At 50.5% G+C, this 72,089-nt stretch overlaps 1 protein-coding gene across 1 annotated transcript; it reads left to right on the forward strand.

Annotated features, from left to right (window-relative positions):
* The first annotated feature begins 3,639 nt into the window (after positions 1-3,639).
* On the forward strand, positions 3,640-30,176 carry LOC140429973 (uncharacterized). The gene is made up of 2 exons (XM_072517558.1): positions 3,640-4,128; positions 29,782-30,176. Exons 1-2 carry the CDS (start codon positions 3,892-3,894, stop codon positions 30,148-30,150), a joined length of 606 nt encoding a protein of 201 aa, XP_072373659.1. The 5' UTR covers positions 3,640-3,891; the 3' UTR covers positions 30,151-30,176.
* Positions 30,177-72,089: the final 41,913 nt, after the last annotated feature.

Raw genomic sequence — 72,089 nt, forward strand, 5'->3', positions numbered from 1 at the left:
GGCACTCACCCCCCCGTCCCCGGCTCTCAACCCCCCGTACACGGCACTCAACCCCCGACCCTGGCACTCACCCCCCCCCCGTCCCCGGCTCTCACCCCCCCCGTCCCCGGCACTCACCCCCCTGTGCCCGGCACTCATCCCCCTGTACCCGGCACTCATTCCCCCCGTCCCCGGCACTCACCCCCCCCGTCCCCGGCACTCACCCCCCCGTCCCCGGCACTCACCCCCCCGTCCCCGGCACTCACCACCCCATCCCCGGCTCTCACCCCCACCCGTCCCCAGCACTAACCACCCCCGTCCCCGGCACTCACCCCCCTGTGCCCGGCACTCATCCCCCTGTACCCGGCACTGATTCCCCCCGTCCCCGGCACTCACCCCCCCACACCCGGCACTCATCCCCCCGTACCCGGCACTCACCCCCCCGTACCCGGCACTCACACCCCTGTACCCGGCACTCATCCCCCCCCCCGCCCCCCTCGCCGGCACTCATCCCCCCCGTCCCCGGCATTCATTCCCCCGTACCCGGCACTCACCCCCCCGTCCCCGGCACTCACCACCCCCATCCCCGGCTCTCACCCCCACCCGTCCCCAGCACTCACCACCCCCGTCCCCGGCACTCACCCCCCTGTGCCCGGCACTCATCCCCCTGTACCCGGCACTGATTCCCCCCGTCCCCGGCACTCACCCCCCCATACCCGGCACTCATCCCCCCCGTACCCGGCACTCACCCCCCCGTACCCGGCACTCACACCCCTGTACATGGCACTCATCCCCCCCCCGCCCCCCTCGCCGGCACTCATCCCCCCCGTCCCCGGCATTCACTCCCCCGTACCCGGCACTCACCCCCCGTCCCCGGCACTCATCACCCCCATCCCCGGCTCTCACCCCCACCCGTCCCCAGGACTCACCACCCCCGTCCCCGGCACTCACCCCCCTGTGCCCGGCACTCATCCCCCTGTACCCGGCACTGATTCCCCCCGTCCCCGGCACTCACCCCCCCTGTGCCCGGCACTCACCCCCCCGTCCCCGGCACTCACCCCCACGTCCCCGGCTCTCACCCCCCCCCCGTCCGCGGCACTCACCCCCCCATCCCCGGCACTCACCCCCCCGTCCCCGGCACTCAACCCCCGTCCCCGGCTCTCAACCCCCCGTACACGGCACTCAACCCCCGTCCCCGGCACTCACCCCACCCCCGTCCCCGGCTCTCACCCCCCCCCGTCCCCGGCACTCACCCCCCTGTGCCCGGCACTCATCCCCCTGTACCCGGCACTCATTCCCCCCGTCCCCAGCACTCACCCCCCCCCCCCGTCCCCAGCACTCACCCCCCCGTCCCCGGCACTCACCCCCCCTTCCCCGGCACTCACCCCCACGTCCCCGGCTCTCACCCCCCCCCCCGTCCGCGGCACTCACCCCCCCATCCCCGGCACTCACCCCCCCGTCCCCGGCTCTCACCCCCACCCGTCCCCAGCACTCACCACCCCCGTCCCCGGCACTCACCCCCCTGTGCCCGGCACTCATCCCCCTGTACCCGGCACTAATTCCCCCCGTCCCCGGCACTCACCCCCCCATACCCGGCACTCATCCCCCTGTACCCGGCACTCACCCCCCCGTACCCGGCACTCACACCCCTGTACCCGGCACTCATCCCCCCCCGCCCCCCTCGCCGGCACTCATCCCCCCCGTCCCCGGCATTCACTCCCCCGTACCCGGCACTCACCCCCCCGTCCCCGGCACTCACCACCCCCATCCCCGGCTCTCACCCCCACCCGTCCCCAGCACTCACCACCCCCGTCCCCGGCACTCACCCCCCTGTGCCCGGCACTCATCCCCCTGTACCCGGCACTGATTCCCCCCGTCCCCGGCACTCACTCCCCCATACCCGGCACTCATCCCCCCGTACCCGGCACTCACCCCCCCGTACCCGGCACTCACACCCCTGTACCCGGCACTCATCCCCCCCCCCGCCCCCCTCGCCGGCACTCGTCCCCGGCATTCACTCCCCCGTACCCGGCACTCACCCCCCCGTCCCCGGCACTCACCCCCCCGTCCCCGGCACTCACCCCCCTGTGCCCGGCACTCACCCCCCCGTCCCCGGCACTCACCTCCCCGTCCCCGGCACTCATCCCCCCCATCCCCGGCACTCACCCCCCCATACCCGGCACTCATCCCCCCCATCCCCGGCACTCATCCCCCCCCCGCCCCCCCCGCCGTCACTTACCCCCCCCCGTTCCCGGCACTCACCCCCCCGTCCCCGGCACTCATCCCCCCGTACCCGGCACTCACCCCCCGACCCCGGCACTCACCCCCCCTGTCCCCGACACTCACCCCCCCCCGTACCAGCCACTCATCCCGGCATGCATCCCCCCGTACCCGGCTCCCCCCCCCGCACCCGGCACTCATCCCCCCCGTACCCGGCACACTCACCCCCCCGTCCCGGCACTCGCCCCCCCTGTCTCCGGAACTCATCCCCCCGTCCCCGGCACTCATCCCCCCGTCCCCGGCATGCATCCCCCCGTACCCGGCTCCCCCCCCCGCACCTGGCACTCATCCCCCCCGTACCCGGCATTCACCCCCCCCGTCCCGGCACTCACCCCCCCGTCCCCGGCACTCACACCCCCGTACCCGGCACTCACACCCCCGTACCCGGCACTCATCCCCCCCATCCCCCTCGCCGGCACTCACCCCCCCGTCCCCGGCACTCATCCCCTGTACCCGACACTCACACCCCCGTACCCGGCACTCACCCCCCCATCCCGGCACTCATCCCCCCCATCCCTCTCGCCGGCAATTACCCCCCAGTCCCCAGCACTCATCCACCCCGTCCCCCTCGCCGGCACTCACCCCCCCCTTCCCCGGCACTCCCACACACACCTCTCCCCCACACTCACAGACTGCGGCCACGCCATCACCTCTCCTGCGGCCAACCCCCGAGGCCGTGACCTACCTCCACGCTGGACGGCATCAACCATCAGCACTGGTTGACGCCGTTAAAAAGGTGTTTTGATTTATGCCGACGAGACCCGTGGACTTTGGCCCATCCGGCCGGGAGAATATGGGAAGCCCCGGAGTCTATTGTCTCGCGCCCGCCCCTGCCATTCTCCGAGGCGGGCGGCGCGATTGACGCCCCGCCGACTTTTCACCCTTCGGAGAATTCGGCGGGCGGTGGGGGCGGGATTTATGCCGCCCCCCCAGCGATTCTCTGACCCGGCAGTGGTTCGGAGAATCCTGTCCATGGTTAGAAAGCCGGTTCAGTCCGTGATAAATATGAACAGCAATAGTATAAAAGAGGGCTTCAGAACCGAAATAGATACACACAGAATCCCTCCACCTGCACTGACAAGAGAGCTTGCATTTACAATGCATACTCAGGACATTGTGAAACACTTTGCAGCCGAGGAAGTACTTTTGAAGAGCGGTTACCATTGTAATGTCGAGAAACACAGCGACCAGTGTTTATCCATTTGCGGCTGACAAGAGCAGCTCATTTTGTTTGATGGGGCCTGGAACGAGCAAGTTAGTCTGTGCAATAATTAACAAGGAATCGTCCCCATATTTCTGTTGACGAGTGCAGATTTTATTTAATTCCTGTTGCCATAGCGTCGGAACACGGCCGAAACTGTTGTGCAGAATTGAGAATGCTGCTGTTTCAGGGCAGGTTCCAGCAGCAGGGCACAGAACCAGGTGTAAAAACTCTGCCACATTCATAAAAGGCATCTTACATCTGCGGCACTGGGTTGACATTCAACGTTGAGAGCGGAGCAACAGCAATAATTAGGGCGACGAACGAAACCCTTCGGACAGATTTATTTTCAAGTATCTCCCTCAGGGAAAGGGGGGGGGACCACGCACCAAAGGCTTCCAGGTCAAGCTCCAGCAGTGCCCTGAGGCGAGATGGACAGCCTGGCGAATGATGCTGCTCCTGCTTGCTTGGTTCGAGATGGCCGGCTGCTCCAGGACGAAGACACCGCTTACTCGGTCTCCACCGCCTCGGAGTGCGGGGACAGGGAGGAGTTGAAGACCGGCAGGAGGAGCCTCAACAAGCAGGCGAACAAAGGGAAACCCTGGTGCAAACACGACGCCGCGTACGGTGACGGCGACGGGGTGAAACTCACCAAGAGCAAGAGCAAAGTAAGATCCCACACTGCAGCCCCCCATCAAAGTAATATCAGAAGGAAGATCTTGCATTGATGCCACTGTGTTCCATAAGGCTACATTTTGATCTTTCTATTTGCATGGAACAAATCAATTTTCCAAATTAATGCACTTTTACAGTCACCATTGCGTGAATAAGTGGTTTTGGATGCATGTGAATTGCAACATGTGGCTGTGTAACTGGGGTATTCGGGCCCTGTCCTGGCATTCAGAGAAAAGAATTTGCATTTATACATCAACTTTTATGACCTCCCAAAGTCCTTCCCATCCAATGAAGTGTAGTCAGTGTTGTAATGGGGGAGGCAGTGGTGTAGTGGTACCGTCACTGGACTACCAATCCAGAGACTCAGGATAAGGCTCTGGGGACCAGGGTTCGAATCCCACCAGGGCCGATGAAACCATTGTCAATTGATGTAAAAACCCATCTGCTTCACAAGTGCCCTCTAGCGGGAAGGAAACCTCCTGTTCTGACTTTGGCCTGGCCGACTTCAGACCCACAGCACTTAAATGGTCTACCCTCACTTCTAATGCAATTAGGGGTGGACAATATCATAGCATCATAGAATTTAGGGCGCAGAAGGAGGCCTACTTAAGCCCCACTCCTCCACCCCATCCCCGTAACCCCACCTAACCTTTTTCGGACACTAAGGGCCATTTATCACGGCCAATCCACCTGACCTGCACATCTTTGGACTGCGGGAGGAAACCGGAGCACCCGGAGGAAACCCACGCAGACACGGGGAGAACGTGCAGACTCCGCACAGGCAGTGACCCAAGCCGGGAATCGAACCTGGCACCCTGGAGCTGTGAAGCAACAGTGCTTAACATTGTACTACCGTGCCGCCCTTTTAAAAATATTTTAAAATTTATTTTTGTTAGGCCCCCAAAGCAACCTCCAAAGCCTCCCACCTGAACGCACTATGTGTTCCCCCCCCCCGCCCAGGAAAAGGACACCCCGACCCGACCGCACACACACAAAAATGCCAGTTTGGCACCCTGGCAGTGCCATCTGGGCGCCAACAGGCTGGCACCCAGGTGGCACTGCCAGGGCCCCAGGAAGGCATTGCCAGGGTGCACAGGTGGCACCAGCGGTGCCAGGGTGTCACCCTGCCCAAAGGGTATGCAGCTGGGGGGGCCTTCAATCGCCTGGGAGACCCCCACAAGTGCCATTCTATCTGATCCCCATCTGTGGGAGACCAGGGCTGAGTGGCACTCGCCTGAGGTCTCCAAGGCTGGACCAGCCAGCAACACTCACATTAAATTAATTTTTTTTAAAAATGTAGGAAAGGCACAAACCAATTTCTGCACAGCAAGCACCCAGAGACCGGACCACCTCACCTCATCTCTTCAAAACCTTTGTTGTGTTGGTGGGGAGATAAATATTGTACAGGGCTGCGCTCTTTGGCTGGTGCTGTGGGATTATTACGACCATCCAGAGTTTTAATGTCTCATCGCAAAGATGACAGGGAGTTCTCCCGCCAAGCTGCAACAGAGTGTCAGCCTAGATTGTGTGGTCTAGTGTCCGGCACTGTGCTATGGATCCGCCACATTCTGACGGAGTTATGAGCCGTGGCTGATGCCCGGTGTATGAAAGCCAATGGGACCCCATTGCAAAATTCGAGTTTGTCACAGGTGCAGAATCATAAAATCATAGAATGGTTCTCAATGGTGAGGTAAGAGTGACTGCCTTTGATGTCAAGGCAGCGTTTGACCGAGTATGGCATCAAGGAGCCCGAGCTAAACTGGAGTCAATGGGAATCAGGGAGAAACCTCTCCACTGGTTGGAGTCATACCCGGCACAAAGGAATATGGCTGTGGTGGTTGGAGATCAGTCATCTCAGTCCCCGGACATCACTGCAGGAGTTCCTCAGGGTAGTGCCCTAGGCCCAACAATCTGTTGCTACTTTGTCAATGACCTCCCTTCCATCACAAGGTGAGAATTTGGGATGTTCCCAGATGACTGCACAATGTTCAGCACCATTCGCGACTCCTCAGATAATGAAGCAGTCCATGTCCAAATGCAGCGAGACTTGGACAATATCCAGGCTTGGGCTGACAAGTGGCAAGTAACATTCACACCACACAAGTGCCAGGAAATGACTATCTCCAACAAGAGAGAATCAAACCTTGCTTCAAGGGCCTTGCCGGTTTACGCTGAATCCCCCACTATCAACATCCTGGGGGTTACCATTGACCAGAAAATAGACTGGACCCAGCCACATAAATACTGTGGCTACCAGGGCAGGTCAGAGGCTGGGACTCCTGCAGAGATTAACTCACCTCCTGACCCCTTCAAAGCCTGGCCACCATCTACAAGGCACAAGCCAAGAGTGTAATGGAATATACTCTCCACTTGACTGGATGAGTGCAGCTCCAACAACACTCAAGAAGCTCGACACAATCCAGGACAAAGCAGCCCATTTCATTCGCACCCCTTCCACAAGCATTCACTCCCTCCACCACTGACGCACAGTAGCAGCCGAGTGTACCATCTACAAGATGCACTGCAGGAACTCACCAAGGTTCTTTAGACAGTGCCTTCCAAACCCAAGATTGCTACCATCTAGAAGGGCAAGGGCAGCAGATACCTGGGAACCCACCACCTGGAGGTTCCCCTCCAAGTCACTCACCACCCTGCCTTGGAAATATAGAACATAGAACATACAGTGCAGAAGAAGGCCATTCGATCCATCGGGTCTGCACCGACCCATTTAAGCCCTCACTTCTACCCTATCCCCGTAACCCAATAACCCCTCCTAAATTGTTTTGGACACTAAGGGCAATTTATCATGGCCAATCCACCTAACCTGCACGTCTTTGGACTGTGGGAGGAAACCGGAGCACCCGGAAGAAACCCACGCAGACACGGGGAGAACGTGCAGATTCCGCACAGACAGTGATCCAGCAGGGAATCAAACGTGGCACCCTGGCTACCGTGCGGCCCTATATATATATATCACTATTCCTCCACTGTCGCTGGTGCAAAATCCTAGAATTTGCTCCCTTCCAGCACTGTGGATGTACCTACACCAGGTGGGCTGCAGTGGTTCAAGAAGCCACCTTACCACCACATTTTCAAGTGAATTCAGGATGGACAATGAATGTTGGCCTAGCCAGCAACAACCACATCCCACGAATGAATTAAAAAAGCCCGAAGGTAGCCATTTGGCCCATCATTCCTGTGCTGGTTCATTGAATGAGGTGATCTCCCTGCATTTATCTCATAGCCCTTAAAAATATGCCCCCTTTTCAAAAATAGTTAATGGGATGCAAGCCTTGCCAGTTCGGTCGGTATTTATTACTATCCCTAGTTGCCCTTGAGAGGGCGGTGGTGTGCTACCTTTTTGAACCACTACAATCTGCCTTGTGCAAGTGTACCCACAGTTAGGGAATGGGTTTGGGGCATTTTACTCATCAACAGGGCAGGACCTAGTGATATAGATTTAGAGGAGTGAATTTTGCAGCTTGCCACAGGCGCATTTGAAGGCAGGTGGGTTCGTAAAATAAAACAGGCGGTTAGCCAGGCACCTACCCACCCACTGCCCAACCGTGGGCCTATTGAGACCTTTGTGTGGCCAACTAATGGTCATTTGAAGGCCTCATTCTGCTTCAGCCACTAAATAACCTGCGGCAGGGGAAGACATTGAGGGGAGGCGGTGGCGTAGTGGTATTGACAGGACTAGTAAACCAGAAACCCAGGGTAATGCTCTGGGGTCAAGGGTTCAAATCCCGCCACTGCAGATGGTGAAATTTGATAAAAATCTGGGATTAAAAGTTTAATGATCACCATGAAACCATTGCCGATTGTCGGAAAAACCCATCTGGTTCACTCATGTCCTTCCTTTAGGGAAGGAAATCCGCCGTCCCTACCTGGTCTGGCCCACATGTGACTCCTGACCCACAGCAATGGGGTTGACTCTTAACTTCCCCCTCAAGGGCGATTAGGGATGGGCACCCACTTCCCACGAATAAATAAAAAGCAAACAGGCAGCTTTCACTGGTGGGCTGGTGGGCAGGAAAGGGGGGTTTCCTTTGAGAGGGTCTCCTGCACCCATCAGAGGAATCCCCTAAGATAGTAACCCTTCCCCCCACCACTTTGAGCCACGCCCCGGCCTCTGAAACACGGCCACCCCGCCACCCGTCCCCTGTCTTGCTGGGGTCTTTCAGCCAGGCCTATTCGATGCCCAGCATTCGTCTTCTCTGGCGACTGCTTGAACATAGAACATAGAACATACGGTGCAGAAGGAGGCCATTCGGCACATCGAGTCTGCACCGACCCACATTAAGCCCTCACTTCCACCCTATCCCAATAACCCCTCCTAACCTTTTTTTGGACACTATGGGCAATTTATCATGGCCAATCCACCTAACCTGCATGTCTTTGGACTGTGGGGAGGAAACCGGAGCACCCGGAGGAAACCCACGCACACACGGGGACAACGTGCAAACTCCGCACAGACAGTGACCCAGCAGGGAATCGAACCTGGGACCCTGGCGCTGTGAAGCCACAGTGCTATCCACTTGTGCTACCGTGCTGCTTGTAGTCCCAGCAATGGCCACCATTTCATCCTGGGACTAATAATAATAATCGCTTATTGTCACAAGTCGGCTTCAATGAAGTTACTGTGAGAAGCCCCTCGTCGCCACATTCCGGCGCTTGTTCGGGGAGGCTGGTACGGGAATTGAACCCGCGCTGCTGGCATTGTTCTGCATTACAAGCCAGCTGCTTAGCCCACTGTGCTAAACCAGCCCCTACACACAGTCCCCGCCCTATCAGATTGGCCAGCTGCTCTCTAGGGTGGAGCTTCCTCCCAGATAGAGCGGAGGTGGCACTCTGAAACAATCAAGGCTGTCCCCACCCCCAGGAAAACCCACCCCCAAGTCAGGATGTTATGCGGCCTGGAGGGGAACTTGCAGGCGGATGGTGTCCCCTTGCACCTGCTGCCCATGTCTTTCCAGGTGGTAGAGGTTGCAAGTTTGGAAGGTGCTGTTGTGTGCCGGTGAAGGACAGAGTAAATATTTAAACGGCGGGAGTCAATGCTGATAAAGCGGGGCTGCTCTGTCCTGGATGATGTTGAGTTTCTTGAGTGTTGTTGGGGCTGCACTCGTCCAGGCAAGAGGAGAGTGTTCCATTACGCCCCTGACTTGTGCCTTGTTGATGCCGCTCAGACTTTGGGGAGACAGGAAGTGAGCTCCTGGTTGCAGAATTCCCAATCTGCTCATGTAGCCACTCTATCCACATGGCTGGTCCAGTTCAGTCTGCTTTAATAACCCTTGCAGACAGCACATTCCAGATCATAGAATTACATCGCACAGAAGGAGGCCATTTGACCATAGCATCAGAAGAAATCGGAGCAAGACAAGGCCATTTGGCCCAGCAAGCCTGCTCCGCCATTCAATAAGATCATGGCTGATCTGACTGGGGCCTTAACTCCACTTTCCTGTCTGTCCCGCATATCCCTTCACCCCCTTGTAGATCAAACTGCTGGCAATGCAAGTACAGCCTTCCTTAAACAAGGAGACCAAAGCTGTACACAATACTCCAGGTGTGGTCTCAACAATTCCCTGCACAATTGTAGCAAGACCACCCTGCTTTTATACTTCACCCCCCTGGCAATAAAGTCCAACATTCCATTTGCCTTCCTAATTAGCTGCTGGACCTGCATTCTAACCTCTTGTGAGTCATGCACAAGGGCACCCAGATCCATCTGTATTGCAGCATTCTGCATTCTCTCTTCATTTAAATAATGGAGATGCTTTTACATTCATCCTGCCAAAATGGATAACCTCACATTTTCCCACACCATGCACTATCCGCCAATTTTTTGTCCACTCGCTTAACCTACCCATATCCTTTCACAGACATTTTGTGTCCTCCTCACAGTTTGCTTTCCTACCTATCTTTATATCAGCAAATTGGGCTACAATACAAGTGGTCTCTTCATTTTTAGTCATTAATGTCAATTGTGAATCGTTGAAGCCTCAGCATTGATCCCTGCACTCCATTAGCTACAGTTTGCCAACTTAAAAATGACTTATTTACCCTGACTCTGCTTCCTGTTAGTTATCCAATCCTCTGTCCATGCTAATATGTTACCCCCCCTCACCATGAGATCTTATCTTGTGTGACACCTCTTATGTAACAGCTTATTGGAAATTCACACATCCGCAAAGGATTCTTATAAATTGACCGCACAAGATTTCCCTTTCACAAAACCATGTTGACTCTGCCCGATTGTATTCTGATTTTCTATATGTCCTACTGCTCCAACCTTAATAATAGATTCTGGTATTTTCCCAATGACAGATGTTAGACCAACTGGCTTAGAGATTGCTGCTTTTTCATCTCCCTATTTTCTAGAATAGAGGTATTACATTTGCTATTTTCCAATCTGCTGGGATCTTTCCAGAATCTTGGGAATTTTGTAAGATTGCAACCAATGCATTCACTATTTCAACAATCGCTTCTTTTTAGACCCTAATAAGCAGGCCTTCAAGATCATGGGACTTGTCAGCCTTTAATTACACTAGCTTGCCTAGTACCTTTTCTCCAGTAATAGTGATTCTTTTAATTTTCTCCTTCCCTTTTACATCTTGATATTTTTACTATTCTTGGTTTGCCTTTTATGGCTTCTGTTGTGTATTTATGTTTGTTCCTAGTTGGAACAAGGTCACTTTAAGAGTCTGATCACGTGATGTATTGATGACATCACTAGCCATTTGCGTGGGCAAATGGGCAGTCTGTCCTAACACCCTGTAATCACCTTACCAATAAAGCTCTTGTTTGTTTATACCTTCGTGGTCTGCAAGCCTATCCTTTAAAAATACCACAAAGAACACTGGCGATGAGGAGGTCGGCACCACAATGTCAGACTCCCAGAAAAGTAAAAGAAAATATAGAAAAATCCTCGATCTGTGCACAGATATTCGAAAAGGACTAAGAAGCTAAAATCTTCACGACACCAAAGCTGTTGATGGAGGGGTGCCAAATATCAGTAGCAGCCATCGAAGGAACCAAAATGTAACTGTAGACTTTGGAGGTAACAACATTGAAAAGAAGCTCGCCACATGCTCTGCCCGGAAAGATCTGGAACAGTTGAGGGAGCACTGTGAGTACAAAGTACCTTGCAACAATAGTTTATAACTGGGGTGTATGAAAACCTGGAGGGAAACAGATTGAGCTCAGGGGTACCTTGTTTGAAATGAGAAGCAAAGTAGTGCTAAAAGTTTTGTAACACATCGTGCTTGCGCAAGCCCCTCCCATAATAAAAATGGTGGGAATATTTGGTGCCTTGTAACTGTATGATGAGAACGCCAAGCGGTGCAGCTCATTTACTGAAAGATTTGATTATTTTGTTCAAGCTAACAAAATTGCGGCAGCTGTTGTAGTCCCAACTTTCCTCAGTACAATGGGGGTGGGTGAGAGGAACACTCAACCGCCTGCGATGTCTGGAGCAGCCAGAAAAACCAACCTATGATGAGATTGTGAAGATACTGCAGGGCCACTTCGCACCTAAACCTTTGGTCATCGCCAGGAGACTCAAATTCCACAAGCGTAACCAACAAGAAGGTGAATCAATTACATGAATTGTAGGTACTTTTAAAATATTAGCTGAATACTGTGAATTTGGAGGTGCCTTGAACTACACCATTAAAGACAGACTAGTGCGTGGGTTAAGAAGTGAAGCTATACAAAAAAGGCTGTTCGCAGGAAGAAACTTAAACCTAAAGAATGTTTAGAAGTCACAATAGAACATAGAACATAGAAAATACAGCACAGAACAGGCTGTATTCCACGATGTTGTGCCGAACCTTTGTCCTAGATTAATCATAGATTATCATTGAATTTACAGTGCAGAAGGAGGCCATTCGGCCTCCTGAGTCTGCACCGGCTCTTGGAAAGAGCACCCTACCCAAACTCAACACCTCCACCCAACACCAAGGGCAATTTTGGACACAAAGGGCAATTTAGCATGGCCAATCCACCTACCCTGCACATCTTTGGACTGTGGGAGGAAACCGGAGCACCCGGAGAAAACCCACGCAGACACGGGGAGGATCTCTATGGAATTAACAGCTAAGGAAGCCCAACAATTACGGTTGAGCACTGGAATCCATAAAACGTTGACTGAGACCCGAACACAGATACAGGTTTGAAATTGCCACCGACGTGCAAAAACTGGGCACACAGCAGCCGATTGCTGGAGCAAAGATACAAAATGCAGGAATTGTGGTAAAAAGAGGCACATCGAATGTGGGTGTGGGGGAAAGAAGTACCAAGTTCCAAACAAGAACTCTATAAAAAGCAAGAAACAAGTGTATCCAATGGAAAACCGAATAGAGGGAAAAGGATACATGTGATACAAAAAGAGTGGGCAAAAGGGACCCGAGTCGCAGTCAGATGACGAACTGTCGTTGAATGCAGTGGACACTGTGGGTGCAACAAACCGTTACGGGCTCATTCCTTTACTGGACGGACAGCCATGAAAATGGAGGTGGGTAGTGGAGGAGCAGTTTCGTTGCTAACAGGAAATGTTTACAAAGAGAAACCACCGACAAGTCAGCTTAAAACTGAAAGATAGCACTTAAAACCTGTACCGGGGAAGTGGTTCCTTTGAGGGGCCATATCGATGTAAATATGCAGCTAAACGGACAGACCGCGGACTGCACATCATTGAAGGTAACTATGCAATCTGAATGGGGAGAACATGGCTGGAGAGAATCAAACTAAACTGGGCCGAGGTGAATCACGTGTTGGAGTTCGAAGCAGGTGTACTGAAGATTTTAAAGAAACATGCGGCCTCCTTTAATGAAGAGCTGGCAAGCATTAAATGGATCTCAGTCAAGCCACGGGTTAAGGTAGAAAGCCAAGCAAGATGCTGAAAGGCTAGGTCAATGCCAAACGCCATCAGGCCTAAGGTCGAGGAAGAATTAGAGAGACGGGGATCCTTGAACCTGTTAATGTTAGCAAACCCGGGGTTGAAGGCATGTGTTACGCAAAGACTCGAAGTGTCCGTACAGGCTGATTGTCTCCTCTGGGGCATGAGGGTCACCATTCTGCCATTGTTAAGGAACCAACTTCATGAAGGTCATTGCGGGATAGTAAGGATGGAGGAGATATCCAGGATCTATTTTTGATAGTCAGGGCTCGATAGCAAAATCGAGGAGAAGGTGGGCATTTGTTCGACTTATGGAAAGTTTCAAAACCTGCCGCCACGAGCACCATTACACTCCTGGTAATGGCCAGAAGGGCCATGACATAGGGTTCATGCAGATTACGGCAGATCATTCAACAAACAAAGAACAAAGAAATGTACAGCACAGGAACAGGCCCTTCGGCCCTCCAAGCCCGTGCCGACCATACTGCCCGACTAAACTACAATCTTCTACACTTCCTGGGTCCGTATCCTTCTATTCCCATCCTATTCATATATTTGTCAAGATGCCCCTTAAATGTCCCTATCGTCCCTGCCTCCACTACCTCCTCCGGTAGTGAGTTCCAGGCACCCACTACCCTCTGCGTAAAAAACTTGCCTCGTACATCTACTCTAAACTTTGCCCCTCTCACCTTAAACCTATGCCCCCTAGTAATTGACCCCTCTACCCTGGGGAAAAGCCTCTGACTATCCACTCTGTCTATGCCCCTCATAATTTTGTATACCTCTATCAGGTCGCCCCTCAACCTCCTTCGTTCCAGTGAGAACAAACCGAGTTTATTCAATCGCTCCTCATAGCTTATGCCCTCCATACCAGGCAACATTCTGGTAAATCTCTTCTGCACCCTCTCTAAAGCCTCCACATCCTTCTGGTAGTGTGGCGACCAGAATTGAACACTATACTCCAAGTGTGGCCTAACTAAGGTTCTATACAGCTGCAACATGACTTGCCAATTCTTATACTCAATGCCCCGGCCAATGAAGGCAAGCATGCCGTATGCCTTCTTGACTACCTTCTCCACCTGTGTAGCCCCTTTCAGTGATCTGTGGACCTGTACTCCTAGATCTCTTTGACTTTCAATACTCTTGAGGGTTCTACCATTCACTGTATATTCCCTACCTGCATTAGCCCTTCCAAAATGCATTACCTCACATTTGTCCAGGTTAAACTCCATCTGCCATCTCTCCGCCCAAGTCTCCAGACAATCTAAATCCTGCTGTATCCTCAGACAGTCCTCATCGCTATCCGCAATTCCACCAACCTTTGTGTCGTCTGCAAACTTACTAATCAGACCAGTTACATTTTCCTCCAAATCATTTATATATACTACAAAGAGCAAAGGTCCCAGCACTGATCCCTGTGGAACACCACTGGTCACAGCCCTCCAATTAGAAAAGCATCCCTCCATTGCTACCCTCTGCCTTCTATGGCCTAGCCAGTTCTGTATCCACCTTGCCAGTTCACCCCTGATCCCGTGTGACTTCACCTTTTGTACCAGTCTACCATGAGGGACCTTGTCAAAGGCCTTACTGAAGTCCATATAGACAACATCTACTGCCCTACCTGCATCAATCATCTTAGTGACCTCCTCGAAAAACTCTATCAAGTTAGTGAGACACGACCTCCCCTTCACAAAACCGTGCTGCCGTTCGGAGGGCGAATGTTTCTCATTGTAGTAGACGCGCATTCAACATTGCCTGAAGTCATCATTACATAGATTACATAGAATTTACAGTGCAGAAGGAGGCCATTCGGCCCATGAAATGAAATGAAAATGAAAATCGCTTATTGTCACAAGTAGGTTTCAAATGAAGTTACTGTGAAAAGTCCCTTGTCGCCACATTCCGGCGCCTGTTCGGGGAGGCTGGTATGGGAATTGAACCATGCTGCTAGCCTGCCTTGGTCTGCTTTAAAAGCCAGCTCTTTAGCCCTGTGCTAAACCAGCCCCATCGAGTCTGCACCGGCTCTTGGAAAGAGCATCCTACCCAAGGTCCACACCTGCACCCTATCCCCATAACCCAGTAACCCCACCCAACACTAAGGGCAATTTTGGACACTATGGGCAATTTAGCATGGCCAATCCACCTAACCCGCACATCTTTGGACATTATGAAGACTAAGTCCTCGGAAAGAACAATAGAAAGATTGGGTGAGACCTTTGCAAGATTGGGGTACCCTGAACAACTCGTCAGCATCAATGGGCCACAGTTCATTTCACATGAATTCACAAATTATCTAAAGGGTAAAGGACTCTAACACATCTGCTCCTTAACATCCTGCCTCAAATGAAAAGTTTGGTTCAGACAATGAAACATTCATTGAAGGTAACTCATGAGCGAGGATCATTGTCAATTCCTGATGACATACAGGAATACAACACATTTGGCAACCCAAAGATCTCAGATTACTCACGGTAAAATGTGTTTGATCTGCTGAAGCCGCCTCAGACAAGAGAAATTGTAGAGAGGAAACAACAAAATCATGTTTTGCGACATGAGAACAGGGCTAAATGCCGTGTTTTTCAGGAAGTTCAGGATGTATTGGTAAGGAGCTACACCGCCAGTGAGAAGTGGATACCTGCCATCGTGTTAGCACAGACAGGACCGGTCTCCTACACCATTCAAAACTCAGGGTGATATCATGCGGCGGAGACACGCTGACCAACTTTTAGCAACTAGAACTAGTTTGTCAGAGACAGAGTCAACCGAGAGGAAGACCTGGAGATTCCTGAGAAGCTGACAATAGCAGAAACAACTGTGGAAGACCGTATCTCAGATGAGGACACTTCAACACAAAGCCAACCTCTGAACACCACGTCGACTCCGGTTGAGGCAACTATGGACGATGTCCAAACCAGTCTTAGGATGAGAGGCAGAAAATTTAAAACAGAGTTGAGGAGAAACTACTTCTCCCAAAGGGTTGTGAATCTGTGGAATTCCCCACCCAGAGTGCGGTGGATGCTGGGACAGTGAGTAAATTTAAGGAGGAGTTAGACAGATTTTTAAGTGGTAATGGGTTGAAGGGTTATGGAGAACGGGCAGGACGGTGGAGTTAAGGCCAGGATGAGATCAGCCATGATCGAATGGTGAATACCCGCTGGGCCAAATGGCCTAATTGACCATTGTGTTTATTAATTGTTCACATTGTAAATTCAACGTTAAAGTTATATTGTGTTTCATGGTAGAAACCTATAATATATAAGGGGAGGAAAGTATTGTGTATTCATATTTGTTCTTAGTTCTTAGAACAAAGTCACTTTCAGAGTCTGATCACGTGACGTATTGAAGATATCATCGGGAGGTCTATCCAATAGCCTGTAGAGTAAACACCTTTCCAATAAAGCTCTTGTTTCAACCTTCGCGGTCTGCAAGCCTATCTTTTGAAAATACCACATCTTCTACTGTGAAGACAGATACAAAATACTTGTTGAATGCCTCTACCATTTCCTCATTTCCCATGATGAATGCCCCAGAATCACACTCTAAGGGATGAATACTCACTTTAGCTCCTCTTTTACACTTACATAGTTGCAGAAGACAAGACGGGGGAGATGGTGGTGTGATGTAATTGAGTAATCCAGAGGTCCAGGTTGATGGTCTGGGGACGTGGGTTCGAATTAAATTTAACTATCAAAATCCGGAATAGGAACCTGGAAACAGAGGCCTGATTTTATTGCATTATTATGCTTGGATGAAAAATGTCCCAAGGTGACTCAACTGAAACACAATCAAGACGAGGAGATCGAAAAAAAGATGATGGGCGGGATTGTCCGTTTTGCCGTGATTCTCCGTTTTCCCGGCGCCCGGGGGTTTCACGACGGCGTGGGGCTGCCCCACAATGGGAAACCTCATTGACCGGCCGGCGTAACGGAGCAGCCGGCCGGCCGGTCGGGGCAGAAATGTGGCGCGGCGGGACAGAGAATCCAGCACGATCATCTGAAAGCGTGACCAAGTGCTGAATCGGAGATTGCCTGTTCCAAGTGTTAGCCACGGCTAAGTTGGTTATATTCCTCCCTGAGTCAGAAAGTTCTGGTTTAAATCCCATAAGACCATAAGAAATAGAAGCAGAATTAGGCCACTCGGCCCATTGAGACTGCTTCCCCATTCAATCATGGCTGATATTTTTCTCATCCCCATTCGCCTGCCTTCTCCCCATAACCCCTGATCTCCTTATTAATCAAGAACCTATCGATCTCTGTCTTAAAGACACTCAGTGATTTGGTCTCCACAGCCTTCTGCGGCAAAGAGTTCCACAGATTCACCACCCTCTGGCTGAAGAGATTCCTCCTCATCTCTGTTTTAAAGGATCGTCCCTTTAGTCTGAGATGGTGTCCTCTGCTTCTAGTTTTTCCCACAAGTGGAAACATTCTCTCCACGTTCACTCTACCCAGGGCTTTGTTAAGTAATGAGTTAAGAGTTAAGTAATGCATTAAGAGACAATGCAATTAGTTGTCTCATTTATGTTAAGTATCCAATGATTGACACTGATATGTAAAGGGGCTTCAGGTGGCCCTTGTGGCTGGCGATGTGTAATTAGAGTTTTGTGCAGAGTCTGTTGGAAGAAATAAAAGTGTGTTGGTGAAAAAGGAACAGAATTTTGACTCTTCATACCACAGCATCTAATACGTCTAACAATTGGTAGCAGAGGATGGTTGCTGTGTAAATGTGAAAGGTTGAAAGATACAACTTTTCCAGATCAAACCAAGGAGTGAGTGAAAAAAAAAGAGGGATATATGGCTGAACCCAGGATAAAGATGGCTGGATATGACTATCCTCCCTTATTTTCTGAAAGGGAATCATACGATCAATGGAGAAGTGCAGTAGTTATGTGGACTAAGGTAACTGCCTTGGGAAAGAGAAAACAAGGTATGGCATTGGCTCTTTCTCTACCTCATGACAGTAAAATCCGAAACAAAGTGCTTTCTGAGCTGGAATTGGAAGAGTTAGACTCAGAAGAAGGTCTGGAGACTTTATTACATTATATGGATAAGATACATAAGAAAGATGAATTGTTAAGTGCTTATGAAGCATGGTTGGATTTTGATAAGTTCCGGAAAATAGAGGATTTCTCCATGGAAGACTATATAATGGAATTTGGCAGGCGATATATAAGGCTGCAGAAACACAACCTGGAATTTCCACAGTCTGTGTTGGCCTTTAAATTACTTGACTGCGCTAGAGTGAGCAATATGGATACGTTCCTGGATTTGACAGGAGTTCAGTTTGCGGATGAGGATACCTTATTCGATCAGATGACAAAAGCTTTGAAGAAGTTTCTGGGGAAACATTCGATTCCGATGGCTCTGAAGACCCAAATAGGTCAGCCTGCTATAAAGCAGAATATGGAAGATACACTACTAACAGGATGGCCAAATTGTACGGCTACAATCAGGGCCCAAGACTATAGAAGGAGATCGAGACAAGGAAATTATGAAGACAGAAACCCAGTTAGAACGTACAATAGGAAGATGAACCCCAGAAATGCACGGGGCATGATAAATCGATGTTTTCGATGTGACTCTCAATACCATTATGTCTTCAACTGTCCAAAACGTTATGATAGAGTATTTGAAGCGACACATGACACGGAAGAGTCAGAAGAGGAAAAAGATAGTGTTCAGAGAGAAGACATTGTCCTATTAACAAGCAGTTTTATGCCGGTAATGAGGGTGTTGGTTGCAGAATCCTTCAGTTGTGCTGTATTGGACAGTGGCTGCATATCTACTGTGTGTGGAATTGACTGGTTAAAATGTTACCTGGACTCCTTGAATGCTGAAAGTCATAACAAGATTAAGGAATTTGAAAGTTCCACAAGTTTCAGGTTTGGGGATGATAATACTCTGAAGTCGCTGAAAAGCGTGGTGATCCTTTGCAATATTGCCGAGTGAATCATTTCATTAGCACGGATGTTGTATCAAGTGAGATACCTTTGCTTCTGATCAGACCGTCGATGAAGAAAGCACACATCAAACTGGATATGGAACAGGATAAGGCAACAGTTTTTGGAAAGACGGTGGACTTACAATTTACACAGTCGGGACACTATTGTATTCCATTACTGACAAATAATATTTCAAGTAGAGTGGTTAAGGATATGTTAATGGCAGTTGAAAATGGGACTTTCGCTGATAAAAAGCTTGTTGTATTAAAACTGCATAGGCAATTTGCACATCCGTCTCCTCGGAGGCTGAAAAATGTATTAAAGGATGCAGGGGTAAGGGATGTAGGCTATACTAAACTGATAGAACAGGTTAGTGATTGCTGTGAAGTTTGTAGGAAGTACAGAAGGACACCAGCACGACCGATAGTAACCCTACCTTTGGCCAGGGATTTTAACGACGTTGTGGCTATGGACCTTAAGATCTGGGATACGGTCATTTTTCCGAAAAGACAACTACCAAAAGTTGGTACAAAAGTGACATACTTGCCTGAAGGGTCTAGTCAATGGAAGGATGCAACTGTTATTAGTAGAGCAGGGGAAGCCACTGGAAAGTATAAACATTGGTTGAATGTACAGCATTCAGGGGAGGGAGTTAAGACAATAGATTGGGACCACGAAGATCAAAAATGGAGGGCACAGCAACGCAGTGCCAGTTCAGATAGTTCTTTGGATAGTGAACAGGTCCGCAGGAAAAGGTCGAGAACTATTGAAAGGACATCCCACAGCAGAAGGGAAAGATCAAGCAGCAGCAGTACAGAACAAGATACCAGGTGGGAGCGGGACGTAGTTTATCAAGGTCTCGGAACATGAGTATGACTACGAATACTAATAGGAGTAGAAGCCCACATGCACGTGAGATTTTGGTGGCTTCCAATAAGTTATATGAAAAGTTATCAAAGATGCTAAACAGCAAGAACTGCGTAGTTGGAGTGAATTTGGGGTATACAGGGAAGTACTGGATAGGGGACAAAGAGCTCTATCCCACAGATGGATTTGGATGGAAAAAGTTCTTCCGGATGGAACTTATAAGGAAAAGGCCAGGCTTGTGGCAAGGGGATTTAAAGAGAGCTTAGAAGATCAGGATTTAAGGGGAGATTCCCCTCCAGCAGGGAAGATTAATTTTAAAGAACTTCTTGGCTTTATTAGCCACAAAGGCATGGGAATGCAAATCTATAGATATAAAAGCTGCCTTTTTGCAGGGGCATCAGCTCCAGAGAGACATTTTTCTCCGTCCTCCTAAAGAGGCAGCTAACACAGAAGGGGTACTCTGGAAGTTGAACAAATGTGTATATGGTTTAAATGTTGCATCTAGAGTCTGGTGTTTTTCGGTAAGGTCAGTTTTGTTAAAGTTAGGCTGTTACCAGTTGAAAGTAGATCCGATAATGTTTTACTGGCACTATAAAGGGAACCTTTCTGACGTCTTTATGGTGCATGTCAAATAATTTTTGTGGGGTGGGACTAGTGATTTTGAAGCTTTTGTAATCTCTGGTTTGAGGAAAGAATTCAGGGTCGGAAGTCAGGCTTCCGGTGCATTTAAATATGTTGGACTGGAAATCGGACAGACTAAGTTAGGGGCAACTTTATTTGGAAAGCATCAGCCCAATAGCAATTAGTCATGGCCAGGTTTCACAAAAAGATGCAATGGTTTCAAAGATGGAAAAAGAGCAACTGCGAAGTTTAATTGGGCAACTGAATTGGTTAGGTAGACAGACTAGACCGGACGTGAGTTTTGCTGTCTTAGAGTTGAGTACAAAAATGAATGATCCCAAAATGGAAGACATAAAAAGAGCAAATAAAGCGTTTGGCCAAACTAAAAATGCAGGAGTATGTTTTGAGGTTCCTGGTTTTAGGTGACCGTAGGCATTTGAAACTCATAGTTTATAGTGATGCGTCCTATGCAAATCAAGCACAGGAGGTTTTATAATTTTCCTCTTGGGGGACAATGGTAAATGTTGCCCTCTTGTGTGGGAAACAAAGAAAATAAAGAAAGTGGTCAAAAGCACTTTGGCTGTTGAGACGTTAAGGTTTGTAGAGGCGGTGGATATGGCCTTTTATATATCTCAGATATTGACAGAAATTTAACTTTTGGATATTGTTAATGAAGGCCGCCTGTTTCTGTGACTTGTTTTTTTTTCTTCGAAAAATGAAAAAAGAAAGAAGGGAGGACATCATGTGTGTGTTTTTGAGTTTCTTGAAATTTTGTTTTCACCTAATTATTCTTTTTTCTCCAAGGAAGGGGAGACTGTTAAGTAATGGGTTAAGAGTTAAGTAATGCATTAAGAGACATTGCAATTAGTTGTCTCATTTATGTTAAGTATCCAATGATTGACACTGATATGTAAAGAGGCTTCAGGTGGCCTTTGCGGCTGTTGATGTGTAATTAGAGTTTTGTGCAGAGTCTGTTGGGAGAAATAAAAGTGTGTTGGTGAAAAAGGAACAGAATTTTGACTCTTCATAGCACAACATCTAATACATCTAACAGGCTTGAGTGCAGAAATATATGCCGACACTCCTGTGCAGCACTGAGGAAGCCCTGCACTGTCGGAGGTGCCACCGTTTGGATGAGATGCTAACCTGAAGACCCATCTGTCTGCTTAAATGAACGTAAAAGATCCTATTGCACTACTTTGAAGAAGAACTTGTGTCCTGACCAATACTCACCCCTTCAGCAACATCACAAAAATCAACTGATAATCTGGTCATTATTGTATTTCTGTTTGTAGGGGCTGGCTGTGCACAAATTGATGGCTGCGTTTCCTCAATTACAATGGTGACTACACTTTGAAAGTACTTCATTGACTGTAATCTGCATTGAGACTTCTGAAAGGCGCTATATAAATGCAAGTCTTCCTTTTCTGTACGATTGTCTTCTTTTTAGCCATTCCCTTGGAGTCGAGCATGACTTAAGGATGATTGTATGTGGATTCTAAAAAGTGAGGTGTGGAGGCAGAGGCGATTTAAAAAAAATTCATTTATGGGATGTGGGTGTCGCTGGTTAGGCCGGCATTTATTGCCCACCCCTAATTGCTCTTCAGAAGGTGCTGGTGAATTGCCTTCTTGAAATGATGCAGTCCTTGAGGTGTAGGTACACCCACTGTGCTGTTAGGGAGGGCATTCCAGGACTTTGTCCCAGCGGCAGTGAAGGAGCGGTGATATATTTCCAAATCAGGGCGGTGAGTGACTTGGAATCAACCTCCAGGTGGTGGGGTTGCCAGGTATCTGCTGCTCTTGTCCTTCTTTGGAAGGTGCTGTCTAAGGAACCTTGGTGGGTTACTGCAGTGCATCTTGTGGATGCCACTGTTTGTCGGTGGTGGAGGGTTTGAATGTTTGTGGAAGGGGGAGAAATCAAGCGGGCTGCTTTGTCCTGGATGGTGTTGAGCTTTGAGTGTTGTTGGAACTGCACTCATCCAGGCAAGTGGAGAATATTCAATTACACTCCTGACTTGTGCCTTTTAGATGGTGGACAGACTTGAATGAAATGAAATGAAAATCGCTTATTGTCACAAGTAGGTTTCAATGAAGTTACTGTGAAAAGCCCCTAGTCGCCACATTCCGGCGCCTGTTCGGGGAGGCTGGTACGGGAATTGAACCGTGCTGCTGGCCTGCCTTGGTCTGCTTTAAAAGCCAGTGATTTAGCCCAGTGTGCTAAACCAGCCCCAGCCCCAACTTTGGAGGGGTCAGGAGGTGACTAATCACCGTAGGATCCCAAGCCTAAGGAAGGGCCCCCAGAGTATGGGAATGTGGTAGTCTGTGTAGAGGTATTACGGTACCTGGTAATGCTGGAACACCATTGGTAGATATTGTATGTTTCCTATTGGTCAAGCTGTATGGTAGCTCCGTCCTGTATGGCGGGGTATAAGAGCCCGTGCCGCCCCAGCAGCCTTCATTCTGTACCTGAGCTGCTGGGGGAAACATCTAGCTTATTAAAGCCTTCAGTTGGACTACAACCTTGCTTTAGTGGTCATTGATCGTGCATCAATTTAATAAGCTAGATTTTAAAGGATGGAGCTCCGAATCAAGCCGGAGTGTCCGCAACTCAGCCCCCACGCGACGAACTCAGTGGTAATCTTCAAGCACTGGCTGGCCTGTTTTAAAGGCTATCTCGGAACGGCCAAAAATACACCCACGGGAGAACAGAAATTGCAAGTCCTGCACTCGAGGGTGAGCCCGGAAATTTACACCCTCATCGAGGACGCGGATGACTTTGATGCAGCAATGGAACTGCTAAAAGGACATTATATTCGCCCGGTAAAACAGGTCTACGCCCGACATCTGCTAGCAAGGAGGCGACAAATCCCTGGGGAATCGGTGGAAGAATTCTACCGTGCGCTCCTGGTGTTGGGGAGAAACTGCAGCTGCCCGCAAGTTTCGGCGAGCGACCACACAGAACCCTTGATCCGGGGCGCTTTCGTGGCAGGTATGCTGTCCTCCCAAATCCACCAGCGATTGCTGGAAAAAGACACCCAAGGCCTCAAGGAGGCACAGGCCCTTGCAGGCTCCCTGGATGTGGCCTCCAGAAACGCCCGCGCTTACGTTCCCGACCGCGCGCATGGAACCCCTCCGCAGCCGACCCCGAGACATCCCCCATCCCCCCACAAGCTTGTGCTGCAAGGCGGCCTGGCAACCCAGGGGGGCCCCACTGCTACTTTTGCGGGCAGGCCAAGCACCCCCGGCAGCACTGCCTGGCCCGCGCATTCACCTGCAAGGGATGCGGTAAAAAGGGCCACTTCGTGGTGGTATGCCAGGCCCGTGCGATCGCCGCGGTCTCCGGCAGCGAATGCGGACTGCCACCTCAAACCTCTCCACGGTCCCCGTGCGGCCAGCGGGCGCCACCATTTTCCTCCTCCAGGGCCACGTGCAGCCCCCCGGGAGCCGCCATCTTGTCCCGCGAATGCCACGTTCGATGGATGGGCGCCGCCATTTTGTGCACCTCCAGCCATGTGCGACCAATGGGAGCCGCCATCTTGGATGGACTCCCAGGACCCCAGCTCGGCTGACCGCACACCGCCGAAGAGAACACTCAACTGCTGCGATTAGCCTCGGTGACCCTGGACCAGTCCCGGCCTCGTACACTCTCAACTGCTACAACAACAGTACGGGCATGAGACGTCCTGCTTAATCGACTCTGGGAGCACGGAGAGCTTCATACACCCCGACACGGTAAGGTGCTGTTCTCTCCTCGTCCACACTGTTAATCAAAAAATCTCCCTGGCCTCCGGTTCCCACTCAGTAGAGAAAAAGGGGTTTTGTGTAGCAAACCTCACAGTCCAGGGAAGGGAGTTTAAAAATTACCGGCTCTACGTCCTTCCCCACCTCTGTGCAGCCACACTCCTAGGTTTAGACTTCCAGTGTAATCTCCAAAGTCTAACTTTCAAGTTTGGCGGCCCTATACCCCCCCCTCACAGTCTGCGGCCTCGCGATGCTCACGGTCGATCCGCCTTCCCTGTTTGCGAACCTCACCCCGGATTGCAAACCCGTCGCCACCAGGAGCAGACGGTACAGTGCCCAGGATCGGATCTTTATTAGGTCAGAGGTCCAAAGGCTACTGAGGGAAGGAGTCATCGAAGCGAGCAACAGTCCCTGGAGAGCTCAAGTAGTGGTGGTAAAGACCGGGGAGAAGCATAGGATGGCCATCGACTACAGTCAGACCATCAACAGGTTTACGTAGCTGGACGCGTACCCTCTCCCCCGCATATCCGACCTGGTAAACAGGATCGTGCATTACAAGGTCTTCTCCACGGTGGATCTCAAGTCCGCCTACCACCAGCTCCCCATCCGCACTAGTGACCGCAAATACACTGCCTTCGAGGCAGATGGGCGGCTCTATCACTTTTTAAGGGTTCCCTTCGGTGTCACCAACGGGGTCTCAGTCTTCCAGCGCGAGATAGACCGAATGGTTGACCGGTACGGTTTACGGGCAACGTTCCCGTATCTCGATAATGTCACCATCTGCGGCCACGACCAGCAGGACCACGACACCAACCTCTGAAAATTCCTCCAGACCGCAAAGATCTTTAACCTTACATATAACAAGGATAAATGCGTGTTTAGCACCGACCGCCTAGCCATCCTCGGCTACGTAGTGCGAAATGGAGTTATAGGCCCCGACCCTGAACGCATGCGCCCCCTTATGGTGTTCCCCCTCCCTCACTGCTCCAATGCCCTGAAGCACTGCCTAGGGTTTTTCAGCTACTACACCCAGTGGGTCCCCAACTATGCGGACAAGGCCCGTCCCCTGATCCAATACACAGCTTTTCCCCTGTCGATAGAGGACCACCAGGCCTACAGCCGCATCAAAGCAGACATTGCAAAGGCCACGATGCACGACATCGACGAGTCCCTTCCCTTCCAGGTCAAGAGTGACGCGTCCGACGTAGCTCTGGCGGCCACCCTCAGCCAAGCGGGCAGACCCGTGGCCTTCTTCTCACGTACCCACCATGCTTCTGAAATCCGCCACTGCTCAGTTGAAAAGGAGGCCCAGGCCATAGTAGAAGCTGTGCGACATTGGAGGCATTACCTGGCCGGCAGGAGATTCACTCTCCTCACTGACCAACGGTCGGTTGCCTTCATGTTCGATAATGCACAGCGGAGCAAAATAAAAAAGGATAAGACCTTGTGGTGGAGGATTGAACTCTCCATCTACAATTATGAGATCTTGTATCGTCCCGGGAAGCTAAATGAGCCTCCTGATGCCCTGTCCCGCGGCACATGTGCCAACGCACAAGTGGACCGCCTCCGAGCCCTCCACGGGGACCTCTGCCACCCGGGGGTCACTCGCTTTTCCCATTTTATCAAGACCCGCAACCTGCCCTACTCCGTCGAGGAAGTCAGGACAGCCACCAGGGACTGCCAAATCTGCGTGCAGTGCAAACCGCACTTCTACCGGCCAGAGAAAGCGCACCTGATAAAGGCTCCCCGTCCCTTTGAACGCCTCAGCATGGACTTCAAAGGCCCCTTCCCCTCCACCGACCGCAACACGTACTTCCTGAACGTGATTGATGAGTACTCCTGGTTCCCATTCGCCATCCCCTGCCCCGACATGACCGCAACCACCGTCATCAAGGCCCTCCATAGCATCTTTGCACTGTTCGGGTTCCCCACTTACATACATAGTGATAGGGGGTCCTCCTTTATAAGTGATGAACTGCGTCAATTCCTGCTCAGCAAGGGCATTGCCTCGAGCAGGACGACCAGTTACAACCCCCGGGGTAATGGACAGGTAGTGAGGGAGAACGGAACGGCCTGGAAGACCGTCCTACTGGCCCTACGGTCCAGGGAACTCCCAGTCTCCCGCTGGCAGGAAGTCCTCCCGGATGCCCTCCACTCCACCTGGTCACTGCTTTGTACCACAACCAACCAAACACCTCACAAACGTCTCCTTGTCTTCCCCAGGAGGTTCTCCTCTGAGACCTCGCTCCCGACCTGGCTGGTAGCACCCGGACCCATCCTGCTCCGAAAACACGTGCGGGCGCACAAGTCGGACCCGTTGGTCGAGAAGGTCCATCTTCTCCACGTTAACCCCTAGTACGCCTGCGTGGCGTACCCCGACGGTCGACAAGATATGGTCTCCCTATGAGACCTGGTGCCCGCCGGTTCCCCATGCACACTCCAGCCACCAGTCCCACCCTCCCTCCCACCAGTGCACCTTACAGGAGGATCGGTCCTTCCGGTGGCCCCCCCCACCCACCGACCCACCCCGCAGACGCTCCCTTCCCAGGTCAACCGTTTTCCCCATCAGCGCCGTCTAGGGGTGTCGGAGCTGCCACAGAGATCGAGGCCACACTCCCGGAGTCACAGACGCCCGAGCCTCCACCGGAGTCACAACCGATGCTTTGACGATCACAGAGGACAACCAGGGCCCCCGATCGACTGATTGCTTCATTTTAAAATGTATAGTTAATTATGAATCATAAATTGTAAATAGTAAATAGAATTGTAAATAGTTACAAAACGCTGTACGGAGGTATTACAGTACCTCCATAACTATAACTTCTACCATGTTACCATGTTGTAATATCAAGCCACCACCCCCGCCGGACTCTTTTTTTAACAGGGGGTGAATGTGGTAGTCTGTGTAGAGGTATTACGGTACTTGGTAATGCTGGAACACCATTGGTAGATATTGTATGTTTCCTATTGGTCAAGCTGTATGGTAGCTCCGCCCTACAAGGCGGGGTATGAGAGCCCGTGCCGCCCCAGCAGCCTTCATTCTGTACCTGAGCTTCTGGGGGAAACTTCTACCTTATTAAAGCCTTCAGTTGGACTACAAACTCACTTTAGTGGTCATTGATCATGCATCAGGAACCTTCTCGGCTGAAGGCATGACCACCAATGGTCGGGTGAAGGCAATGGGTTCCTGCACAAGTGGCCAGAACTGGACTTGCTCTAAAATCTCAACTGGTGATCGAATTCCGGGATATGGACAGTCTGGTTCAGTCTTAGACAATGGCTGAAATTTACTCCCCCTACCCACTGGCCAGCTGCGAGCCTTTGAAATCCCTGTTCAGAGGGGCGCGAAGGGCTGGAAAATTCTGGCCAATGACTGGGGAAAGGGATGAAGTCGGTGGGGAGGATACTGAGTTTGTGGCAGGTTTAGAATTTCAAAGCTTCAGCCCTCCCAATGGTTAATTGGAGGACATTTCAGCTCATTCAGCAACTCGGAGAGTCAGTGGGTGCAATCTAATGGAAAGTGCCTTTTGTGGTAGGTTTTGCTGGGCCTTTCTCATCAGCTCTTGTCAGTGAGTTCTCCACTGCTATCTAACCACACCTAGTCACCTTTTTGGGCCCTGGGGCGTTTCTCCCCGGTTCAGCCCACACTTAGAATTATTTTCATCATTGGGGAGCTGAACTTTCTGGCCAGACCGGCTCCTCAGAGATCAGGCCGCCATTTTGAAAGGGTGACCTGATCTCTAAGTGAGCTTCTGGGTCCCCTACACCCCACATCCATGGGCAAAGTCACCCCCCCACAGGCATGGGAATTAACCACCCCTCCCAACTGATGACACCCTGCTATGAGGTCCCTGGGGTCCTCCCTCTTCGGCCCCCCCCCCCCCACATCTCCTTACAGCCCCCACCCCTCCAGGCCCCCCACCCTTCTACCTCCTCAACCTCCCAGAGGCCCCGTTCTTACCTGCCCTGCACTAGCCCCACCCTTCATACACCTTCTTTCATGGGCATGGCCGCTCTCAGGCCCTGATCCTCAGCAGTGCCACTCTGGCCCCCGGGCATCCTCGCAGTGCCACCCGGCACCCTGGCAGTGCTAGGGTGGCAGTGCCAAGGTGCCAGCCTGGCAGTGTCAAGGTGCCCACATTCCAGGAGGAATTCCAGGGACCACTCTGCCTAAACCAGACCACTCAGGGGCCTGGGATACCTCCCGGGTGCCGTTCTATTTGTGTGAAGCGGTACTGAACAGTGCCCAACTAGGGTTTCCCTGGGGAGCCAGTAGATCCCAGGTGAGCTCGCTGAAGTAGGTTTGAAACTGACTTAAGTGAGTGCTTCTTGGCCAAACGCATTGTGGACGGGATCCTCTGGGTGGATCTCCCGAGATGTGCTAGGCACCGGGAAGCCCGCGGAGGCTTCACCCCGGCATCTACCGGCCGCGCTCCTGGTCGAGGGCGAAGCGGCCGGCAGATCGCGCCCAATGTAGTGATGTAGTTCAACATTTAATTTGCCTTGTTAATTGCACCTTCACAGTGATTGGCCATGTTTAACGGCAGGCCTTTATCCATCTCATCATCCGAAACAGTTGTTAATTTTTCTCTTTTAATGTGCTGTACCCTTGCATTGACACCCATCTCCCACTGTTCCCTGATCACGGACGTTGATATGGTAGAGAGACAGAGAGAACTATTCCTCTGGCGAGGCCGTCAGGAACAAGAGGTCATAACCTTATAATTAGAGCTATCGGTCATTCACAGGTGATGTCAGGAAGCATTCCTCACATAAAGGACAGTGGGAATCTGGAGCTCTCCTTGAAAGTCCGTTGAGGTTGGGCGTCAATTAAAAATTTGGGATCTGAGATCGATGGACGTTTGGTCGGACGGTTATTCCAGGATATGGAACAAAGAGCAAATGGAGTTGAGATACAGATCACAGAGTTTTTCCAGAATGAGCCCATTCGGCCCATCATATCTGTACTAGCTCTCTGCAGGAGTAATTTCCCGCGTGCCACTGCCCTGCCTTCTCTCCATAACCATTCCCACTTTTCCATTTTGGTTATCAATCCAATTGATTGCCTAGATTGAACCTACCTACACCACACTCTCAGGCAGAGCCTTCCAGTCCCTAACCACTCGCTGAGTGAAGATTCTCCTCCTGTCACCATTGCATCTTTCGGCAGTTACCCTAAATCTGTGACCTCTTGTTCTCGATCCATCCACCAATGGGAATAGTTTCTTCCTATCGACTCTGTCCAGGCCCTTGTGATTTTGAATACGCTTATCAGGTTTCCTCCCAACCTTTTCTTCTGCGAGGAGGACAATCCTAACTTCTCCGATCTGCAGGTAACTGAGGTTCCTCACCCCTGGGACCCGAGCAGCCATGATCTAATTGAATGGTGGAAGAGGCTTGAGGAATTGAATAGCCTCCTCCTGTCCCTACGCGCTAGAGGTAGAGAACACCGAAGTATCTTGTGCACGGTTGTACTTGAGTAGTCTATACCTACACAGCCTGTGCACTGCTGTACGCTCGGGGCCAAGGTCTCTCTCTGAAGAGCTGAAATACTGACTGCCGGCCTCTTTTGTCATTTGCCAGACGCACCTCTCCAAGCCGTACCTGAAGAGGCCGGAGAAAGCCAAGAGCCGGAAGAAGGTGGTGGCCGCCAGGAGGAAGTACCACCGCCGGACCCCCAAGCAGAAATGGAACACCAGCTCAGCCAGCGACGAGGACGGCGACAGCCTGGGTTTCAGGCACCGGCGGCCAAACGCTTCCAAGTTCAGCAAGATCGGCCCCAACTCCTGCGTGTTCCTGCCTGTGCCGGAGGACATGTTCATTGAGGACATGCTGTCCGACAACCCACAGTACAGAAGTAACTCGCAGCTCAAGTCTGTGGAGTACTGGAGCAGTGTTGCTGCTGAATTGCCTCCCTATCTAGGTCCGTGGAGACCAAGAAGATATTATTGATGAGATTTTTATTGGACGAAAATAGGTAGCAGGGAATTTGTCATAAAGATGGATTTTTCTCCTCCCCCCGCCCCCCCACCCCCACCCCACCCCACCCCGTGAACAGATATGTATTAATAAAAAAAAACTTTTCATTTTACTAAATCTCTTTCCAAATTGGAATTAAACATTTGTCTTGCATATAAATACCCACAGATCGTTGAGCAGGATAAACAAAAGGATGTGGGGGAGTGGGATCTGAGATTAGAGCAGGTACTTCCAGTTACAGGCCTCGCACCCATACTGATGCACTGGATCCAGTGACTGGCTAGGCTGTAAGTACTTTAGTGTTAACCTCTTTTAAATGGGTTTTTAATTGATGTCCGTCGGGTGACAGGCTTAAGAAAGGCCAGACAACACGTCTGTTATTGAACATTAGGAGCAGGCCATTCAGCCTCTTGAGCAGTCCCACCTATCAGTTAGTTTACCTCTTGCAGGAAAGGGAGCCAGGTTGCCAAAGCTTTTAACTGATTGGGAAAAACACAGGAATACCAAATTTCAAAGAGCAATCACAACGTTTCATACCACAGGAGGAAAGGTTGCGAAACTCAAAACAAAACGTTTACTCTCAGAAGCGATTCCGGGGTTGGGCAGCACCCGCTGAGCAATCCTGAGTGCGCCATTCACTACACTAACAGCCAATCTGAAATGATCAGTCGAGCTCGTAATGTGGGTCATTCAGGCTTGCGAAAAGCCATGTACATTTATATGTAGGGACTCGTTACCTATAAACGAAAGGAGACCTTGCATCTTTTTTGAATTACCTGGGAGTATGGGAGCCTATATTCCCTCTATCATTCTCCATGGTAACATGCTAGCTAATCCGAGTCAACTTGCTAACCAATCAACCAAACTGTTCTGATTGTTTGAAATTTGGCATTCTTGTGTTTGTCCTGATGAGTGCAAGATGAAAAGCTTCGACAGCATGCCTCTCTTTTCAACAATATTCAAGTTCTGTACCACTAGGCGACAGATTATAGCTGATCTGAACACCAGTTCAATTTTCTTGCCTTTGATCTTTATCGCTTGATACCTTTACCCAACACAATTCTCCATCTCTGAGTCTTAAAATGTTTGATTGTTCCCCTGCCCCAATGCATTTTGAGTACCAGATTCACATTCCTTGCGTGACTAATTCTGTGGAGGAATCAGTTTCCTTCTGAGTTACGGTGTCCAAATTTGAATCCACTTTGGGTCGGATCAAAGTTCTGTATGACAGGAGCGTCATTTCCATACTTTTAATTCCAAATCCCTGGAAGTGTTGAAGGGACTGCTGGTCGCCACCATGGGGAGAGCTAAGGCTGTCTGATCTGATAGGGGCTGAATGGCCTTCATTATCTGTATCAATATTTTGAGTTTGTTATATTTGAAAGGAGCTGTGTTTTGTTTTGTTCCTTTTTACTCTGTTTTCTCCTTGCTCTGCCAATTTCTCCACCAATTTCTCCTCCTCCTTTTAAGGGAGTTGGGTCCTCCTTGGAGTACCATGCCTCCAGGAACCAACCACCCTCCAGTGACCTTGCTGATGAATATGGGCACCGGGTGTTAGGAAGCTGGGTGGGGGCAGAGATAATTTGGGCCCAATCACTGTGTGCGCACACAGACTGTGGAAGTGTTCCTGGCTTGTCACCTTCGACAGGAGCCGAGATTGTTTCCTCCTCCCAATGTGGCAACATTGAGACCAACTGTCATGGCCCTGAGGTAATGTTTGAGGCGTTCACCTTGATCAAGGGTTGCTATGGCATTGGAAGTTCCAGAAACTTCTGATAGCTCAGAAATAGGGTCCTTGCTAATGGTCCTACCTGCGAACGAGAGCAATTAGCTCTGGACTTACCCAGATTCTTACACGGATTTACATAGAGCTGCATTGAGCAGGTGAGGGAGTGGTGGTGGTGGCGGGGGGGGGGATGCTGGTGGACACTGCCCAGAGGGAAGCTGAGCTGTGTCGGGTTTGAACAGCTCAATTTAACCAAACTCTGCAAGTCAATGGACGGAAGGTGGACCTTGAAGTGGCCGTGTGTTGAGTTCCCGATGGCTTCTCTGTATTTACATTTCGGCAGCCTCCTCAACACTGGATTGAAGCTGGAGGTGGGACACGAAGGTCCAACAACTCCAGCGCAAAAAGGTAAAGGGGCAGTTTTAAACACGGTCAGTGGCGCCCACTCCCATTGGCTGAAAGGTCAGGGCCCACCTTGCCGCCCGTTCCTCTGGCTGAGTTCAGCCAAAGGTTATAGAACCAAGCAGCACTGAAACCGGCCACCCCGTCCTGCTGGCTCTATCTAACACTGCATAGAATTTACAGCACAATAGCAAGCCCAACCCCCGGCACGGTGGCACAGTGGTTAGCACTGCTGCCTCACAGTGCCAGGGACCCGGGTTCGATTCCCGGCTTGGGTCACTGTCTGTATGGAGTGTGTACTTTCTCTCCGTGTCTGCGTGGCTTTCCTCCTGGTTCTCCGGTTTGCTCCCACAGTCCAGAGATGTGCAGGTTAGGTGGATTGGCCGTGTTAAATTGCCCTTAGTGTCCAAAATTGCCCTTAGTGTTGGCTGGGGTTGCTGGGTTATAGGGATAGGGTGGAGGTGTGGCCCTTGGGTAGAGTGCTCTTTCCAAGAGCCGATGCAGACTCGATGGGCCGAATGGCCTCCTTCTGCACTGTAAATTCTATATATATAGCTATAACGTGTGGGTCTTGGTGCGTTTCACAGAAATAGCCCTGCATTGTAATCAGAGTGTCCAGCGAGCTGCTCTGATCTGGCTAACTGAACCATCCTTTAGTTTGCCGTCTAACAACAGTTGGGTGGAGGTGTGCTCGGTTAATATCGTGACTAGGTTGAGGCCCGTAATGTAGGCAAAGTACTGAACTGCCCAAAAGACAGCAAGCAAGTGTCGTTCACAGGCAGAAAATCCTTGTTCTACGGGGTCTAAAACTCTACAGGCATAGGCTACCGGTCCTAATCAATCGTGGCGTTCCTGTAGGTGCACTGCTGAGAGGGTTCGGTCAGTGGTTGCTACTTCTATGGTGTAGGGCAAGGCGGGGTCGGGAACTTGTAAAGGGGGAGCTGTACCTAGGGTGAGTTTTAAATCGTCTATGGCGTCTGTGTGCTGGGGAAGCCAATTCCATTGGCTGTTCTTTATCAGGAGCTGTGAGAGCGGGACGGCCTTGGTGGCAAAACTATCAGTACAATTTCTGCAGTATCCCACTCAACCTAGAAATGAGCGGAGTGCACTTACATTATGGGGCAGGGGCAAGTTCACAATGGAGTCAATGCGTTTTTGTTCAATTTCACGTTTGCCGTGTGTAATAGTGGTGCCGAAATAAAGTACCTTTTCCCTCAATATCTGTGCCTTTTTGGGGTTTACCTTACATCCGATGGACTGGAGCAGGGTTTGTAATTCGGCCAATAGAGCCACGTGCTCTTCCCTGGTGTTGGTTTGCAGGAGCAGGTCGTCTACATACTGAATTAGGCATTCGGGGCGGGAGAATTTGGAAAGACCAGCAGCTAGCTGTCTGTGGAAAATGGAGGGGGAATTATGGAAGCCTTGGGGGAGACACGTCCACGTGTACTGTTGTCCTTGAAAAGTGAATGCGAATTTGTACTGGCAAGCTCGATCTAGGGGAATGGACCAAAAACCATTGCTGAAACCTTGTCCATGGTGAAATACTTAGCTTGCACTCCCTGCTTAAGCATGGTCGCGGGACTCGTGGCAATGGTGGGTGCTGTTAAAGGGGTAACTTTGTTTGGTTTGCGGTAGTCAATGGTGAGTCGCCATGAACCATCTGGTTTCTTTACGGGCCAAATCGGGGCATTATTAGTGGAAGCTACGGGTCAAATCACTCCTTGTTTTAACAGACTGTTAATTACCATTAAAACTTCTCCCTCAGCCTGCTGTGGAAATCCATACTGTTTCTGTGGTTTGGGGTCGGGACCTGAGATCATAATCGTACCTGGAATGTGCCCGCAGTCGGGCTTGTGTTGGGCAAACGCACCTTTGTGTGTGGCTAATACCCGTCTAATGGTGTCGTCTGTGCTAGTTGCCGAAGGATTAAACCAATAGTCCCCTACTGAGCTAATCCTGTTTTCGTAATCTCCTACTGAGAGCGTGGCGGAGGCTCTAGCTGTCTTGGACATTCGCCAGGCACACTTGGTTACGGGGTCGAAGGAGAGGTTATGTGAGTTCATAAAGTCTATGCCTAGGATGTGTTCCGCAGTCAGGGGTAAGTCTACTAGAACAACGGGGTGGGTAGGGCTGCGTTTCCTATTTGGACGGATTTAGGGGCTGTGATATATCCCTCTTGCATGTGCCTGTGAATCCAGTGAGTGTAATGGTATCTGTGGTGGGCCAGGGTGTTTTTTGGAATAGGTTTGCGGAGTTTAGTGTGGTTCGGGATCCTCCTGTGTCCCAAAGAAAATCAACTGCTTGTCCCCGGACAGTGTCTGTGACTACCGGTCTTCCTACGTTATCCCAGCACGTGTCACAGACCCATGTTGGAGACTCTGGACACCGTCAATCTGAGGAGTTATAAGTGAGGTTGCCTGAACGGGCATTTACATTATGCATGGGGTGAGCGTTGCCTTCTAGCTGTCGCGGCTGGCGATCGTGGTCTGGCCTATTGTTTCTGGGTGGGGGGTTGGGCTGTTGGGGTCGTTGGTGGTGTGGGGGGTTTTGTCTGCAATCGCGGGCAAAATGTCCTACTTGTCCACAAGTGTAACATGGACCTCGTGGTGTGTGGGCTGGGGCTTGTGCTCTGGGGTACTGTTCTCAGGGGAAATGTTCCTCTCTTCTGCCCTCATTTATCCATGCGGGTTCCTGGCGAGTTCTGACTGGGTACATAGTGGCTTCTACTGCGTTCTGGTCCATCTGATCCTGAAGTGACTGTTCCCATGCCCTGGATAGGCGTCTAAGTACCCAAATCTCATTATGCGTGGTATCTGCCAGGTAATAATTTGCGCAAGCCCTTTTTCCTGCTTCTGTGACATGTGAAACTAAGGTACGGGACTATTTAGTGGTATCTTCCTCATCGAGGTGAGCGCGGCCTAAGTTTCCGTATTATGCCTTGAAATGTATCCAGAGGCGACCGGCAAAGGCAGTCGGATGTTCCCCTTTCTTTTGCCTGCATCTGTTCAAATCCTCTACCGGATCCCCTTTGTTGTATCCGATAGCATCTAATATTGCGGCCTTCATTTCCTCTAGGGTTCCTCCTCCTACGTTTTGAGGGTCTGGCAAAGCTGACCTTACCGACTGGCTGAGGCTCATTACGATCAATTTAACTTCCTCCCTCTCATCTAATCCGTACATGACCTTTTGTTGGGGCACGTCCGCAAAGAAGCTATGTGGGTCTGCGGTGGGCTGGAATGGAGTAATTTTACTGCAAGTGTCCCTCAACTGAGCTACCGAAAGTGGGGTGGTGTAGGTGATATCTGGACCTGCCTGATCCCTCATCCTTCTTTCTGTAGTGACCGCATTCATGGGTGTCGGGGCAGCGGTGGGGGTTGGTGCGACCTGTGCAGCCGGGGCTGCCGATGCCTTTCTTATTGCGATGCGTGGCGGCTGCTTTTGACTTTCCATTCCTTTAACGTACATTTGCGTGTTTTCTGTTTGTAGTGTTACCTGCGTGGTCGATAACACGTGTTACTCAATCCTTGGTGGATGGCGAGGTCCTCTGAATCTTGTTGAAGAAGACTTGAACTCGTCCAGTAACAACAAAGGTTTATTGAGTAACTATAACTATTAATGCTTGAGTTCTTTACCTTAACATGGAAACTAGGAATTGGTTAACAAGATTTAACAATAATAACTAAACTTAACTCCACTAACTATCTATGTGATTCTGATGTTACCCTGTTCACAGTACACCCATGAGAGAGAGAGAGAGACCCCGTGTGGCTGATTTTTATACCCCTGTTGGTCCAGCCCCCTAGTGATCATGTGGTGCTGCTATTTACCCATTAACCCCTCGTGTGCATGCACCGACAGAGATCACTACACTGTTACACTTCCCAGTCTGTCATCTCTTCCTCATCTGTCTCATCTGTCCCAAAGGCACACATAAAACCATTTTGAACTGAAATTAACGACAGGAACTTATCTATCTTCCGCTGGCATTTAATGTGCTCAATGATGCTCTGCCTTTGTTCTTTAGTGGACTGGTGGAGCGCTCTTAAAGCTGCCTGTAAATTGGCGCATTTCTTTGTTAACTGGGTGACCTGGTGTTCAGTCTCCTCTCGTATGAAGACCCGCGCTGTGTATCTTGATAGGCTTTGTCGTACTGGGTTTGGAAGCTGCTAAGGTGTACTATGCAAGACTCGGCGATTCCCCTGTCTTTAGCGGCTAACCTCTCCCGGAGTTCCTCAATAATTTTCTCACTTTCCTTACTGTTTCCCGCATTCTCTTCATCCTGCTCTGCTAACTGTCTGCGGAGCGTCTCGATGACCTCCTCGGTGCCTCACAACTGTGCCAAGCAGCACACTATTGCCATTGGCTTTCTAAACTTTGCTGCGTTTTTCTTATGTATCTCACAAAGATTCTCCCACCAAGTCTGTCCTATCTTTCCTGGACCTGTCTCGATGTTTACACAAAAATTCGACCATCCTTTCCCCTTTAAATACTTTCTCAACACATCCTCCCATATGGGGCACTGCTCTAATTTATCAACTACTGGAACCTCGGATTGCTGCTGTGGGTTCATCAACTTCTCTATCATCTGCGCTGCCATCTCTTCTCTACTTTGGAACAGGGGGGGAATAAGGAGTCGATCGAACAACGGGTACGGCTTATGTCTCTATTCCGGTTCACAATCCCTCTAGACTTGCATGCAAATCTGACGAGTTTACCTTACCCTTCCCTGTTAGTTACGCATGCGGTTAGTGCACACTTCTGAAATTTGGTTATTTGGTCGATATTAAACTTACTCTTGTGGTTCGTTCTCTTTCCCCAATTTAATTCAAAGTTGTGGGATCCCTCCCTCGGAGTAACAAAGTCACTTCTAATCGAGGTCCCGTCGGAGTCGCCAATAAATATTGCCTTCTTTACTTTGGGGTGAACCACAAGCTGTTTCTTATATCGACCAAATGACCACACAACCAATATGTTAGCTCAAAAACACAGTTTATTAATAACACAAGACTTGTATCTCTATGCAATAACACGCACGGCTCCGTACTAAACTACACCTAACGACTAAGATGACCTTTACTTAACTTCGAGTGACCGGCACTGTGCGAGATAAGGCCTTTATCTGGGTCCATGTGGTCGGTTTGGAAGTGGCTGGGTTCGTCTCAGCTGGGCTTGCCCTTCAGGAATGGTCGCGGGTCCTTGAACTTGGTTGTTCTGCTGCAGTTGGTCGCACACAGGCCAGTCCCAAAAGAGATCGATCTCTAGTGCACAGGGCTTTTTATCCTTCGTCTCTTTCGCGCCCTTTTGGGCGGTTCTTACTCCGGGTCCAATGGATCGATAGGGTTTTCGATCACCCTCATCGATCTCAGCCAATTAGGGGGCGGATACCTCGATAGCTGGGCTGGTCCTAGCTATCATTGTCCCAGGCATGTAGGCCTTTCCAAATAAAGAGGGGGGGGGGGGTGGTGCCGGTTAGTCTGCTACTGTTGTAACTCCTTGATTCAAACTCTATTGTCCTTGAGGGAAATGGTGATCGACTCTTAATGGATCCAAGTTTCAGCCAAGCCTGGTTTCTTTGCGCAATACACAGAGGCTGTGTACCTGTCTGTGTCCCAAATTGACCACAATTCCCATGGTCCTTTGCAGGTGGCCATTTTGCATGGCTACAGAAGTATGAGGAAATGGGCCTTCAACTAAAAACCTGAAAATGTAAGACCCTTTTCAAGCCAGATCCTACTGCATAACACCTCCCCCCATCAATTAATATCAATGGCGAAATCCTGGAAAATAGGAACCATTTTCCGCACCTTGGGAGCCTCCTTTTAATGTACGGCAGACAAAGCTGACGCATTTCATCATCACCTCGAACCTGCCAGCTCAGTCTTTGGCCAACTGAGGTAAAGTGTCATGATATGCAGGCACACACATAATGATATACAGACAAGCAGCTAATGGACACAGAGAACAGGGCATGACCAATAAGCAGGCAGGACACTCCGGGGTGGGATCTGACTGTAAAAGACAGGAGGCACTAACACTCCGCCTCTTTCCACTGATGAGCATCTAGAGAGTCAGTCAAGGGTGTTGTTACAATCTCACACCTCCACCACGTGGCTAAGAGCGAGTGTGGTTCAGTCAGACAGAGTAACCACACTTAAGTTAGCAGAGAGTCGAACTCACAGAGAACTGTGCTAACTGTGTTATTAGTTCAATAAACCTGATTGAACTAACTTCAATGTCTGGAGTATCTTTCTGATCTAAGCTGCATGGAAGCCTCAGACCTCGAGGGTGCGTCTGATGCAAGAAAGATCGTGCTTCTCCTCTCAATAGCGGGTGATCAAGCCAGACTATCTGAGGACCAGGATCTCAAAGCAGAGACTAAGGACCTGGTTTACTAGCTGGCAGTGATCCATGTGTCCCTGTGAGCTTCGGAGACTTAGATAAGTTACAGCTTACAATCCAGTGGCAAGAAAGGCAGTCCAACAGCAGTGTCCTCTCCCAAACCAACTTGCTCAACATCGAGGTGGCTGATCACTCAAAACCAGCTCCACTGGGTGGGGCATGTCATTGGTCTGCCTGACCCCGGACTCCCATGACAACCGCTCTGCTCCAAACTCCATCACGGCAGGAGACTCTCGGGAGGTCAGCGGAGACACTTCAGGGGATGCCCTCAAAACATCATCGAAGATATCAGAGATACCCGCCGACTGATGGGAGACTCTGGCTTGTGACTGAGAAAGGTGGCCTAATTCGGGAAAGACTAATTAGGGAAAGAAACAAGAGACTTCATCAAGAACACGCAGAGGCGAAGTTGAGGCACTGGAAATCTCCAAATACCCTCATCCATCCAACGTTTCAAGCAATACCTTCCTGCAGAGTCTGCAGATCATGCAATGGACTTATCAGAGGAGGAGCAGGTCACCCTCGATCCCAAAAGAGAAGAATTGATGAGAGAGTAGTACAGATTGGCGTACACAATGAACGGTAGGACACTGGATGTACAGAGGACCAGAGGAACCTTGGGTGCATGTCCATAAATCCCGGAAGGCAGCAGGATAAATAGAAAAGATGGGGAAGAACATGGAATACTTGCCTTTCTTAGCCAAGGCATAGAATATAAGAGCAGGGAGGTTATGATGGAGCTATATAAAATGCTCGTTAGGTCACAGCTGGAGCACTGTGTGCAGTTCTGGTCACTGTGATTGCACTGGAGAGGGTGCAGAGGAGAATCACCAGGATGTTGCCTGGACTGGAGTGTTTCAGCTATGAAGAGACGTTGGTTAGGCCGGGGTTTGTTCTCCTCAGACATAGAAGGCTGAGGATACCTGATCTAGATGTCGAAAATTATGAGGGACATAGATGGGTAGACAGTAAGGAACTTTTCCCCTTAATAGAGGAATCAATAACCAGGGGGCATAGATTTAAGGTAAGGGGCATAAGATTTAGAGGAGATTTGAGGAAAAACCTATTCACCCAGAGGGGAGGTGGGAATCTGGAACTCGCTGCCTGAAAGGGTGGTGGAGGCGGGAACCCTCACAACATTTAAAAAGCATTTAGATAAGCACTTGACACGCCACAACATACACAGTGGGATTAGAATGGATAGTTGCTTGATGGCTGGCACAGACATGATGGACCGAAGGGCCTCTTTCTGTGCTGTAAAACTCTGTGACGCAATGACTGTGACACTATTGAAGTCAATCTGAGTTAAATTAGTCTTCATGTTACAAGGCAGAACCCAGGACAAAATGTCTGACCTAATTATTTCAGAGCTAATGGTGACAGATGTTCTGATTTCTCTGACAATGTTTGCTATTAATGGGAGAGAGTCGGCCATTTTGTTTTATATTCTTTCGCGGGATGCGGGCGCCGCTGGCTAGGCCAGCATTTATTGCCCATTCCTAGTTGTCCTTGAGAAGCTGGTGGTGAGCGGCCATCTTGAACTGCAGTCCAGGTGGTGTAGGTACACCCACCGTGCTGTCAGGGCGGGGGGGGGGGGGGGGGGGGGATTTTAGCTTGTTCCACCATTCACTTAGATCTTGGCTGATTGTATTTGAGCCCCAGCTACCTGCTGTGTTTCTGTAACCTTTAATACCCTTACTTAATAAATACTGTAAATAACTGACATTTTTTTCTTTTTGGGGGATTGTCGGACATAATCTGAATACGAATGAACCAGCCACTGGACCAGAGATTTGCCTGGAATGCCTTTGTCTATTAATAAGTCTGAATGTTGCTGAAGATATGCAATGTGACAGACAGGAGATGTGCTCACATTTTTACAATAGATAGTCATAAATGACTTATATGGGAGTACGGAAGGCGTCAGAAACCTGGGCATTAAATAAAGATCAGTGGAAGAAAATAGGCTCCATTGACATGTTGATATTAAGATCTAGGCTTAAAATTGCATCCACAGACCATGAAGCAAATGGAGAAATTGCAAGGGGGAAAAGGCTAGACAATGACATCCTGAAAGATAAAATGTCAGTATTTAGGCCATTTGCTCAGACCCGGCGTGATAATTTAAGGATGGGTGACCACTAAGTTTCGGTAGCACGGTAGCACAGTGGTTAGCACAGTTGCTTCACAGCTCCAGGGTCCCAGGTTCGATTCCCGGCTTGGGTCACTGTCTGTGCGGAGTCTGCACGTTCTCCCCGCGTCTGCGTGGGTTTCCCCCGGGTGCTCCGGTTTCCGCACTGGCTCTCTGAACGAGCATTTTACAGGGTGCCATTCTCCTGCCTTCTACAGCAACCCTGAACATTGTGTCTTCTCAAATAATCATCAAATTCCCTCTTGAATTCCTCGAGTAAAACTGCCTCCACCTCACTCTCGCTCATTACCCGAACCACTCGCTGTGTGAGATGGGTTTTCCTCAGGTCACTTTTGCTTCTTTTGCCAACTATTTTAAATCCATGCCCTCGCATTCTCGATCCTTTCATGAGCGTGGACAGGTTCTCCCCATCTGTTCTATCCAGATGCCTCACAATTTTGAGCGTCTCTATCAAATCTCCTCTCAGGCTTCGCTTCTCCGAGGAAAACAGGCCCAACCTCTCCGATCTTGCTTCTCAACTGAAGTTCCTCATCGCTGGGACCATCCTCGTAAATCTCTTCTGCACTCTGTCCAATGCCTTCACATCCTTCCCAAAATGCACAATATTCCAGATGAGGTCTAACATGTTTTTTTTGCAAGTTCAACATAACCCCCTTGTGCTTGTGCTCCAGGCCCCTATTAATAAAAGCTAGGATACTGTATGCTTTATTAACTATGCCCTCAATCTTCACCTTCAATGACTTGTGCATAGGGCCCCAGTTTGGCTCAGTTGGCTAGACAGCTGGGGCGAAATTTTCCCCCAACGGCGCGATGTCCGCCGACTGGCGCCAAAAACGGCGCCAATCAGACGGGCATCGCGCCGGCCCAAAGGTGCGGAATGCTCCGCATCTTTGGGGGCCGAGCCCCAACATTGAGGGGCTAGGCCGGCGCCGGAGGGATTTCCGCCCCGTCAGTTGGCGGAAATGGCGTTTGTTGCCCCGCCAGCTGGCGCGGAAATGCAGCGCATGCGCGGGAGCGTCAGCAGCCGCCGACAGATTCCCGCGCATGCGCAGCGGGGAGAGTCTCTTCCGCCTCCGCCATGGTGGAGGCCGTGGCGGAGGCGGAAGGGAAAGAGTGCCCCCACGGCACAGGCCCGCCCGCGGATCGGTGGGCCCCGATCGCGGGCCAGGCCACCGTGGGGGCACCCCCCGGGGTCAGATCGCCCCGCGCCCCCCCCCCAGGACCACGGAGCCCGCCCACGCCGCCTGGTCCCGCCGGTAAATACCAGCTTTGATTTACGCCGGCGGGACAGGCAATTTCTGGGCGGGACTTCGGCCCATCCGGGCCGGAGAATTGAGCGGGGGGTCCCGCCAACCAGCGGGCCCAATTCCCGCCCCCGCCCAATCTCCGGTACCGGAGACTTCGGCGGGGGCGGGGGCGGGATTCACGGCGGTCAACGGCCATTCTCCGACCCGGCGGGGGGTCGGAGAATGACGCCCCCAGGTTTGTGATACAGAGCTGAGGCTGGGATTGTCCACGAAGGCCCCAACTTCTCAACCTTGCCCCTCGCCTGAGGTGTGGTGACCCTCAGGTTAAATCACCACCAGTCAGCTCTCCCCCTCAAAGGCGAAAGCAGCCTATGGTCATCTGGGACTATGGCGACTTTATTGCACATATAACACCCAGGTCCCTCTGCCCCTGCACGCCCTTTATACTGTGTTTCCATGTGCCTCCTACCAAAATGAATCACTTCACATTTCTCTGCATTCAGCATCATCTGATTATGTCCTTTAGAAGTTCTACACGGTCTGCCTCGGAGTGTGGGCAGCTGTACTGAATGGAAGGTTTCGGAGCGGGCTGTGCAAGAAAGGAGACTTGGAAATGATTGCTGAAGGATTATAGACACCGTCAGCACAACTGACAGATGCTGGAGGAAAGACACACAGTGAGAAGTTCTATTACTTTCCCTGGTGCAAAATGCCTGATGCACAGCATAGGCTAAGAAGTGGTGGACAGCAAGCAGGAAGGGAGGGGGGGGGGGAGTGGGTGGGGAGAGAAGTTTAATTTTGAAAGAGGATGTTGAAGGTGGGGGAGGGACTGGTTTTGGGAAGAATCTCCAGAGGCTATTGCCTCCCCTGATGAGTAACATGGTGTGTGAATTCTAGTGTTGGTGTGATGCCCGGTATGTGGGCTGTATGTCCCAATGACTGGCAGATCATACCAAACAGCACATCTCATTGGCTGTTCCCAATAGGCAGAGTACTTACCATATTCAACCAGCTCGCATTTGCAAAAATCATATTATAATGTCTAATGCCAGAGATCATTCAATAATTGGGCGGCATTTGCTGAACAATCCTGAGTGTGCTGAGAAGTACACTAACAACCTACTGCTGGACAACAGCTCTCTGCTGCATTTGCCATGGCAATATTTCAACCAATCAGAGCCCACTTGCCAACTAATCCGCACCCCTTCGCTCAGGTAGCATAAATTCCCTTTGAAATTTGACATTCTTGTGGCTGTCCTGATGAATGCAAGATGAAAAACTTTGACGGGAGGGGGTGAGGTTTCACCAGTGCTTGTACGGAGGGTGGTGGGAGAGTTGCCCGAGTGGTAGTGTGGGGGGAGGGGAGGGGGCTTCCCTGGTGGTCGTGTGTGTATGTTGTAGGGGGTTGCCCTGGTGCTTGTGTGGGGTGGGGTTGCCTTGGTGACTGTGTTGTAGGAGGTTGCCCTGATGCTTGTGGTGGTGATGGGGGGGGGGGTGGGGGGGGTGGGGTGTCCCCGTGTCCATAGAGGTGTAGGGGTAGCTTCTTTTTAACACCCTTGATTGTCCCGCTGCCTCAGGAAGGCAGACAGCATTATCAGAGACCCCTCCCACCCAGGCTTTGCCCTCTTCCAGACCCTTCCATCAGGCAGAAGGTACAGAAATCTGAAGACCCGCACATCCAGACATAGGAACAGCTTCTTTGCAACATCTACTAGACTCCTCAACGACTCTCCCTCGGACTGATCTGTTCCCTGTAAGAACACTATTCACGACGCCCTATGCTGCTCTTGCTCATGTATTTGCTTTGTTTGGCCCCTTGATCTGCACTGTAACCAATCACTGTTTGTCGATGTACCATTTGTCAATGTACTCTGTCGATTATTCTTTTGTCTACTATGTACGTACTGTGTACGGTCCCTTGGCTGCAGAAAAATACTTTTCACTGTACTTCGGTACATGTGACAATAAATCAAATCAAATCAAATCAAATCTGTGAGCCGGCCTTGCTGGCTTTATTAGGCCCCGTCCCACCTAGCATGACAGCGGAAATGACGCCCCCAGATTCTCTGTGCACTGGGTGCCAGAAAACCTGGAGAAAATACTCCACCTGGAAGGCCGCCGGCTGGCTCTCTCGCCTCAGCCACCACTCTGTGCACAGAGAGCAAGATTCCGCGCAAGGTTTTACAATTGCAACAATTTGAAGGTTCATTAACTTCTGAAGGGACCAACCCGAAGGTATGCCCCAGCCAGGGAACATCCAATTCCAGAACCCCATTGATGAGGATTACCAGAGATCTTCCCCACTAAACTTCCATTTAAAATTCAATCTTTAAAACTTGAGGAGCGAATCCTCTAAAACATGTGAATCACAACTTTTACAACCCCACCTCTGCAGATGGTATCTCTGCCTTGAGATAGTTCAGCTCACAGTCACCGAGGTGGAGTGTGAGTGAGAGACCTGAGGCCTGATTGGTCTCCCAGGTGTAGGACACTCTGTGAGGAGGTGGGAGCAGCCAGAAATCAGGGTGCACCTTGGAACCATTGATACAGGTTGGAAAATGTTGGGGTCTAAGGGGCAGAGTTTCAGGAGTGAGGAATTAATGAAAGAACATTAATTCACGGATGATAATAGTCAGATAAAGGGTTAATGGCTGTTATGCTACTGGCTAGAGTGCATCATAAAGATCATGTCACATCACGTTTATTTTTATTATTTCAAGGGATGTGGGTGTCGCTGGCTCGGCCGGCATTTGCTGCCCATCCCTAATTGCCCCTTGAGAAGGTGGTGGTGAGCTGCCTCCTTGAACTGCTGCAGTCCATGAGGTGTAGGTACACCCACTGTGCTGTCAGGGAGACGGTTCCAGGATTCTGACCCAGCGACAGTGAAGGAGAGGCAAAATATTTCCAAGTCAGGGTGGTGAGTGACTTGGAGGGGAAATTGCAGGTGGTGGTGTTCCCATTTAGTTGCTGTTCGGGGTATCACATAAAATCATAAAATGTACAGTGCAGAAGGATGCCTTCCCACCCACTGCGTCAGAACCAGCCCTTGGAAAGAGCACCTCATTTTTTTTTTGAACAGATGAATTAGTACCCAATTCATTTTTTCCAATTAAGGGCAATTTAGCGTGGCCAATCCACCTACCTTGCACATCTTTTGGGTTGTGGGGGCGAAACCCACGCAAACACGGGGAGAATGTGCAAACTCCACACGGACAGTGACCCAGGGCCGGGATCGAACCTGGGACCTCGGTGCCGTGAGGCATCAGGGCTAACCCACTGCGCCATCGTGCTGCCCTCGAGCACCTCACTTAATGAAATGAAAATCGCTTATTGTCACAAGTAGGCTTCAAATGAAGTTACTGTGAAAAGCCCCTAGTCGCCACATTCCGGCGCCTGTTCGGGGAGGCTGGTACGGGAATTGAACTGTGCTGCTGGCCTGCCTTGGTCTGCTTTCAAAGCCAGCGATTTAGCCCTATGCTAAACAGCCCCTAAGCCCATGTCTCCACCCTGTCCCCGTAACCCAGTAACCCCAACTCACCGTTTCTTCACTAAGGGGCAATTTAACCTGGCCAATCCACCTAACCTCCACGTCTTTGGACTGTGGGAGGAAACCGGAGCACCCGGAGGAAACCCACGCAGACACGGGGAGAATGTGCAGACTCCGCACAGACAGACACCTGAGGCCAGAAGTGAACCTGGGATCCTGGAGCTGTGAGGCAGCAGGGCTAACCACGGTGCCACGGTGTCACCCTAGAGTCATAGAGTCCCCTACGGTGCAGAAGGAGGCTATTCAGCCCTTTGAGTCAGTGCCGAACCTCTGAAAGAACACCCTCCTTGGCCCACTCCCCCGCCCTATTCCCGTAACCCCATACATTGATCATGGCCAATCCACCTAACCGGCACATCTTTGGACTGTAGGAGGAAACCGGAGCAGACAGTCACCCAAGGCCGGAATTGAACCTGGGACCCTGGGGCTGTGAGGCAGCAGTGCTAACTACTATGCCACTGTGCTGCCCTGTAGTCCTTCTATTGGTTGTGGGTTTGGAAGGTGCTGCCTCAGGAGCCTTGGTGAGTTTTTGCAGTGAACCTTGTATTTGGTAGACCTGGAATGTGAGGGAAGAAGCTTCTAATCCTGCGAAGGTCGGTCTCTGTAATCAGTGTAAATAGGCAATACATGTTCATTAGTTTGTAACAGCATAAGACCATAAAACATAGGAGCAGAATTAGGCCACTCGGCCCATCGAGTCTGCTCCGCCATTCAATCATGGCTGATATTTTCTCATCCCCATTCTCCTGCTGTCTCCCCATAACCCCCGATCCCCTCATTAATCAAGAACCTATCTATCTCTGTCTTTTTTAAAAAAATAATTTTTATTAAAGGTTTTCACAAAATATCAATAACAAAATGAGAAAGAAAAAAGAACCCAACCGGGTTCAGTACCAAACACAATCTAAAAAAGCAACCCCCCAAACCCCTCCCCCCCGTACCTAAATAATAAATTAACATTAACACCCCAGACTTGACTTAAGACAACAGGTGTATACACCCCCTCAGACCCTTCCAGTGTAAATAACATAAACGAAACTAAAGTAACCGCCCCCCCCCCGCTCGAGCTGCTGCTGCCATTGACCAATGTCTATCGTTCTGCCAGAAAGTCTAAGAACGGTTGCCACCGCCTAAAGAACCCTTGTACCGACTCTCTCAAGGCGAATTTCACCCTCTCCAGTTTAATGAACCCCGCCATATCGCTGATCCAGGATTCCACGTTTGGGGGCCTCGCATCTTTCCATTGAAGGAGAATCCTCCGCCGGGCTACCAGGGACGCAAAGGCCAGAATTCCGGCCTCTTTCGCCTCCTGCACTCCCGGCTCCTCTGCCACCCCAAATATTGCGAGCCCCCAGTCCGGTTTGACCCTGGATCCTACCACCCTCGACACCGTCCTCGCTACACCCCTCCAAAATTCCTCCAGCGCTGGGCGTGCCCAGAACATATGGGTGTGATTTGCTGGGCTCCCTGAGCACCTAACACACCTGTCCTCACCCCCAAAGAACCTGCTCATCCTTGTCCCGGTCAGCACGGTAGCATTGTGGTTAGCACAATTGCTTCACAGCTCCAGGGTCCGAGGTTCGATTCCGGCTTGGGTCACTGTCTGTGCGGAGTCTGCATATCCTCCCCGTGTGTGCGTGGGTTTCCTCCGGGTGCTCCGGTTTCCACCCACAATCCAAAGATGTGCGGGTTAGGTGGATTGGCCATGCTAAATTGCCCATAGTGTCCAAAATTGCCCTTAGTGTTGGGTGGAGTTACTGGGTTAGGGTGGAGGTGTGGACCTTGGGTGGGGGTGCTCTTTCTAAGAGCCGGTGCAGACTCGATGGGCCGAATGGCCTCCTTCTGCACTGTAAATTCTATGATATCTATGATATCTATGTGTGCCCTGTGCAGCACCTTAAACTGTATGAGGCTGAGCCTCGCGCATGAAGAGGAAGAGTTCACCCTCCCTAGGGCATCTGCCCACGTCCCCTCTTCGATCTCCTCTCCCAACTCCTCCCACTTACCTTTCAACTCCACCACCGAGGCCTCCTCCTCCTCCTGCATCACCTGGTAAGTTTCCGAGATCTTCCCCACTCCCCCCCCCCCCGAGAGCACCCTGTCCTGTACTGTGTGTGGCAGTAGCCGTGAGAATTCCACCACCTGCCGTCTGGCAAACGCCCTTACCTGTAAGTACCTGAAGGTGTTCCCCGGGGGGAGCCCGTACTTCTCCTCCAGCTCACCCAAGCTTGCGAACTTCCCGTCCACAAACAGGTCCCCCAACCTTCGTATGCCTGCCCTGTGCCACCCCGAAAACCCTCCACCTGTTCTTCCTGGGGCGAACCGGTGGTTCCCCCGTAATGGGGTCCATGCCGAGGTCCTAACTTCCCCCCTATGCCGCCTCCACTGCCCCCAAATTTTGAGGGCCGCCACCACCACCGGGCCCGTGGTATACCTCCTTGGAGTGAGCGGCAGCGGCGCCGTTGCCAGCGCCCCCAGACTCGTACCCACACAGGACGCCGTCTCCAGCCTCTTCCATGCAGCCCCCTCCCCCTCCATCACCCACTTGCACACCATTGTCGCATTGGCGGCCCAGTAGTACCCACAGAGGTTGGGCATCGCCAGGCCCCCCCTATCTCTACTCCACTCCAGGAACACCCTTCTCACCCTCGGAGTCCCTCGCGCCCACACAAACCCCATTATACTCCTGTTATCCCGCCTGAAAAAAGCCTTCAGGATAAACACGGGGAGGCACTGGAACAGGAACAAAAACCTTGGGAGCACCGTCATTTTGATTGACTGCACCCTACCCGCCAGGGACAGCGGCAACGAGTCCCACCTCTTGAACTCCTCCTCCATTTGCTCCACCAGCCTTGTAAAGTTAAGCCTATGCAGGGCCCCCCTGCCCCTGGCTACCTGGACCCCCAAATATCTGAAGCTCTTCTCCGCCCTTTTTAGTGGGAGCTCGCCAATCCCCCTCTCCTGGTCCCCTAGCTAAACTACGAACAGCTCGCTCTTCCCCATATTGAGCTTGTACCCTGAAAAGTCCCCGAATTCCCTAAGGATCCTCATTACCTCTGGCATTCCTCCCACCGGGTCTGCCACATACAGCAGCAGGTCGTCCGCATAAAGCAACAACCTATGTTCCTCCCCACCCCGCACCAACCCCCTCCAGTTCCTCGACTCTCTCAGTGCCATAGCCAGGGGTTCAATCGCCAGTGCGAAGAGCAGGGGGGACCGGGGACACGTCCCTCGGTGCAACCGAAAGTACTCGGACCTCCTCCTATTTGTGGCCACACTCGCCATCGGGACCTCATACAACAGCCTAACCCACCTGACAAACCCCTCCCCAAACCCGAACCTCTTCAGCACCTCCCACAGGTACCCCCACTCTACCCTATCGAAGGCTTTCTCAGCGTCCATCGCCACCACTATCTCCGCCTCCCCCTCCCTCGCCGGCATCATGATAACGTTCAAAAGCCTCCGCACATTCGCGTTCAACTGTCTCCCCTTCACAAACCCCGTCTGGTCTTCATGGATGATCTGCGGCACACAATCCTCAATCCTCGTGGCTAAGACCTTCGCCAGCACCTTGGCATCTACATTTAGCAAGGAAATCGGTCTGTAAGACCCACATTGCAGGGGATCCTTGTACCGCTTCAGGATCAAGGAGATCAGTGCCCGGGACATCATCGGGGGTGAAGCCCCCCCCCTCCCTTGCCTCATTAAAGGTCCTAACTAACAGCGGGCCCAACAGGTCCATATATTTTTTATAGAACTCGACCGGGAATCCATCCGGCCCCGGTGCCTTCCCCGCCTGCATGCTTCCTATCCCTTTGATCAGCTCCTCCAGCCCAATCGGGGCCCCCAGTCCCGCCACCAGTCCCTCTTTCACCTTTGGAAACCTCAATTGGTTCAGGAAACGGCCCATCCCTCCCTCCTCCCGTGGGGGCTCGGATCGGTACAATTCCTCGTAGAAGTCCCTGAAGACCCCATTGATGCCAACCCCACTCCGCACCACACTCCCTCCCCTGTCCTTAACTCCCCCCCCCCTGTCCTTAACTCCCCCGATCTCCCTAGCTGCGTCCCGCTTCCGAAGCTGATGCGCCAGCACCCGGCTTGCCTTTTCCCCATACTCGTAGACCGCCCCTGGGCCATCCTCCACTGCACCTCCGCCTTCCTGGTGGTCACCAGGTCGCATTCGGCCTGGAGGCTGCGCCTCTTCCTCAACAATCCTTCCTCAGGTTCTTCCGCATACCTCCTGTCTACCCTCACCATCTCCCCCACCAGCCTCTCCCTCTCCCCCCGCTCCCTCCGCTCCTTGTGGGCCCTGATGGAGATCAGCTCTCCCCTTACCACCGCCTTCAGTGCCTCCCATACCATCCCCACTCGGACCTCCCCGTTGTCGTTGGTCTCCAAGTACCTCTCTATACTTCCTCGGACCCGCTCGCTCACCTCCTCGTCCGCCAACAGCCCCACCTCCAAGCGCCACAGCGGGCGCTGGTCCCTCTCCTCCCCCATCTCCAAGTCCACCCAATGCGGGGCGTGGTCCGAAATGGCTATTGCCGAATACTCGGTATCCTCTACTCTCGCTATCAGCGCTCTACTCAAAATGAAAAAGTCGATTCGAGAATAAGCCTTATGGACATGTGAGAAGAATGAAAATTCCCTAGCCCCCGGCCTTGCAAATCTCCAAGGATCCACCCCTCCCATTTGGTCCATAATTCCCCTCAACACGGCTTCCTACCCGTCCTAGACCTGGAGCGATCCAGTGCAGGATCCAACACCGTGTTAAAGTCTCCCCCCATTATCAGGACCCCCACTTCCAAGTCTGGGATCCGACCCAACATACGCCGCATAAAACCTGCATCGTCCCAGTTCGGGGCATACACATTGGCCAGTACCACCCTCTCTCCCTGCAACTTACCACTTACCATTATGTACCTACCGCCATTATCTGCCACAATGCTCGACACCTCGAATGACACCTTCTTTCCCACCAAGATCGCCACCCCTCGATTTTTGGCACCTAGCCCCGAGTGAAACACCTGACCTACCCACCCTTTCCTCAGTCTTACCTGGTCTGCCACCTTCAGGTGTGTCTCCTGGAGCATAACCACATCCGCCTTGAGCCCCTTCAGGTGCGCGAACACGCGGGCCCGCTTAACCGGCCCATTCAGTCCCCTTACATTCCAGGTTATCAGCCGGATCAGGGGGCTACCCGCCCCCCTCCCCTGCCGACTAGCCATGCCACGCGCCCGCACCCCACACCCGGCCCGTTCCCCACAGCGGCATACCCCCGTCTTGACCCACCCCACTCGCTCCAGCTCCTCCTTGATCTTAGCAGCAGCAACTCGATTCCCCCCCCCCCCACTTCCCCCCCGGCTAGGACCCATCCTAGCTGGTTTACTCCCCCCATTGCACTTCCGCAAGTCAGCTGACTCCTGCTGATCCCGGCCACTCCCGCCTCCCCTTCGACTCCTCCCATTGTGTGGCACACCCTCCTCTCCCGCTCCCCATCCACAGGCTCTCCCCCTCCGTTCTAAGCGCGGTAAACAATCCTCGCTTCCCCGCCCCGGTCCCGCCCCCCCCAGTCTTCGGCGCGGGAAAAAAATCCCGCGCTCTCCACCTACCAGGCCCCGCCTCCAACCAAAACAGTGCCCAACCCGCCCCATCCACCCTCCCCAACCCGAAAGAGGAAAACACAGAGAAAAAGAAACCCAAAACAATGCAAAGGCCCCCCCCCCGAACCAAAAATAGGCATAATATATCCACCGCAGTCCCCAATCGCCCATCCCGACCCTCAGTCTGTGTCCAGCTTCTCGGCCTGAAAAAAGGCCCACGCCTCCTCCGGAGACTCAAAATAATGGTGCCGGTCATTGTAGGTAACCCACAATCACGCCGGCTGCAGCATGCCAAACTTCACCCCCTTCCTGTGCAGCACCGCCTTCGCTCGATTGTACCCGGCCCTCCTCTTCGCCACCTCCGCACTCCAGTCCTGATATATCCGAACCTCCGCGTTCTCCCACCTGCTGCTCCTCTCCTTCTTGGCCCACCTGAGCACACACTCCTGATCAACGAACCGATGGAACCGCACCAGCACCACCCGCGGCGGCTTGTTACCCTTGGGCCTCCTCGCCAACATTCTATGGGCCCCTTCCAGCTCCAGGGGCCCCTGGAAGGACCCCGCTCCCATCAGCGAGTTTAACATGGTGACCACATAGGCCCCCACGTCCCCTCCAGCCCCTCCAGGAGGCCCAGAATCCGCAGATTCTTCCGCCTCGACCGATTCTCCATCTCCTCGAACCGCTCCTGCCATTTCTTGTGGAGCGCCTCATGCGCCTCCACCTTTACCGCCAGGACTAAGATCTCGTCCTCATTGTTAGAGATCTTTTGTTGAGCCTCTCGGATCGCCACCCCCTGGGCCGTCTGTGTCTCCAGCAGCTTATCAATAGAAGCCTTCATCGGCTCTAGCAGGTCCTTTTTAATCTCTTTGAGGCAGCGCTGGATACCCTCCTGTTGCTCCTCCGCCCACTGCCTCCACGCTGCCTGGTCTCCGCCCGCCGTCATTTTGTCCTTCTTCCCTCCCTTCTTCTGGTCCACCACCACCTTTTTTGTCGCCCCGCTCCTAGTTAAAGCCATATACTGATGGGGGACTATTATTAACTCCTTCCCACACCGGGAAACGTCGAAAAAGTGGCCTTGGGGGCCCTGAAAAGAGCCCAAAAGTCTCGAGAGGGAATCCTTTTGGCAGTGTTCGCTTCACCAATCTGCCCCAAAATGTCTGTGGAAACTCCTGAAAAAGGTCTAAGTGTCCGTTCCAGACAGGAGCTGCCGAATGCGTGACCTACTCCTCCATGGCCGCCACCGGAAGCCTCGTCCCCGCTTCTTCAGTGGCCCTGGTGAGATCTTTTCACAGTTGTTCCCTCTGCTGTTAGAATTCACTTTTGATAAAGGTCCTCAGGTCAGTTTGCAGCTTTAAGCTTGCCCTTCCCCCGCCTGCATGCTGGAAGAGGCCCTGTTTATCCTGTTGCAGCCAAATCTTTTACTGTTTCTGCCGGGTCTGGTAGCCAAAAGACATAACATTCCTGGGGGACACTGTCAGGGGAATGTTGGAGTCTTCTTCCCACACCGGGAAATGTCAAACAAATGCCGTGGGGGCCATGTAAAAGAGCCCAAAAGTCCGTTCCAAGCGGGTGCTACCGAATATGCGACCTAGCTCTGCATAGCCGCACCCGGAAGTCCTCTATCTCTGTCTTAATGACACTCAGTGATTTGGCCTCCACAACCTTCGGCGGCAAAGAGTTCCACAGCTTCACCACCCTCTGGCTGAAGAAATTCCTCCTCATCTCTGATTGGTTCCAACCAATCTTTTATCAAAGGCATCTGGAGTCCGGATGTGCTAATAAGACAATAATCACTGGGTCATTCCCTGTGTTACAGAGGGTAGCAGTGGAAGAGGGTTTATTCGAATGGAGGTCTGTAACTAGTGGCGTTCCGCAGGGATCAGTACTCTGCTCTTTGTAATATATTTCAATTACTTGGAAGAAAACGTAGCGGGTCTGATTAGCAAGTTTGCGGATGACCCTAAGATTGCAGGAGCTGTGGATAGTGATGAAGATTGTCAGAGAATACAACAGGATATAGATAGGCTGCAGAATTGGGCGGAGAAATGGCAGATGGAACTTAACCCGGACAAATGCAAGGGGATGAATTTTGGTAGATCCAATTCAGGTGGGAGCAATAAAGTAAATGGCAGAACCATCAGGAGCATAGACACACACAGAGATCTGGGCGTGTAGGTCTCAGATCCTTAAAAGTGGCAGCACAGGTGGAAATGGTGGTAAAGAAAGCATATGGCATGCTTGCCTTCATCGGATGGGGCATCGAGTATAAAAGCTCACAAATTATGTTACAATTATATAGAACATTGGTTAGGCCACATTTGGAATCCTGTGTCCAATTCTGATCACCGCACGACCAGAAGGACGTGGAGGCTTTGGAGAGAGTACAGAAAAGGTTTACCAGGATGTTGTCTGGTATGGAGGGTATTGGATTGGATTTGTTTATTGTCACGTGTACCGAGGTACAGTGAAAAGTATTTGTATATTTCTATGAGCAGCTCAAACACATCATTAAGTACATGAAAATAAAATAAAATAAAAAGAAAATACATAAAAGGGCAACACAAGGTCTACAATGTAAATACATAGACACCGGCATCGGATGAAGCATACAGGAGTGTAGTATTAATCAGGTCAGTCCATAAGAGGGTCATTCAGGAGTCTGGTAACAGCGGGGAAGAAGCTGTTTTTGAGTCTGATCGTGCGTGTTCTCAGACTTTTGTATCTCCTGCCCGATGGAAGAAGTTGGAAGAGTGAGTAAGCCGGGTGGGAGGTGTCTTTGATTATGCTGCCCGCTTTCCCCAGGCAGCGGGAGGTGTGAATAGAGTCAATGGATGGGAGGCAGGTTAGCTATGAGGAGAGATTGAATAAACTGGGATTGTTCTCCCTAGAGAGACGGAGGCTGAGGTGGCGGCCTGATAGAAGTTTATAAAATTATTAGGGGTATAGAGAGGGTGAACAGTGGGAGGCTTTTTCCCAGGGCAGAAATGACAATTACAAGGGGGCACAAGTTCAAGGTGAGGGGGGATAGATTCAGTGGAGGTGTACGGGGGAAGCTTTTTACACAGAGGGTGATGGTGGCTAGGAATGGGATGGTTGAGGCAGATACGTTAGTGACCTTTAAGACTTATCTGGACAGACACATGAACAGACTGGGTATAGAAGGATGTAGGCGGTTGGTCTAGATAGGACACGTGATCGGCGCAGGCTTGGAGGGCCGAAGGGCCTTTTCCTGTGCTGTATTGTTCCTTGCTCTTTGTTCGTCAGATGTGAGTAAGTACGGAATCATTTTAATAAAATTATTTTATTTTAATTAATTTTGAGATGTGGGTATCATTTGTTGCCCATCCCTAATTGCCCTTGAACCAAGTGTCTTGCTCGGCCATTTCAGAGGCAGTTAAGAGTCGACCACGTTGCTGTGGGTCTGGAGTCACATGTAGGCCAGACCCAGGTAAGGACGGCAGATTTCCTTCCCTAAAGGACATCAGTGAACCAGATGGGTTTTTGTAACAATCAACGATAGGAGCCATGCTCACCATTACTGAGACTAGCTTTATATTCCAGATTTATTAACTGAATTCAATTGAACTCCCATCCCCAGAGCTTCACTAACTTAGTGACCACACCACTGTCTCCCCTTACCCCCCCCCCCCCCCTCAAATGGGTAACTGGAGACGCGGCTTCAGATCCCCGAGGCATTGAGGCCAGTTCTGGGCAGGAGGCACTTGCATAAGTTGGATGTTTTCGACTTGAGCTGATCTGGGACTGATGTTCTCGCAAGAAAGTTACCGACTGCTGTGGGAGGAAGGTTTAAGATAGTTTTGGCAGCAGGAGGGAAATTAAGGCATCATAGCCGAGCAGAGAGACACGGCGCTTTGGAAGCTAGCAGCTATAACAGCAACAGAACAAAGGAGAGTGTAGAAAGAGCAGGAATTAGATGAAAGTAAGATGCAAAGCTGACTAACGAGGGAATCCATCCGTATATTAATGTGAAGACACTTACGACTCAGGTTGATGAGCTGCAGGTGCAAGTTACTGCCTGGCGTTGGTGATATAATGGCCACGATGGACAGCTGACTTGAACCTTCTAGAGAGAGACGATAAAGAAAGGTGGCAAAGAGGGTGTGCCGGCTTTGATCAGGTCTAATCTGCATTGCAGACGGCAATTACATTAGAGGGCTCAGTCTGAATCCATGCGGCTTGGGTTGGGGAACAGCAATGGTGTGCTTTACATTGCTGTGTGTTCAGAGTCTGAACTAGTGCAAAGGGAATAGAGAACAACTCTGTAGAGGTGATATGGCAACCCATTGTCACCACTGTGGTGTTCTTTCTGTTACTTATTTAGGATGGATTGCATACAGTTCCTCAAAGACCAAGGTATAGCTTTTACTCAAACAAAGCTGTAATTTTATTTATACTACTAAACTGGGTTTCAACACTTAGTCCTTATTCGAATACAGAATTGATCAATAACATCTAACTACACGCACTTACTGCTAATCTCACTCACTGGTATAACTATAATCTAACCTTCTCACACTGACTGCTCTGATGACCTTCACTAGCTATCTCCTGCTTACTACTCCCCTAAGGTCTAGCATCACTGCTTTAGATAGTAGTATGTGCAGCTCCCTCTAGTGGCTATTCATGGTATTACATTAACCCTTGTAATGCTTAGAATTTCATAGAATTTACAGTGCAGAAGGAGGCCATTCGGCCCATCGAGTCTGCACCCGCTCTTAGAAAGAGCATGCCACCCAAGTTCCACACCTCCACCCTATCCCCATAACCCAGTAACCCCACCCAACACTAAGGGCAATTTTGGACACTATGGGCCATTTAGCATGGCCAATCCACCTAACCCGCACATCTTTGGACTGTGGGAGGAAACCGGAGCGCCCGGAGGAAACCCACGCAGACACGGGGAGGATGTGCAGACTCCGCACAGACAGTGACCCAAGCCAGGAATCGAACCTGGGACCCTGGAGCTGTGAAGCAATTGTGCTAACCACAATGCTACCGTGCTGCCAATGCTACCAATGCTGATAGTTATGACAAAACCACAACCCCAATGGAGGACAGTAGGAAGTTGTACAACTCCAGGTTAAAGTCCAACAAGTTTGTTTCAAAACACTAGCTTTCGGAGGAAGGAGCAGTGCTCCGAAAGCTCGTGATTTGAAACAAGCCTGTTGGACCTCAACCTGGTGTTGTAAGACATCTTATTGTGCCCACCCCAGTCCACCAGCGGCATTTCCACACTAATGGAGAAGATGATGATCACCATCATTGATGCAGCCATAAGACATAGGAGCAGAAGTAGGCCATTCAGCCCATCGAGTCTGCTCCGCCATTCAATGAGATCATGGCTCATCTGATATAATCCTGAACTCCACTTTCCCCCCTTATCCCCATAACCCTCGATTCCCTCACTGATTAAGAATCTGTCTCTCTCAGCCTTGAACATATTTAACGACCCAGCTTCTAAAGCTCTCTGCGGTAAAGGATTACACAGATTCACTACCCTCTGAAAGAAGAAATCCCTAGACTGTCCCATAGGGTAAACAACCTCTCAGCAGCTACCCTGTCAACCCCCCTGAGAATCTGATACGTCTCAATAAAACCGCCTCTCATTCTTCTAAACACCAATGAGTACTAAGGCAATGGCTGTGGCAGGTTTGGAACGATCAAAGGTGATGTGTTATGGGCCAGGGTTTAGAGAACCCCAAAGCGTATCATGGAGTTCACGTGACCCACAACTTTTAATAGATTGTGGTATGGGGAGCACACGGCCCACTCTACAGGTGTGGTACAGCAGAAATGGAAAAGTATTTTTTTAAAGCAAAACAATGTTTATTCTATGAACTCAAGTTAACCTTTTTAAAACATACAGTGAACATCTTAGCAACCATCAATTCAAATACAACCCCTAAAGAATACAACACTAAGTAACCCTTAATAACTTCCCAAACAACATCCAGAAGACAAAAGAAACACCTTTGAACAGAATCACATTAGGTTTACATTCACTACTGAGAACATTGAATTCACCAAATGATCAAGAGATAGTCTTTTCATGGCAGAGAGATCAACAGTACACCTGCTCTGTCTGGCTTCAGCTCCAACACTGAAAACGAAACTAAAACACACCCAGCAGCAAATAGCCTAAAACGAAAGTAAAAAGCTGACAGACAGCCCAGCTCCACCCACTCTCTGACACCACTGCAGTAGTAAGCACCCATTTCTTAAAGGTACTCTCACTACAGATATTTACATACACACCCATTTATAAACACCCATTTCTTAAAGGTACTCTCACATGTCAGATGGCATAATCTTTAATCTTCCTTCTCACTTCCCCCTCATGCTACACTCTGTTCTGATTTACAAGCTCACTTTTCTTGGCTTTCCTCACCCCAACTCGGCAAGTGGCAGTGGCAGTGGATCGGTGGTACAGGAACCGGCTGTCCTCTCACCATTGGTACCATTGCTATTCCCTGTCAGGCTGCCAGCTCAGATGGTTGCCGACCATGCGGGGATGTTGCAATCCAAAGCTGGGCCTTCTAGATCACCGAGGTGCTCAGGGTTCCAGTCCATGGCCAGTTGCAATCTCTCCCAGTGAAAATCAACAGCCTTCCAGCAGCAACTGTGTGGGGGCATGATGACAGCCGTGTGACAGGCACCAGCCGTGTGACTGACACGGATGACAGGCACCAGGTGAATGTAAAGGGTGACTAATTGTCTTGTAAATGGAATATTGAATGGTTTGTTTGATAAAGTTTGTTTAAAATTTTGCTCTGTGGTGCCCAAGAGGACTCTCTGATGGTCAGTGAGAGAGGAAGGTGAGGTGTGGAATGGGAAACTGGGGTTGAGCAGTTAGATGAGCTGGTTATGGACTGCAGGGCGAAAGTGAATGTGTTGGTCTCCTCCTCCATTGGAAGTGCAGGGTCGGATTAGGACAAGTCAGCATGGATTTAGTAAGGGCAGGTCGTGCCTGACAAACCTGTTAGAGTTCTTTGAAGAGATAACAAATAGGTTACATCAAAGAGAGCCAATGGATGTTATATATCGTGACTTCCAAAAGGCCTTTGATAAGGTGCCTCACGGGAGACTAGAACAAGAACAAAGAAATGTACAGCACAGGAACAGGCCCTTCGGCCCTCCAAGCCCGTGCCGACCATGCTGCCCGACTAAACTACAATCTTCTACACTTCCTGGGTCCGTATCCCTCTATTCCCATCCTATTCATGTATTTGTCAAGATGCCCCTTAAATGTCACTATCGTCCCTGCTTCCACTACCTCCTCCGGTAGCGAGTTCCAGGCACCCACTACCCTCTGCGTAAAAAACTTGCCTCGTACATCTACTCTAAACCTTGCCCCTCTCACCTTAAACCTATGCCCCCTAGTAATTGACCCCTCTACCCTGGGGAAAAGCCTCTGACTATCCACTCTGTCTATGCCCCTCATAATTTTGTAGACCTCTATCAGGTCTCCCCTCAACCTCCTTCATTCCAGTGAGAACAAACCGAGTTTATTCAACCGCTCCTCATAGCTAATGCCCTCCATACCAGGCAACATTCTGGTAAATCTCTTCTGCACCCTCTCTAAAGCCTCCACATCCTTCTGGTAGTGTGGCGACCAGAATTGAACACTATACTCCAAGTGTGGCCTAACTAAGGTTCTATACAGCTGCAACATGACTTGCCAATTCTTATACTCAATGCCCCGGCCAATGAAGGCAAGCATGCCGTATGCCTCCTTGACTACCTTCTCCACCTGTGTTGCCCCTTTCAATGACCTGTGGACCTGTACTCCTAGATCTCTTTGACTTTCAATACTCTTGAGGGTTCTACCATTCACTGTATATTCCCTACCTGCATTAGACCTTCCAAAATGCATTACCTCACATTTGTCCGGATTAAACTCCATCTGCCATCTCTCCGCCCAAGTCTCCAGACAATCTAAATCCTGCTGTATCCTCTGACAGTCCTCATCGCTATCCGCAATTCCACCAATCTTTGTGTCGTCTGCAAACTTACTAATCAGACCAGTTACATTTTCCTCCAAATCATTTATATATACTACAAAGAGCAAAGGTCCCAGCACTGATCCCTGTTGAACACCACTGGTCACAGTGACTGGGTCCGTAGAGACTGCTGAGTAAAATAAGGGCCCATGGTATTCGAGGCAAGGTACTAACATGGATTGACGATTGGCTGTCAGGCAGAAGGCAGAGAGTTGGGATAAAAGGTTATTTTTCAGAATGGCAACCGGTGACGAGTGGTGTCCCGCAGGGTTCAGTGTTGGGGCCACAGCTGTTCTCTTTATATATTAACGATCTAGATGACGGGACTGGGGGCATTCTGGCTAAGTTTGCCGATGATACAAAGATAGGTGGAGGGGCAGGTAGTATGGAGGAGGTGGGGAGGCTGCAGAAAGATTTAGACAGTTTAGGAGAGTGGTCCAAGAAATGGCTGATGAAATTCAACGTGGGCAAGTGCGAGGTCTTGCACTTTGGAAAAAAGAATAGAGGCATGGACTATTTTCTAAACGGTGACAAAATTCATAATGCTGAAGTGCAAAGGGACTTGGGAGTCCTAGTCCAGGATTCTCTAAAGGTAAACTTGCAGGTTGAGTCCGTAATTAAGAAAGCAAATGCAATGTTGTCATTTATCTCAAGAGGCTTGGAATATAAAAGCAGGGATGTACTTCTGAAGCTTTATAAAGCATTAGTTAGGCCCCATTTAGAATACTGTGAGCAATTTTGGGCCCCACACCTCAGGAAGGACATACTGGCACTGGAGCGGGTCCAGCGGAGATTCACACGGATGATCCCAGGAATGGTAGGCCTAACATACGATGAACGTCTGAGGATCCTGGGATTATATTCATTGGAGTTTAGGAGGTTGTGGGGAGATCTAATAGAAACTTACAAGATGATGAATGGCTTAGATAGGGTGGACGTAGGGAAGTTGTTTCCATTAGCAGGGAAGACTAGGACCCAGGGGGCACAGCCTTAGATTAAAAGGGAGTCACTTTAGAACAGAGATGAGGAGAAATTTCTTCAGCCAGAGAGTGGTGGGTCTGTGGAATTCATTGCCACAGAGGGCGGTGGAGGCCGGGACGTTGAGTGTCTTTAAGACAGAAGTTGATAAATTCTTGATTTCTCGAGCAATTAAGGGCTATGGAGAGAGAGCGGGTAAATGGAGTTGAAATCAGCCATGACTGAATGGTGGAGTGGACTCGATGGGCCGAATGGCCTTACTTCCGCTCCTATGTCTTATGGTCTTATGGTCTTATGGTCCATTCCTTCGCTTCCTCACCAGCTGTTGTCAGTAACCCACACCCAGAGCTTTGCCCTCATGATGGCGAGGATGTAGCAGACCGTGTCTGCTGTCTGGACTTTCCGCCCAGCTTGTCCATGCCGCCCAGTTTCTATCACTAAGCTAGTCCTTGCCCGCATTTGGCCCATATCCCTCTATACCCACCCTGCCCACGTAGCTGTCTGATTGCTTTTTAAAAGACAAAATTGTACCCGCCTCTGGCAGCCCATTCCAGATGCTCACCACCCTCTGTGTGACAACATAATAACAATAATAATAATGCCTTAGTGTCACAATAATAATAATTATTATAATCACAAGTCGGCTTCAATGAAGTTACTGTGAACATCCCCTAGTCGCCACATTCCGGCGCCTGTTCGGGGAGGCCGGTACAGGAATTGAACCCGTGCTGCTGGCCTTGTTCTGCATTACAAGCTAGCTATTTAGCCCAGTGTGCTAAACCAGCCCCTATAGGTTCTCCTCTGGTCTCTTTTGTATCTCTCCCCTCTCACCTTAAACCTATGCCCTCTAGTTCTAGACTTCTCTATCCTTGGGAAAAGATGTCGACTATCTACCTTATCTATGCTACTCATTATTTTATAGATCTCTATAAGATCACCCCTAAGCCTCCTACGCTCCAGGGAAAAAAGTCGCAGTCTATCCAGCCTCTCCTTATAACTCAGACCATCAAGTCCTGGTAGCATCCTCGTAAATCTCTTCTGCCCTCTTTCTAGTTTAACAATATCCTTCCTATAATAGAGTGACCAGAACTGAACACAGTATTCCATGTGTGGTCTGACTAATGTCTTGTACAACTTCAACAAGACGTCCCAACTCCGGTATTCAATATTCTGACCAATAAATCCTAGCATGCTGAATGCCTTCTTCACCACCCTGTCCACCTGCGACTCCACCTTCAAGGAGCTATGAACCTGTACTCTTAAATCTCTTTGTTCTGTAACTCTCCCCAACTCTCTACCATTAACTGAGTAGGTCCTGCCCCGATTTGATCTACCAAAATGCATCACCTCACATTTATCCAAATTAAACTGTATCTGCCATTCATCGGCCCACTGGCCCAATTGGTCAAGATCCTGTTGCAATTTTATATAACCTTCTTCACTATCCACTATGCCACCAATCTTGGTGTCATCTGTAAACATACTAACCAAGCCTCCTACATTCTCATCCAAATCATTTACATATATAACAAATAACAGTGGACCCAGCACCGATCCCTGAGGCACACCGCTGGTCACAGGCCTCCAGTTTGAAAAACAACCCTCCGCAACCCCCCTTTGGCTTCGGTCGCCAAGCCAATTTTGTATCCAATCCAACATCTTGAGTCAACCACAGTGCCCGTAACGGGGAACAGAAGTGAGAACCAACGTCGTTAGCACATGCAGCAGAATTTCTTTAATATTCAGCAACTTTACGAAGCAGCAGGAAACTTCAGCAAACCCAGAAGGATCCAGTAGAAATCAATCAGCAAATGAACCTGAGAGTGGTTGTTGATCTTCTAAACAGTGCTAATGGGGATCCTTCCTGTTGTGGTATGCATACTGAGCTGAGCGTGTTTACGAGAGAGTATTAGCTGGGACAGTGAGGTCAAAATTGGTTGTGCACACTTCTGCTGCAAACCCCGGGGCCCAGGCTAGCACCCTGACCAAAAGGGAGCCAGGCTTTGGGGTACACAAAACAGCACCGAAAATACAGCTTGAAGCCCACATATCACTCACACTTTCACAATGTGCAATGCTCCTGACGTGGGTGACTGTCACCACAGGAGGGCACTCTTTGCCAGGTCTTTCCTCTCTGTTTAGAATCATAGAATCCCTACCATGCAGAAGGAGGCCATTCGGCCCATCGAGTCTGCACCGACCCTCCGAAAGAGCACTCTACCAAGGTCCACTCCCCCTTCCCACCCCGTTCTATCCTTGTAAGCTCGCCTAACCTGCACGTCACCGGACACTAAGGGGCAATTTAGCGTGACCTGCACACCTTTGGGCTTGTGGGAGGAAACCGGAGCACCCGGAGGAAACCCACGCACACACGGGGAGAATGTGCAAACTTACCTCTTGCGCATGAGAGCAAGCAGCTCTATTAAGTCTGTTACTAAAGTCGGTTTATCCTGTTGGATTGATCACAACAAAAAGGAACAACATTTAATAAAAACTTGCATTTATAGAGTACAAAGATACAAATTAGGAGCAGGCATAGGCCAATCAGCCCCTGTGGCCCCTCGACTCCACATTCCTGTCTACCCCTGATAACCTTTAACCTCCTTGCTTATTGTGGTAATGTGGTCCCTTTAAAGGGCGATACTTTGTGGGCCACATGATGGCCCTGAGCCTATGGAGATGGGGTGCGCAAACGCTAGCCTATCAGGTGTTTCGGCGCGGATCTGGCCATTGGGGTTTGGTCAGAGTTAGCCCGGGAGTCGTGGGAAGAAGACCCGTGTGGTAGTTGTGTCGTCCTGTGTATAAAGATCTTCTTAATTTAATAAACCTCGATTATGCTTTAACATTGCCTCGTCGATCACCTCGTAATATAACATTGGCGACGAGGATAAATCAAGCCAGTCGAAGGAAACTCAGCGAAAATGAGAGGTGGGGGAAGAGTCTCTCACAGAACTGAAAAGATGAAAGGTCGTCTGCAGTCGAATAGCGACGCCAGTGCTCTGAAAAATTGATCTGTTTGGTCCGGAGGTTGAAAGTTGGGGCTAATATGTCGAAGGGCTTCAATATTTTCTCGCTGGCAATGAAATAACAGCAGAAAAGAAGCAAAAAGTAAGATTACTGACTGTTTGCGGGACACAATCATACAACCTCGTGCGAAGTTTAACATGTCTGAGAGTCCCAGACTCCAAGTCATTTGTTCAATTGGTGCAATTGGTGAGGGACCATTATAATCCCTGACCTTCCGTTGTTATGCAATGTTTTAAATTTCATAAAGCCATCAGAGGTCCGGGTGAAGCGGTATCTGCTTTCATAGCCAGACTTTGACAAATGTTGGAACATTGTGAATTTGGTGTTTCTCTCAGCGATACGCTGCATGACCGGTTGGTCTGTGGGACCAACGAGTTAAATATTCAGAAGAAGTTGCTGGCAGAAACCAAGATATCCTTGGACAAGGCAGCTGAGTTGGCTCAAGTGATGGAAAGCTCTGAGCAAAGCACTTTTAAATTGTAAAGCATGCAGGACGAGGTGAACCAGTTCTGGCGGGAAGCAATGGCCGCTCAAGTTTCCTAAAGCAAAAGGGCAGTGGAGCCGGTTTTCGGTTAAATGAGAGAAGTGGACGTTTCAGGCTGATGAGGTCACGTATTTAGGTTTCAGAGTTGATGAGACGGGGTTACACCTGTTCGAAGATAAGATAAGGACAATAAAAGAGGTGCCGGAACCATGGAATACAGCAGAATTAATGCCCGTTTTAGGGATGGTTAATTATTACGGCTGCTTTTTACCCAACCTGTCTACCAGTTTGGCCTTCCTTCTTCAACTGCTGGAAAACCACCAACATTGGAAGTGGGAAGATTCCTTGAGGAATCCGGTCAAACAGGCCCGGCAGTCGTCGGCCTAGCTGCTCCATTTCAACCCGAATAAACCCACCGCGGTTACTTGCGACGCATCATCGGAGGGCACCAGTGTGGTACTCTCACACAAAATGGTAGGTGGTGTGGAAAAGCTTGTCACCTTCGCACGCAGATCACTATCGGATAGAATTATACAGCGAAGACCAGCAGCTGTATATTCAGGTTATGATCAGGGCCATTGACGCCGTCCAACAAAAGGGATGAAGAAATACCAAGAGGGAATCACAGGATCACAAAGGGTCAGGACCCAACTGTGTGTCTGTATTCTCCTGGAGCACACCCATCATCGTTGATCAAAAAGAGAACAAAACCCTGCTCGATCAAATAAGAAGGGCAGGGGCCTGGGGGGTAACTGCCATTCAACTAACGCACAGAACTCAGCTCAATACCAGGCCTCTGTGCCCAGAAGAGTTCTCTCAGGACATCCCCAATAAAAGCCTTCCAGAAAGGACATCCCAACCTCCAGGGGGCAATACGATACCAACCACGGCACCGGACCTGGCCTGGCCCAGCACTCTCTGACACACAAAAATCAGCACACGCCAAACCCACACCCCAGCCACTCCTCAACCACACCCAGAGCAATGCGCCTCCACCACTGCCTTTCAAAAAACTACGCCAACCTCAACTGGGAGATACCCCCATCGCCGAAGGGAAGAAGAATTGTCAAGACCCAATAATTGGATGCACAGGGGGTGGGGTGGGGGGGGGGGGGGGGGGAGCTGCTGTCTCCCTCCTCTCCAGTGGACTCCTACGTTGGCCGCTGAACCAAACCAGGGTTTACAACAGCACACTGCTCGCCCAGATGAAAAGAACAAGAAAAAAAAACCCTCAAGGGAAAAACACCCAAATGAGACAGAGAAAAAACTGCTCAGTCAAATAAAACAGCGCCCCGACCACAAGGGGAGATATCCCCTTGAAGGAACAAAATATCAACCAAAGTGCAGGACTTGCTCAACCCCAGAGGCCCGTGCACAGGCGAGTCCTCCCAGGATGTCCATGATAGGTGCTTTCGCGAAGGGACATGACTCATTATTTTTTAAACAGTGACCGCTAGCTCTATATCCTCCCACAAGAGGAAACATCCTCCCCCTATCCACCCTATTGAGACCCCCCGCAGGATCTTACAGGTTTTATTCAAGCTGCCTCTTACTCTTCTACACTCCAATGAATACAAGCCCAGCCTGTCCAACCTTTCCTCATAAGATAACCCACCCATTCCAGGTATTAATCTAATAAACCTTCTCTGAACTGCTTCTAATGCATTTATGCTCTTGCTTAAATTAGTAGACCAACATTGTGCACAGCATTCCTGATGTGGCCTCACCAATGCCCTGTACAACCTCCGTACTTTTGTAATCAATTCCCCTCACAATAAATGATAACATTCTTTTAGCTTTCTGAATGACCAGCTGTACCAGCAAACTAACCTTTTGTGAATCATGCACTAGGACACCCAGATCCCTCTACATCTCAGAGCTCTGCAACGTCTCACCATTTGGATAAAATGATTGTTTTTCATTCTTCCTGTCAAAATAAACAACTAAGCTGTGATAAAATGTCACACGGTGCTTAAGCGTTAGGAAAATAACAAAAGAAAGAAAGACTTGCTTTCTCATAGCCTCAGGCAGTGCCAGCCAACTTTAAGGAATGATGCCAATCAATTGGGGTCACTGATGTAATCTCGGAAACGTGGAAGCCAATTTACATGCAGCAAACTCCAAAAAGGCATCTCTTTCCAGATGTGGGGTACATAGATACATACATAAAAGATAGGAGCAGGAGGAGGCCTTTTGGCCCTTCGAGCCTGCTCCGCCATTCATCACGATCATGGCTGATCATCCAACTCAATAGCCTAATCCTGCTTTCTCCCCATAGCCTTTGATCCCATTCTCCCCAAGTGCTAAATCCAGCCGCCTCTTGAATATATTCAAAGTTTTAGCATCAACTACTTCCTGTGGCAATGAATTCCACAGGCTCACCACTCTGTGTGTGAAGAAATGTCTCCTTATATCTGTCCGAAATGGTTCACCCTGAATCCTCAGGCTGTGACCCCTGGTTCTGGACACACCCATCATTGGTAACATCTTCCCTGCATCTACCCTGTCTAGTCCTGTTAGAATTTTATAAGTCTCTATGAGATCCCCCCTCATTCTTCTGAACTCCAGCGCGAACAATCCCAACCTAGGCAATCTCTCCTTATATGACAGTCCTGCCATCCCTGGAATCAGTCTGGTAAACCTTCGCTGCACTCCCACGAGAGCAAGAACATCCTTCCTCAGAGAAGGAGACCAAAACTGCACACAATACTCCACGTGTGGTCACGCCAAGGCCCTGTATAATTGCAGCAACATATCCCTGCTTCTATACTCGAAACCTCTCACAATGAAGGCGAACATACCATTAGCCTTCTTTACCACCTGCTGCACCTGCATGCTTACCTTCAATGACTGGTGCACAAGGACACCCATGTCCCGCTGCACACCCCCCTCCCCCAATTTACAACCATTCAGATAGTAATCTGCCTTCCTGTTTTTGCTTCCAAAGTGAATAACCTCACACTTATCCAAATTATACTGCATCTGCCATTGATTTGCCCACTCGCCCAACCTGTCCAGATCATGCTGTAGGATCCCTGCATCCTCGTCACAATTCACCCTCCCATCTAACTTGGTATCATCTGCAAACTTTGAGATATTACATTTTGTTCCCTCATCCAAATCATTAATATATATTGTGAATAGCTGGGGTCCCAGCACCGATCCCTGTGGTACCCCACTAGTTACTGCCTGCCAATTTGAAAAGGACCCATTAATCCCTACTTTTTGTTTCCTCACTGCCAACAATTTTTCTATCCACCTCAATATATTTCCCCCAATCCCCTGCGCTTTAATTTTGCACAATAATCTCTTATGCGGGACTTTGTCAAATGCCTTCTGAAAGTCCAAATATACCACATCGACTGGCTCCCCCTTGTCACTTTACTGGTTACCTCTTCAAAGAATTCCAACAGATTTGTCAAGCATGATTTTCCCTTCATAAATCCATGTTGACTCTGACTGTTCCTGCCACTGCTTTCTAAATGTTCCGCTATAAAGCCCTTGATAATGGATTCAAGCATTTTCCCCACTACCGATGTTAGGCTTACTGGTCTATAATTCCCTGCTTTCTCTCTACCTCCCTTTTTGAATATCGGAGTGACGTGAGCTACCCTCCAATCTGCAAGGACGGTTCCAGAGTCTATAGAATCCCGGAAGATGACCACCAATACATCCACTAGCCACCTCCTTCAGCACTCTGGGATGCAGATTCTCAGGCCCTGGGGATTTATCCGCCTTCAATCACATCAGTTTTCCCAGCACCATTTCTCTACTAATGTTGATCTTCCTCAGTTCTTCCCTCTCACTGAACCTTTCATTCTCCAACATTTCTGGTATCTGATTACTGTCGTCATTTGTGAAGACAGAACCAAAGTATGTGTTCAATTGCTCAGCCATTTCTTTGTCCCTTATTATGCATTCCCCTGTTTCTGTCTGCAGTGGGCCTACATTTGTCTTCACCAATCTCTTTCTCTTCACATATCTGTAGAAACTCTTAGTGTCAGTCTTTATGTTCCCTGCAAGCTTCCTTTTGTACTGTATTTTCCCCTTCTTAATCAATCCCTTCATCCTTCTTTGCTGAATTGTAAACTGCTCCCAATCCTCAGACCCATTGGGCGGGATGCTCAGAAAATGGGGCTACGTCCCCAAGCCGGTGGGAAAACCGGCGCTAACGGCTCAGGCGTCAACCCCCCCCCCCTCCAAGGTGAGGAATTCTCACCTTTCTAGAGGGCTAGGTTGCCGCCGGAGTCGTTGGCGCTGCTCCAGCCGGCGCCGAAGGGCCGCCGCGAGTTTGCGCATGCGCAGAACGGCCGGCATGAGCTCGCGCATGTGCGGACCGGCTGGCATATTTCCGCGCATGCGCGGGGGTTCTCTATTCCGCACCAGCCCCCGGGCAATATGGCGGAGCTCGACAGCGGCCCGGCGCGGAGGAAAGAAGTGTCCCCATGGAACAAGCCCGCCCGCAGATCGGTGGGCCCCGATCGTGGGCCAGGCCACCGCGGGGCCTCCCCGGGGTCGGATCCCCCCTGTGCCCCCCCCCACCGAGGACCGCCCCAGCAGACTCATCTGCCGGGTCCCGCCGTGTGTGAAGTGAGTAATCCACGCCGGCGGGACTGGCCAAAAATGGACAGCCGCTCGGCCCATTGGGGCCCGGAGAATCGCCGAGGGGGGCCGCGGTCAATGGCCCCCGACTGGCGTGGCGGGAATCCCTCCCCCATCCGAAAAACGCCGCCGTAGCATAGGGCAGCCGGCATTGGGGCGGGCGGGGTTCGTGCCTCCCCACGGGGATTCTCCGACCCGGCACTGGGTCGGAGAATCCCGCCCAATCGGCCAATCAGTATGCTTCTTCCTTGTATCGGATACTATTTCAAATTTCCTTTGTAAGCCATGGATTGCCCCTCTTACACCCTTTACTTTGCTGCCAGACAGTTGCTGTAGTTCCCCCATGCGTTCCTTGAATGTTTGGGGTTGAGAGGACAGTATCATTGAACAAAGAACAAAGAACAAAGAACAAAGAAACAAAGAAATGTACAGCACAGGAACAGGCCCTTCGGCCCTCCAAGCCCGTGCCGCCCATGCTGCCCGACTAAACTACAATCTTCTACACTTCCTGGGTCCGTATCCCTCTATTCCCATCCTATTCATGTATTTGTCAAGATGCCCCTTAAATGTCACTATCGTCCCTGCTTCCACCACCTCCTCCGGCAGCGAGTTCCAGGCACCCACTGCCCTCTGTGTAAAAAACTTGCCTCGTACATCTACTCTAAACATTGCCCCTCGCACCTTAAACCTATGCCCCCTAGCAATTGACCCCTCTACCCTGGGGAAAAGCCTCTGACTATCCACCCTGTCTATGCCCCTCATAATTTTGTAGATCACTATCAGGTCGCCCCTTAACCTCCGTCGTTCCAGTGAGAACAAACCGAGTTTATTCAACCACCCCTCATAGCTAATGCCCTCCATACCAGGCAACATTCTGGTAAATCTCTTCTGCACCCTCTCTAAAGCCTCCACATCCTTCTGGTAGTGTGGTGCCCAGAATTGAACACTATACTCCCAAGTGTGGCCTAACTAAGGTTCTATACAGTTGCAACATGACTTGCCAATTCTTATACTCAAGGTGACCGGGAACTCCCCCACATTCCCCCAAACAATGCCATGTGACCTTTTGCATATACCTGAGAGAGCAGATGTTTAGTGTCACATCCGAAAGATGGCACTTCCGACAGTGCGGTACTCCCTCAGCACTGCCCCTGGGAGTGTCAGCCTTGGTCACCTGCTCAAGTCTCTGGAGAAGGACCTTAACCCTTGAACTACTGACTCAGGGGCATGAGCGCTAATACTGAATCATAGATGCCAAAGCAAGAGGTCAGCAGACGATAGAAAGCTTGGACAAAGAGGTGAGTCCTAGCAGGGACTTTAAAGGAGGAGAAGGAGAGAGTTAGGGAGGTGGCTGGGGTTGGTGGGGGAGTGTGCGGGGGGGCGGGGGTTGGGGACATGTGTGCCGAGATGGTTGATGGCTTGACTTGGAATCCAGGAGCTCTCAAGTGGTGGGTTCTGCTTTGAAAAGAAGGAGTTTCACCGGCCACATCACCTTGCATTTATATAGCACCCTTAATGTAGCAAAACGCCCAAGGTGCCTCAAGATCAGACAACATCTTTCACTGAGCCACATGGGTAAATACTGGGACAAATGACCAAAAGCTTGGCCAAAGGGGGCAGGTTTTAAGGAGAGTATGGGAGGTGGGCTGGGTGGGGGAGAGAGCGAGGTGGCGCGGTGTGGGGCGGGATTCCAGAGCTTTGGGCCCAGGCAGCTGAAGGTACAACTGCCAATGGTGGAACAGCGCAGATCAGGAATGCGCAAAAAAGCCAGAATCGAGGGCTGCGGAGGCCTCGGACAGTTGAGGGACGGGAGGGATGAGGGAGATAGGGCGAGGATGCAGGGATTTAAAAACTGGAACACTGCTGGACCGGGAGCCAAAGCAGGCCAGCGAGCACAGGGGTGATTGGGACTTTGGCCGGGAATTTCCAGCTCCTCGCGTTGCGTTTTCCGGAGGCAGAGGCGGTTCACCATTGGCCGCTGGCAGGATCGTCTGCTCCGCTCCCACCGTGGTCTATGACATTTTTCTACCAGGGAACTAGCCGAGGGGAGGGGGGGGGGGTGCATTTGGCGGGGCTGGAAAATCCCGCTGGTGGGAAGGGCTGGAATACCATTAGTTTGGATACGGGCAGCAGTGTTTATGATGAGTTCACGTTTTCAGGTTTGTGGCAGTGAGTGAAGGAAGATTTGAGAATTGAGTAAAATAAAGATTTAAAAAGAAGATTTGAAAAAAATAAAGGGAAGAATGGAATTGACAAGAGTGCATCTGTGTGAAGCGGGTTTAGACATGCAAATGACCGTAACAGCAGGAAAGCAGCGACTAAGAGGGTGAACAATGAGACATGAAAATAAGTGTTAGGACTGTAGCAGGGGTGAGTTCAAAGTGGAGAGAAGAATATTATTTACATCGCTATGCTAAAAGCCTGGTCTAAGGGGTTATTGAGATAGAATAACATCAAACAGGAAAAAAACAACACATCCATAGTAGGGGTAATCAGAGACAGTAGGAGAGGAGGAATCAGAGAGAAAGCAGCACTCAGCCAAGGAGCACAGATCTCCATTCTAAAAACAGCTGGTTTTTAGAAGCCTCAGGGTCCACCCCAAGAACTCACCAAGGCATCTGAGACAGCACCTTCTAAACCCACAACCAAAAGAAGGGTACGAGCGTAGCATGGTGGCATAGTGGTTATGTGCTCCCTCACAGCGCCAGGGACCCGGGGTCGATTCCGGCCTCGGGTGGCTGTCTGTGTGGAGTTTGCACATTCTCCCCGTGTCTGCGTGGGTTCCCTCCAGGTGCTCCGGTTTCCTCCCACAGTCCAAAGATGTGCAGGTTACGTAGGGTTACGGGGATAGGACAGGGGAGTGGGCCTGGGTGGAGTGCTCTTTCAGAGGGTCGGTGCAGACTCGAGGGGCCAAATGGCCCGCTTCTGCATTGTAGGGATTCTATGGGTTCCACGAAGAACTGGACGAAATGGAAGACTCTCCAAAGCGTAATGATAACTCGTAGGTGGTAACTATTTGCTGGTTTTAACTCACCGAGTTATACTGAGTGTGATGTTGTTTTGGGACAAGGGACATTCCTCAGAGTTCACAAATGTAGATAAACAGGAACAGGGTTAACTCCATGAGATACTGTGTGTGTGGCCATTATTATATTAGTTGTCTTGTACTGTAGTCTCTCTTGTGGTGTTTTGTTTTTCAGTTAATATATATTCTTTTATGATTGATTACAACAAGACTGGACTGTTCCTCACTGGTTTGCATATCTTTCCTCATATTGTGCCAAATTGAGAATATACACCACTAAGCATTGGAGTTCCAAGTTACCCTTTTGGGTTTTGGAAAACCCTCGTATTTGACATCAGCGGGAGTTCTTAACAAGGTTTATGTAGAGTCAGAAGATGGGAGAATGGTCATGAACACCTGGGGCGTCATTCTCCGACCCCCCACCGGGTCGGAGAATCGCCGGGGGCTGGCGTGAATCCCGCCCCCGCCGGTTGCCGAAGTCTCCGGCACTGGAGATTCGGCGGGGGCCGGTTGGCGGGCCCCCCCGCTCGATTCTCCTGCCCGGATGGGCTGAAGTCCCGCCGATAAATTGCCTGTCCCGCCGGCGTGGATTAAACCACCTTTTGAACGGCGGGACAAGGTGGCGTGGGTGGGCTCCGGGGTCCTGGGGGGGGCGCGGGGCGATCTGACCCCGGGGGGGTGCCCCCACGGTGGCCT

Source organism: Scyliorhinus torazame, chromosome 9 (assembly GCF_047496885.1).
Source record: "Scyliorhinus torazame isolate Kashiwa2021f chromosome 9, sScyTor2.1, whole genome shotgun sequence".
Lineage (NCBI taxonomy): Eukaryota > Metazoa > Chordata > Chondrichthyes > Carcharhiniformes > Scyliorhinidae > Scyliorhinus > Scyliorhinus torazame.

Coding starts and splice junctions, on each gene's coding strand:
- LOC140429973 (XM_072517558.1), top strand. CDS start 3,892: ATGGACAGCCTGGCGAATGATGCTGCTCCTGCTTGCTTGGTTCGAGAT. Junction 4,129..29,781: donor TCACCAAGAGCAAGAGCAAA/GTAAGATCCCAC, acceptor GTCATTTGCCAG/ACGCACCTCTCCAAGCCGTA.